Raw genomic sequence first — 72089 nt, forward strand, 5'->3', positions numbered from 1 at the left:
CCCTCCCCATGAACACCCCCAAAAATCGAAAAACACTGCAAAATCAGCACAATCCCATTCAATCCATGGCCTCCATGATGTTTAAATTCAAGACAACCCACAGAAATACTAGGCCCATGCAAGACTCACTACCCCTGGGCATAAATAAAGGTTGAAAAGTAGGCAAAATGGTTGGAGGCCTAACAACAAAGCCTGCATTCAAAATGGCCACTTGCCTGCCAGCACATGGCCAGTGCCTGTAGCTGCACTCAAAATGGCCACCAGCCACATGGCATGTCCCTCCCCATGAACACCCCCAAAAATCGAAAAACACTGCAAAATCAGCACAATCCCATTCAATCCATGGCCTCCATGATGTTTAAATTCAAGACAACCCACAGAAATACTAGGCCCATGCAAGACTCACTACCCCTGGGCATAAATAAAGGTTGAAAAGTAGGCAAAATGGTTGGAGTCCTAACAACAAAGCCTGCATTCAAAATGGCCACTTGCCTGCCAGCACATGGCCAGTGCCTGTAGCTGCACTCAAAATGGCCACCAGCCACATGGCATGTCCCTCCCCATGAACACCCCCAAAAATCGAAAAACACTGCAAAATCAGCACAATCCCATTCCATCCATGGCCTCCATGATGTTTAAATTCAAGACAGCCCACAGAAAGACTAGGCCCATGCTAGACTCAAATACCCCTGGTGAAAAGGCCACAAGTACAGGCCCAAAAAACGAAAATCACTGAAAAATCTGCACAATCCCATTCCATCCATGGCCTCCATGATGTTTAAATTCAAGACAACCCACAGAAAGACTAGGCCCATGCAAGACTCACTACCCCTGGGCATAAATAAAGGTTGAAAAGTAGGCAAAATGGTTGGAGGCCTAACAACAAAGCCTGCATTCAAAATGGCCACTTGCCTGCCAGCACATGGCCAGTGCCTGTAGCTGCACTCAAAATGGCCACCAGCCACATGGCATGTCCCTCCCCATGAACACCCCCAAAAATCAAAAAACACTGCAAAATCAGCACAATCCCATTCCATCCATGCCCTCCATGATGTTTAAATTCAAGACAGCCCACAGAAAGACTAGGCCCATGCTAGACTCAAATACCCCTGGTGAAAAGGCCACAAGTACAGGCCCAAAAAACGAAAATCACTGAAAAATCTGCACAATCCCATTCCATCCATGCCCTCCATGATGTTTAAATTCAAAACAGCCCACAGAAAGACTAGGCCCATGCACCACTCACTACCCCTGGTCAAGGCCCCAACAACAGGTCAAAAATCGAAAAACACAGAAAAATCAGCACAATCCCAATTCATCTATGGCCTCCATGATGTTTAAGTTCAAGACAACCCACAGAAAGAATCAGTCCACCCACCACTGAGTACCCCTGGGCAAAAGGCCCCAAAACAGCCCAAAAATCGAAAATTCCAAAATTTTAGTTGCAGCAACTGTAATGCCCCAAACAAACTTACTTGTAAAATTTCTAATCCAACAGTGATCCAAAGAAAGTCAAAAAGGCCTCAAATCCAAAGATCCAGCAGCATCCACAAAAAGTAATCCTTCCAGCTCCACATCCAAATGAAAAGTGACCAGGAGATGGACAAAGCACTGGGAGGAGCCTGCTGAACAGGAACAGGAAGTTGAAGACTATGGGGCACTTCCTTCCTCCCACCCCCCTGCCCCCCTCCCCAAAATGGACTCCTCGCTAAAAAAGTGCAGGCAAATGTCAAACTAAGGAGTTATTCACATAAAAATCATCATTTCTAGAAGGTTTATGCTGCTTGCTGGTGGATTTCTTGTGCAGAATTGCAAATTTATATTTTCGCTCGCCGCATCTCAAATCTCGCAATTGCGAAGTACCGCGAGACGTGATCTCGCCGTACTCGCGTTGACAAACTATCGCTGGCAAGCCGCGATGACGTAATCGCGCTCGCCAATTCCCGCGGGATCACACAGCAAGATCCAAAATGGCGCAGCACTCGCAAACTATCGAAAAAAACAACTCGGCAAACGATGATAAACGCCGCGCGCCGCAAAAATTGTATCACCAACGCCGCGCGCCGCCAAAAAAATCCGCTGCGTGCGAATTTGCGGATTTTGCGGGAAATCCGCAAATCTCGCGGATTGCGGATTTCCCGAAAATCCGCAAAATCCGCGAGCGTAACGGATTTTCCGCCCATGCTTAAATGACCATCAGCAAAGCACAAGGACAATCGCTGCAAGTGTGTGGACTAGATTTGGAGAATCCATGCTTCTCACATGGACAACTATATGTGGCAGCTCACGCGTCGGAAAACCTTCTGATTTATTTGTGTACGTACCAGATGAAAAAACTAAAAATACTGTGTATCCACAAGCACTCGAATAAATAAACAGAATTAAAACAACACTTTAAAATGTTTTGCATATTAAAATGAATAAGTTTCAATAAAAATGACACAATGGAAATTGAACGTTATCATACCAAGTTTCCTTAAATTTCATTTCTTCTGAGATCACAGCAACGCACGACGGGTAAGCTAGTAATAAATAAAAAAGACTTTGGCAGACCTCCGACTACTGGCCTCTTTGTTTGTAACGTGGAGAAGAAAAAAGTTCCATTTTCCACACTAAAATATCGTTCGAAATGCCTGTTGAGGTTAATGCATGTGCAACTAGACATGTGCTGTGAACACACAGAGGAGGTGTCCATAGGCCTTGGGCACACAAATGTGACTACAAGTGAAACTGCAATCCTGTTCTGGCTGTAAACCTCGGAACAACCTATTGTCAGCTTACAGTGGGCTTAGATCCCACCCTTAGCTTACCATTGGTTGTCTTTATTATCACTCTCATTTGCATGGTTGTTTTTTGTTAGCTTGTGTGAGCTTTTCTTCCGGTTCATGTGTTTGTCCCTCCTCGAAGCATACCCTTATTACTTGTGTCCTTCTATTGCTTACTTTTCAGGCCCTACTATGCGTATATTCTAGCTGTCTCTCTCATGTACCTCTTTTCCGCACTCTACTACGCTATCTATTACTCTCTCTTGCCTTTGTACTTCGCCTCGCTCCTCTCTGTGTTGCGTTCCTCATTTAGTACTTCTCCACTGCACCAGCATTGCTTTCTACCTTGTGTGCTTCTGCCCTGAGTGCTTCTTCCCAGGGGAGGTTGCTGGGGCATTAAAGTGGTGGGTAGCGCGAGGGAGGCTGCGCAGGGGGAGGGGGGACAGTGCAGAGGGAGACAGAGCTGGAGGGGCAGCATAGGTAAAAGAATTTTTAAAATGCTTAACTGCCATCTGTAGCATCAGTCAGGGTTGGATTGGGATTGAAAACCGGCCCGGGCACGCAAAAAAAAAATTGCCCACATTTGCCTAATCACTCCTAAAATCCCTGCTTGGCGTAATCTTATAAAAAAAACTTTAGGGTGGGGGAACAAATGCACGCGTTAGTTTACAGTGGTGAAACAAGTTAGGCCACTTCTACTCCGGCCCCCGCCCCCCACTCAGTATGAGCGCACATTAATGGGAGTGACACTTCTGCCTGTTGCTAAACTGAGGTAATGAGCGCCCATCTCCTTCGAGAAAGGCCACTCAGACACCTAATGGGCCGATGGCTGTATTCGAACAATAGAGACAGCGTCCAAATGCCACCCCAGACTGCTCAAAAAAGCAGCCCACAGCAGAACTCGGACACAGGCCCCTCGGGCATTGCCTGAATGCCCGTGTTACCAATCCGACGCTGGCGTCAGTGCTCTTCTGGCCTCTGCTCCCTCGACTCCCAGCATACCACAAGCTCCCACACGGCAATCCAGACGCTGATCCCATGCTGGTATTACCCAGCATGGAAGCAGCGCTGTGATTGGTGTGAGTGACCGAGTTAGGCGCTCGCTAAGGGACTACGACACTGTGCTTGCTCTCCACCCGGTTGTACAGCACAGCTTGGGTGGAGAGATTGAAGTGCGCATGACGGTTTGGCCGGTCTTAGATGGCCGGCCAAGCCGTAATCCGCACTTAAGCAGTGCCACCACCCATCCTCCTTCTTGCAGCTGTGCGTGTCAGAATGGACGGCCTCGCCTTCGGCTCGGCCGCAGGAAGTGGCAAAGGAAAAATTAAAGTTATTTTCATTTCATTTTTTGCTGCTGAAAAGCAGCAAGGTGACGCCTTAGCTGAGGACCTGCCGCTGCTGCTGCCCCCTCCTAACCCTCTTCTTCCCGTAGCTGTCCAATCCCACCCACCCGTTGACTGTTGCTGTTCTCTGACCCCATCCACGTCTTTTTTGTCTTTTTGTAGAGCACCAAATAGCAAATTGCTATAGGCCCATCTGCCTTTGCGCATCTCTCATTTCTTTTTTTTATCTTATTGCTCCATCGCGGGATGGAAAAAAAATTTAAAAATGGTGCCCATTTCATTTTGTAGTCGTGCATGCAAAGCATGGCTAAAAGGTTTTGGCAAAGCCAATAGTTTCCAAAGGCAGGATCTATTGGATTTGCCAATGCTTTTTTTTAGTGCGCCCGAGATTCAGGACTGCGGTAAAGTTTGGGCTCAATTCCACCTACCAAAAGCAGGTGTAAAAGGCTCGACAATGCTGGAAATATACATTATTTTTCCTCACTACTGGGTCGTTAACACGGAAGTGCACGGAAGTGGTAGGGTGACGCCACGCAACGGGACGAGGAATTCCAGTCGGGGAACACTGGCACACCATTCAACGCGTGAACAGCTCGTATAAAGTTCTCACGCGCCCGTGTGCGGCGCAAACATGGCTAGTTCCCACTGACTGCACACACGGGCAGTGCAAACTTGTCACTTGACACGTACATAGCGCGCACACACACTGTTCGCACACGTAGAGTACACTGTGCTCCTAAGGATATGACACACCTAGTTTGGGGGGACATAAAGGCAGCGCCAACACATGCAATTCTCGCCTATACGCCACACATACGCAGGCAGTGCCCTCCAAGGCTTTGCGCACACACAATAAACACGGGCAGTGCACACAGGCATTGTACGCTTAACTAAACGCAGCGCCGCGGTCTCAGAGCCGAGGCCGCCACATCCATCACTCGATTCTGTGGGACGAGCCAATTGTGGAATCTAATAAAGACAGGTACCTCGGGGACACGTAGCCTGTTTCCATAGCAACGGAGAAAGGCAGAGTCAGCCAGCCAACGAGCAGCGTCCGCATCACCCTGCCGGCACCTAACTGCGAACTGAGACCTTTTAAGGCATGGCAAAGTGGGCTGTGGCCCAGAGCCCCAGCCTTTCGGGGAGGGGGGGATGGGGGCTGATAGAGCCAGCTCTGTTCCGCAGAGAGTCATGCCCTGATGACCTTGACTAACTCTTAAAGAGATTGATTTAAATACAGTTTTCCTTTAATTTATTTTTAATGTGGGTGATGTGTGAGTATATACCACCCGCTTATTGTTACAGTATTTAAAACACACGTCACTATCCCTGAATATTAAACATATTTAGAACGTGGACGAGTGTGCACGTGCACTGCACTGTCAGGGACCTGGTCAAAGAGGGAATGCAAGAGCTCCAATTGGATCATAAATTCAAAGCTCTTCCAAAAAGGGGCCCCCAAAATAAGTTTGACCCAGGGCCCCAAAAATCCTTAAGATGCCCCTGACTGCAAAGCCCAGCAGTGAGAAACCCCTTCGTGTTAGACGCGGCAGCGACTGCCTAGAAAAAGAGGGCAGAAGGGGGGTGGGGGGGAGTTCGGAGGGACTAGGCGAGGGTGGTATTGAGTCTGTACACCACTGGTTACCTTGAACGCGATATGATACTGAGCGAGGGTGATGTTCCATCTTCTTGTCCCCTGCTCAGGTTCATCATTGGTGCCAGGGGACGCCAGGTGCGGACATGGCCTTGCATTCTGCCAGCAGACCTGTGCTCACAGCTCCCCAAAATGTACCCAAAGATGTCCAGGCTTTGCCCATTGCCTGTCCCCCCAGTGCAGCACTCCAATTCACCCAGAGCATCGCCTCTTTTCCTCCATCAGTGCACCCCAGATCCTCACAGACCAGCCCAGTCCCCCAACAGCTGCAGCCCGATCCATTCAGAGTGGCACCCACTCTCGAAGTGACCCAGTCCAACCTTCCATCAGCTGCATCCCATACCTTCCACCCACAGCTCCTTGTAGAGCTGCACCGGTTCTATGCTGCCTCCATCAACCAAGAACTGTTTCTGTTCCTTCCAGAGCAGGCTAGGGGAATCAAGGGATGACCCCAATTCTTCAAGAACTGCATCCCACTCCTCAATGTCAACACACAGCTGTCAACTAGGAACTGCACACCCGTCTTGACAAAGCTGCACACCAAACCCTCTAGAGTTGCACCCCACATCCTCTAAAGGTGCACCTAGTGACCAATGCCCATCTACCATATTGTTTTGCAACCTGCAATTGTGGTAAACTATTGCCAAGTTACACATCTTCCTTTTCTCCTGATGATGCTTTTGTGCATTTTAGTTTAAATGAGCATTATTAATAGCGTGTAGCACACACTCAAATTCACATGTGCATACTGATATGGAACTAATGCAGTTGAAATAAATGTGTTACGACTTGTTATGGGGTGTTTTCTTGGTTTATGCTAACTAGGCCTCAGTTAGGCCTCACCGCCATCTTGTCTAAAATTAATGTCACATTATCATGCTTTCTGTTTATGTTGCTGCTAAACATAGTCAAGCAAGATAAGGAATTGTTTATTTCTAAATGGCACTGTTCAAGAAAAAGGGCCACAGCTTTGTAACATATTCCAAGGATTTTTCACGTGCATGCAGTAATTAATTCATTCACAATGGCTCACTGATGCAAATGTAACTAAGATTATTGTTAAGGTGGTAGGGATATGGGAACTTTTTAAATCTGTAATTTGATTTATTGAAAACGTAAATAATTGCTCACACCATAGCGATATTGCTGTTCTAAGGCTTTTCTACGGAGAAAAGGGCTATATAAAGCCATACATTTCGGGGTAACCCAGAACATTTTGTAGATCTTTCCTATGCTACTAGGGATGCTGCCTGATTTCTTACTGATTTTGCTGCACATTTGAAACTTTGCCTATTACTGATTTTTCCTATATTCTCAAGTGTTCTATTACTGAGAGCCTTCATGACAATGATTTATGCATTTAAATGAGATTTGCTACATCTGCACTTTACTATTTCTGTAGTGTGCCCTTTTAAATTCTGTAATAAAGCTTCATGGTGTTTCCTAACCTCTTCAACGCTTATGACGAGCTCAGCTCGTCATGAATCACAGTGGAGCTGTGCTCATGCTCGTCATAACTGCTAATTTCCCTCCTGTGCGGGCGTTCTACAGGAATGGGCAGAGCTCCACTGTGCAGCATAACGAGCTGAGCTTGTCACGAGTACCGCGGCGCCACGTGCGGCCCCCTCCCCCCGCACCGCAGTGGAATTAGCCCCGCGTGGAAGCGGCTAAAGTCCAAACAAGAACTCACTTTTGGAGTCAGTCCTTCCTTTATTTCACTGTATTTTAAAATACTGTTTGTACCTTATCTCTGGGACACATTGCCCCATGATTTGAGGTGATCACTGTCCCAGATCAACGCAAGTCCTGGGAATGCTGCTGAGCTGTAAACTTTTTCGTGCAGCACATCCGCCACCCTTTATCCCTTGCTCCCTCTTCTCTCCTTAGGTCATCATGGATTTCCTATTTACTGACCTCCTTCTCCCATACGTCTACTTTGTCTTCTCTTCCATGCACTGTGCTCTGCCTTGCTTCCAATCCTAGTCCTTGTAAACTCCTTTCCCTCCAATGGTCTCCCTATTATCCTTTTGCTGCCATTGAGCCCGTCTGCATCTCTGGTGGACTGCATCTGGCTCTATGAATCATATCTGGTATGCTGAAATGTGCTTCTGAGGCCAGACCTGGATTGGCTTGTTCTCATAGCTATCTCCTTCATTTTTAGTGCTTTGATCCCTTTATAGTGGCATACCACTATGCATATGTCAAAATATCAACTTACCACTATATTGCAAGATAAGTCTAGCTAAGTGGATGGGAAAGTGAGAAAATTAAATGGTTCAGTTCATAAGCTTTATTCGATTATTCAATAAACAATCATAAAAGCACATAGAATATTAAAAACATCACATTAGAATTGTTAAAAAAGTCACTCCTAAAAGAGTGGCTTCTAAACACACAATGGAAAAACCACCTTCATAAAAAGATGTGTTATTACATTGTTAGTTCAGGCACAATAAACTTCACCTCTCCATCTTAAGCCTTTGGGAAGATAGGCTGGAAAACATATTGCACAGCCCCCCATTCTATGCTATGGGCAAAATGGCCTTGCAACAGTGAAAAACGAAATGGAGATTATTTCACTGTCAGGACATGGTACACAATTTAGTACATGTCCTACCTTTCACATGCACTGCACCCTGCCCAGGGGGTACCCTGGACCTACCATAGGGGTGTCTTATGTGCATAGAAAGGGAAGTGTAAGGCCTACCAAGTGAGTGCACTTGTCCGAACAACATGGCAGTTTAATAAACTGCGCTCAGGAACTGCAATGGCAGGCTGGAGTTCCCTCTTTAAAGCTACTTGTGTGGGTGGCACAATGAGTGCTGCAGGCCCACTAGTAGCATTTGCATTACCAGCCCAGGCACACATAGTGCACTTTACTAGGGACTTTACAAGTAAGGCAAGCATACCTATCATGGACAACCAATTACCATTATACTTTATACAGGGAGCACTTGTACTTTGACACTGATTAGCAGTAGCAAAGTGTCCCAAGCATCTAAGTTGGCAACACCATTTTTTTTTCTCATTAACCTCCAAACCCAGACAACTTGAAGGTTAGGAAGTCATCACTGGTACTCAATTTGAGACATAGGCTCTCTAGGGGTATACCCAGATCTTTCGCCCGCCTACCGGTATCTGACAAACCTCCTTCATGTTGCTGACCTCTCATTGTCATGGAGAGGGTGGTAATGCTCTTTTCTGATTGTTCGTAACCGATGACTGTTGCCATAAACTCATCCAAAATCGAACCTGGGTACCAAAAGAAATAGGCGCGGCCTAGCACAGTCTGAGAGCTTCCCATGAGGCTTCATCATAGGATCAGAGAGAATTTTTAACTGAGCTTCTTAAAGAGAGATAACTAACTAATGTTTAACCGGGAGACCAATTAATCAAACAATCCCACATGACTTTCTTTCTACTACCCTTCAGTCTGGCCAAGTCTGTCCGGGAAGTTTTATACAAGGTGGACCACCAATCTGAACATGTAGGGGGTGTAGCCTCAACCCATCTTTTACATATTTCTCGTCTAGCCAACAACATAGAGTAGAATAAAAAACTCCTGCTCAAGCCTCTAATTTCGCTTGATATACCAAAAATGACCAGACTAAGAGAAACGTGTACTGGGAGGTCCAAAATATCTGTTAAGGCGTTTCCTACTCTCTCCCAAAATTCTTGGATAGCTGGACAGTCACAGAACATATGTATATCAGAGGCCTTCACCATACCGCATTTTTTGCAACTGGTAGGGGAACAATTTACGATTTTTGAAAGCCTAGCCGGGGAAAAATAAGCCCTGTGTATAGAAAAATAGTGGTTTCTCCTGGTTTTACAACTGTAAATAAGGTGTTAAAAGAAATTTGCCACAAATCTACCCAATCTATGTCTGGTATAGACGATCCCCACAGTTCTACGGCTAGCCAAAAATCCCCATTGATAGCCTCCTCAATACACCAGTAGAACAAAGATACTTCTCTCTTCCCTGCCGGTCTCTGTACCAGTTGCTCCTCTAGTGTGTTTCCTATACCTATGGGGTTTTTCAGGCTCTGGAACCAACCCTGTATTTGTAAATATTTAAACCTGGACATGCCCTTCTCCATTTTATCATTTAGTAGTGCCCAAGTTAAAAGTGAGCCCTCAACCACCAAGTCTCCTCACACCAGGAACACCGCTGTTTTTAGAGGGGCTGCCAATTTATCCTTCAGACAGACTGGGGTTCCTGGAGAATCCCACAGTGGTGCCAGACTTGAAAAGTAGCCTAAACCAGTACATTGTTTGATTCTTGCCCATGTGCGAGCCGTACTCAGTAAGACCTTCAGCCTTATCTTCTTTAAAAATTTCTGGTCCCCATACTTAAAAAGAATGCCCTCTTTTGGTAGCCTCACCTGATCCAACATAGCCAAAAATACTACCAGCCTCTCTGATGAATCTGGAGATTTTAACAACATTCTTGAATGCATCAGATGAAATGCCCAGGCATAGTTCTGGACATCTAGCAATGTCAGGCCCCCCTTTTCCCTCCTGCGCCTTAATTTTTTCAAGATATTCTTGCAGTTTTATCAGCCCACACAAATGAATTAGTAGATTTCTGAAGTTTAGCAATTGTGCATTTCTCAAAGAATAAAGGAATGGTGTTGAAAAGAAAAGTAATTTTGGGGAGGATTGCCTTCTTGATTAAATTGATTCTCCCGAAAATAGTCACAGGAACATGGGCCCAAGACTTCAAGAGTTTCTGACATTCTCTTGAAACATTCGCCAGATTGGTCTCAGAGATCTTGTCTGTATTATGGACAATCTTTACTCCCAAATATCTCCTCTCGTTCTTGGTTTGATGTCGACACCCCGGCAAGTTCCAAGCCATTATCTCAGTTTTTCCTGCACTGACCTCATATCCTGAGACGAGGCCAAAATCCTGTGCTAAGCAAATGACATGGGGGTAAGACACCTCCAAATCTGATGAAAGAATTAAGACATCATCAGCATACAGGGCTACCTTCCTCTCCCAAGCTCTGCATCTAAATGGTGTAATAATCGTCTCCTCCCTAAGACGTTGAAAAAAAGTCTCCTTGTAATTATTAAATAGGAGGGGGGAGAGGGGGAGAGGGGGCAGCCCTGTCTAGTTCCTCTTTTTATCTTAAAGGGTTTGGTCAGATTTATGTTGACCAGAAGCCTTGCTGAAGGATCACTATATATAAGATTAATGACTCGACTAAAGTTTGGCCCCAAGTTGAACTTCTCCAACACCGCGGCTAAGTAATTCAAATTAACCCTATCAAATGCCTTGGTGGCGTCTAGTGTCATTGCTGCCAAAGGGAGAGAAAGGTGGAGGCGAAATCAATGGCACCTATAAAATCATGGGTAAGATTGAAAAGATTCCTTCCTCTCAAAAAACCCTTTTGATCTGCGTGCACCAAATCATCCGCCACCACACCCAGTCTATCGGCCAAAATTCTAGTAAAAACCTTATAATCCGTATTTAAAAGTGAAATAGGTCTATATGACCCACAGTTGGTTGGAGACTTTCCAAGTGTTAGAATCAGTATTATAGTGGCTTCTCCCCAGGAGGTAGGGGGCCTCATTCCTTCAAGCAGTATTTTATTGAAAAGGATTGTCATTGTCGGTATTATCACTTCTTCCAAAAGTTTATATAGTTCTACAGGAAGGCCATCTGGCCTTGCGGCCTTACCCGCTTTACAGGCAGAAATGGCTTTCCTGACCTCCTGTTGAGATATCTCTGAATCTAAGTTTCCTCTTTGGGAGGCACTCAAAGTAGTTAGGTTGACCTGATTTAGCCATTCCTGTGCACAGTTACTATCTACCTCATTTTGTTCATTATACAAATCTTAAAAAAAGGTTAAAAAAGCTTCTCTGATCTCTTCATCATTAACTGCTGGTAAATTAGTATAGTTGTTATCAATTTGTTTGATTAAGTTTTGTATTCTTTCTGTTTTTGCCTTCCAAGCCAGGAGTTTTCTGCCCCCTCACCGTATTCGAAGTGGGCGAGCTTAGTAGCTTCCCATTGTTTCGAAATCCTGGTCTGGATAGTATCTTCTAAGTATCTTTCAAAGTTTTCAACTTCATGACATGTGTCTGGCATTTTACTTGGTCAACCTCCTTATTGATCAACCTTTCAACCTCCTTTATTTCACCTTCAATATGTGCAATTTTCTTCCTATATTGCCTGTTCTTGTGAGAGATCCTACTTGTTACTAACCCCCTTAGATAGGACTTCAAAATGTCCCACACGTTATGTTATGTTATCTGCACTTATACTGCGCTCAGCTGCCCAGCAAAGGGGCGTCCCGGCGCTTTGCAAGGTACACAAAACACAACTCAGTTAAAAGGCCAAAGAATGCCTAAATAATGGCGCCCGCAAAGTGTCCCTACCACTCCTAAGATGGCGCCTGTAGTTCACCGCCCCAAGAACCGGACCCGCTAAGCAGCGGTGTGCAAACAATTATGCTGCAAGTGAGGGGGAGAATTGTAGCCCAATTAAAAACAAGGGAAACAAACTGAATACAACACAAATAGAAAACAGGTAAGTTAAAATGTCAGCAGCGCGCCTGATAGAGCGCAAAGCGCCTAATAAGTAAAGCGGCGTGAGGGTATCTCGTCCAGGAATCTTTGCAGAGCCTATGTTTGTATTCAGAAAAAAGCCAGTCTCCTGATAGAGATAACAAGCTTCTGATTCCTCTAAAAGAAGGGTACAATCGAATGTCCAGATTCTCAGTTGTTCTTTTTTCTACTAAATTTCGGTCCATCCACACTGTCGCATGATCTAATAGATGAGGGATTAAATACCCTATATCCTCAACGTTACCCCTCAAATCATTGCTGATCAGCATGTAGTCAATCCTAGATTTGTGTCCGTATTTCCGATTATACAATGAGATGCCTAATTTGGCGCCTGATCTTTCCCTCCAAATATCAGATAAGGCATTTTGTCTCATCATCAGCTAGAGGTATGCCCTTGATTTGGATAAATTGTTTGCCCTGCTACCTGGGTATTTATCTAATTGAGGATTCAGGACTATATTAAGATAACCCGCTAAGATGGTTGAGTCTGGAAATCCTAACAAGTTCCCAAAAATTGTTTCAAAGTGGTGGGGTCATCCTGATTGAGACCATAATACCCTTCTACTGTTAAGTAAGAACTCTTAACAAATAGCTTGACATTTGACAATCACCCATCTGCCACTTGAGTCTCTCATCTTTGCTTGTTTTTTCACTAGGATAGAAACCCCCCTAATGTTAGCACTTGTAGAAAAAGGTAAGGCTAGGACCTTTCTCAAGATTTGCCCGGCGCTAACCGCCCTTGTACCATTCAAATTTACCAAGTAATGAGGCAGGCGCCGGAGACCAGAAGGCAGGAAACAGAAGTTTTATTCCGACGGAGCAGAACACATCAGATCAGACAACAAGGTATCATCTCGAGGTGCTCTAACAGCCTCTCGGAGGCCTGGCCTCTTATACACTGGTTTATGGCATGTGACCTTCCTTTATTATAATCAGAACATTGTGAAGCCCGGAAAAAGACATCCCCGCAATCCTCGTGTCAATCCCACCCCCATATACCTTCACAATAGAGGTCCTCGACCTACTGATAAGAGGAGGGGGTCTTCGTGCAGCTGAGTGTTTTGCCAAGTCTTAGGATGTGTGCGCCTGATCATATCCCAGGGGGCGGGGAGGCCCTGATCAACAGTGTGTCCTTTGATGAGGGGTGATTCCATACAATAAGGGGCAGTAAATGATATCTCCCGGCTTAGGCGATGGCCTCGGACCTGTGTGGACAGCTGGACACGGGGTGAGGGGTCATCAAAGGAGTGGTATTCATGCCTCGTGGACAATCCAGTGCGGAGGGAAGGTTGATCAACAGAGGGGCATTCATCGGAGGAGAGGAGGTGTTGGTCAGGCGCTGGCGTGACTCCCAAGGACAGGGTCATGCAGAAGGGTTATGTTCATGAGGGGAGGGAGGGGGAGCCAGGGTGCGCGGAGGATGCTTGCTGGGTCAGAGGGGCGCGCTGGCGATCGATCGTGGACAGGGAGACCATAATGCCTAAAATGGTGATCGTGCACGTTGTACGTGGGTGACAAGTGGGCGCAGATAATGTTTAGCTCACAAACTAGAATTCCACAGTCCTCCCTTTTAACATATCTCGCCAACTTGTCAGTTTGGATTTATCCCCATAAGGCCACGTATTTCTACTTCATAGAGGGGACTCATGTGCTCATTTCGGAAGTCCAAAGTCTTTGGGCACATACAGTTGGAAACAAGGCCGCACAAAGATGGTAGACATTGGATACCTAAGCAACACCCACATAAGATCACAACAGGTATCAGCACGAAGGAAAACAACCTCCAACCCCAGTTCCTCAAAGTGTCCCAAAACCAGCTCCCAAGCGACCATCCTTCCTGCTCCTGGTGAACCTCCGAGGAGAGTCTGTGGAGGTGTTCAATGGCTTTGTAGACTGAAGGCGAGTTGTCTGGCACGTAGGTGCAGCAGCTAGATCCGATGATGCGGCATTCTCCTCCACGGTCGGCTAGGACCACATCCAGGACAAGGCGATTTTGAAGGGTCACAAGGCGGACCGCCTGAAGCTCCGCAGTGTTGTTGGCGAGGATGCCAGCCGTGATGTTGATCGTTGTTTCTACTGCCTGGGTCAGGTGTCGGATAGCGCGGCTGTTTGCCATTGGGCCCCACAGAGGAACAAGTCCCTTTGCTGCATCTAGGAACTGTGCTCCGGTGGAGTCGGCTTGCCCAATGTCATCTGCACGCCTCTGTCGGTGATGGTTGGCAGGGGCTACATATGTGGGTGGAAGAACGAAGGCAATGTAACATGCGCCCTTCCAACCTCTCGGGAGCCAGGTGTAAGCTTTGGTGCCACACACAAAGTACATATTCGGAGAAGCAACAAAGGAAGGGGGGTCAACTGAGTCCAATGTTCTGGTGATTCGGCAGGCACTGCGACCCACCAGCTGCGTTCCATGGCCTTCGAGACACACAAGACCTGTGACATTGATAACAGACAGGGCCACAGTCAGAGTAGCGGTAGTTTGTTTTTGCAGATGAGAGAAGGTGGTCCTGGCTGGATTGTGGAGCACCTGTACTTCGACTCGTTCTTTGGCAGAAATGTCTTTAAGGAAGGTGGCGCCCGTAAGCGCTGGACACAGAGCAACAGAGGTCTTTTCGGTTTTGTTCAGCCAGAACCCAGAGTAGAAGTGCGACACTGTCCGGCTGGAGGTGGCGTTGTCCTTGTGGCTCTCTTGCATGAGGATCAGCCAGGCGAGGCAGGAGCCGTGAACTGAGAAAGGAGAAGGGATGAAGGGGATGGAGTGTCCTGTAGCATGCGGGAGCAACCCGCAGATCCAGCAGTTCGTAGCATTTGCAGCAAGGTTGTGTTGGTGCAACAGTTGCACGAAGGAATTGTTCCAAAATTCCCTGCGCCTTTCTCGGAGCTGAGGCGACAGAGAGATTAGGTGATGCTCTTTCAGGGGTGTTGGCTGTGCAGTAGGGAGCAATGCCTCATGAGCCGGTGTACTTTCCTCCAGAATCCAGAAGGAGGTCATGAGGAGGAGGCAGAAGAGGAAGACAATGAAGAGTGCGATTGTCTTTGATTTGTGCAAGTTGTCAGTCTTTGGATTTCTATACTGGGTATTTCCTGTTGCTTCCATCATCTTCTTATCTGGCGCTTCCATCATCTTCTTATCTGGCGCTTCCATCACCTTCAAGGGGCTCGGTAGCGGGCAGAACCACAGACTTCGTTTAGCTTCTCTCCCGGTAACCCTTGATTGTGTTTAGGTTACCGTTCTGAGATTTTAACTTAGTCCGTGGCCTACTTAGCCGAAACTCCCTCCTTTCGACGCAGGAAATACCCTTCTCTGGATGGCACAGTGGGATCAGAGAATTTTGCAAGTTCGAGTGCCTCGGTATCGGGATAACAGTCCAATATCGGTCGGTCTTTGCTCAGGAGCTCTTCTTGGGCGCTGACGTTTTCTGTCGTGGTTAGGTTTGCAGAGACCTTCCGGCAATGATGCGCGTGCAGCCAGTGCTTCTTCCCCTCCACTCGGAGCGCCGTTCGGGTGGTGATCAGCACTTGCCAGGGGCCCGTCCACCGAGGTTCCAGACTCTTGGTTCGCTGGAAATTTCGTATCAGCACGAAATCTCCCGGTTGGATGTCATGGCCGGGGCCCCTGGAAGCATCGGGGATGGCTTGCTGCACCTGTTGATGAATGACAGACAACGTTTTGGTTAACTTGCACAAATAATCAGATAGTAGGACGTCTGGGACATCATGAATGGAGGTCGGTTTGGGAGCAGTCCAGAGATTCATCGGTCGCCCAAACACGACCTCGTAGGGGGTCAAATGGTGCTTGGTGGGAGTGGAGCGCATTGATAACAAAGCCAGTGGGAGGGCATCCGGCCAGTTAAGTCCAGTGGTGGCCACTATTTTTGCCAGTTTCAGCTTCAGTGTGGCATTATGGCGTTCCACTAGACCGGCGGATTGGGGGTGGAAGACCGCATGAAACCGTTGCTTCACCCCCCAACCCCTTTAGGATTAGTTGGATAACCTCAGCTATGAAGTGGGGGCCATTGTCGTTCCATAAAATTCGACAAAGGCCATAGCGAGGGAAGAATTCCTTCAGTAGTACTTTGGCAGTAGTCATGGCAGTGTTGTCACGGGTTGGATAGGCCTCCACCCATTTGCTGAAGGCACATACGATGACTAGTACATACTTCAGGTTTTGGCATCTCTCTAGTTGGATGTAGTCCATCTGAAGGACCTCAAAGGGATGATTGGGGGTCCCAAACCCTCCCCGGTGTACTACAGTTCCTTTCCCGGGGTTGTGTTGCAGACAGATGAGGCACTGCTGAACTAGGCGTGTGGCTGAGTCGGGGATTTTGTCATTGTGCCAGACTTTGGAAATGAGTTCGATCATGGGTGCAGATCCTATGTGTGCGGGGGAATGTGCCATTGTCAGTATGGGGATCAGGTATGAGTCGGGCAGCAACCACTTGTTTGCATCCTTCGTTCGCCAGCAACCCTCTTCATCCTTCAAACCCACCCTTGCCCACTTAGTCAGTTCGTGAGGGGTGCTGGCCGACTGTATGTCTCTGATCATTTCCCTTGTGTCACTCCAATTTTCTGCTTGTGACCTGGTCACATATATGCGTGTCACCGTCCTATTCTCAGCTGTGGTTCGTGCAGTGATGTCGGCTAATGCATTCCCTTGTCCGACTAAGTCTGTCACCCTTTTGTGTGCCTGACACTTGATCACCGCTAATCGTTTGGGGAGGAGAACTGCCTCAATCAGAGCGGACACTAAATCTCCGTGGAGGATTGGGGTGCCGTGGGACGTCAGGAATCCCCTCTCCCTCCACAAGAGCCCAAAATGGTGGACCACTCCGAAGGCATACTGGCTGTCCGTATATACGTTCGCGGTGGTCCCTGTGGCTATGATGCATGCTCGGGTGAGGGCTATCAGTTCTGCTGCCTGGGCAGATCGTTGTGTGATGCAGGCTGTCTCAATTACTGTTCGGGCTGTCGTTACTGCATAGGCAGCTGAAGTGGTGCCATCTGGGAGTTTGATGCATGAGCCGTCTACCCATAGCTCTCCATCGGGGTCAGGAAAAGCAGTGTCTCGGAGGTCAACCCTACTCCTAGTCTGTTCGTCTGTGAGGGTCACACAGTCGTGTATGGGAGGAACGTCGGGGTCGTTTTCAGGCAGGGGTAACAATGTGGCAGGATTCAGAGTCGTGCATCTTTTTAGTGTGATGTGGGGTGCAAGCAGAGTCAACTCGTACCCTGTCAGTCGTGCGCTAGTCAGGTGTTGGGTCTTTGTCTGGTTCAAAAGGGTGTCAACTGCATGGGGCACTAATACAGTGAGGGAGTTGGAAAGTACGATTCCCTCGCTCTGACGGATAGAGACAGCAGCGGCAGCTACTGCTCGAAGGCAGGCAGTTAAAGCTCTGGCTACAGGATCAAGAGTGGCGGAGAAGTAGGCACAAGGGCGCTGCTTAGGGCCAATCGATTGAGTCAGGACAGACAATGCGCATCCCTCCCTTTCGTGGGTGAAGAGGGAGAAGGGTTTGGAGTAATCCGGCGTTCCGAGGACGGGTGCTGAGCAGAGTGCATCCCGTAATTCCTTAAAGGAGGCTTGACACTCAGTGGTCCAAGGAAGCGGGGAGGGGACATCTTTGGTCAGCAGGGCAAGTAATGGTTTCACAATGAGGCTGTAATTAGGCAACCACTGTCTGCAAAAAGAGGTTAGGCCAACCAAAGAGCGGACCTGTTTTTGTGTTTTTGGGATGGGGGTGTCTAGGATGGTTTGGATTCGGTCAGGGGTAAGTTTCCTCCCTTCTTTGGACAGAAGATGGCCTAGGTAAGTCACTTGTGGCTGGCAGAACTGTAACTTCTTTTTGGAGACTTTATGGCCATTTTCTGCAAGAAAGTGTAGGAGTTGGACGGTGGCTGTCGTTGCAAGCGGGGTGGTGTCGGCCGCCAAAAGGATATCATCGACATATTGGATCAACACCACTCCCTCTGGTAGCTGGAAGGCATCCAGCTGTCTTTTGAGGGCCTGGCTGTAAATGCTGGGACTTTCAGTGTACCCCTGGGGAGCTCTACAAAATCGGTACGAGCGGGATTTTAAAGTGAAGCCGAAGAGATAACGGCTGTCTGGATGGATGGGGATAGAGAAAAACGCGTTCTTAAGGTCGATAACAGTGAAGGTGGTGGCGGTGGACGGGATGAGGGTCAAAATGGTGGTGATATCAGAGACTACGGGATATTGGGGTACAACCACTTTGTTAATCTCTCGTAAGTCGATGATGAAGCGGTACGCTTTCTCATCTCCTTCACCTTGCTTCTTAACAATAGGTAGGATTGGGCTGTTGCAGACGTTGCTAACCACCTCTTCAACCACTCCTGCATCTACCAGAGACTGAATGATCGCTACCAGTGCCTTCTCACCCTCTGGGGATATCCGATATTGCGGGAGCTTCGGGAGCATAGCGTCCTGTCGTACAGTTATGTGGATAGGATCAATCATCATTCGCCCCACATCAGAGTCGTTTTTGGCCCACAGGTACGGGGGCAGGGTGTCAAGCAAGGACATGTCAGCGTCAGTTATGGGGCACATGTGTCGTGGGGGGCGGGATCTGGGCATGTCTGGGTTGTCGTATAGGATGACTCGTATTCCATCTGGGGAACACCTAATGGTAGCTCGAAAATGTTTCAGTAAGTCAATGCCCATAATGGCGTCAGGGGAGTTGGAGGAAAGCAGGAATGTCGCGTCAGAGGTGTTGTTTTCTAGATCAAAGGAAATAGGTACGGACAGGGGGTTAGTGGAGGGCGTTCCATCGAAACCTATCGACGTTATGTGTGAGCCAGACAAGGGTGCCCTTGGAATCAGTCGTTTTGATAACACACTACGTGTCGCCCCAGTGTCTACCAAGAATGGAGACTCTGTACCCAGGACCTTAGCGGTGACATAAGGACCTTGCTGGTCAACACAGAGCTCGACTGGATCCCTCCCTTGCCCCTGGCAGTCCTATGCAAAGTCGGGGGCATGTTCACCTTCGGACAGCTGATATTGGTTCTGCCGGGGGTGGTCAAATGTGTTCAGTCTCCCTGATCTGTCATTGTTGGTGCCGTTGGCATGCCCTCGTCCTTGTACCCCATTTCTTGGACCACTCGCCACATCCCTGGAGTCCCTATTTCTATTCATCTCTAGCATAACCGGACACTGGTATTTCCAATGGCCGAACCCTTTGCAGAAGGCACATTGGTCGTTGCTAATGTCTCTACGTCCAGGGTGGGGTGTGGGAGTGTGATCTTTAGGAGGTAGATCTCTGGGGGCGGCTGGTTGGTAGTTCCCTCTTTGATGTTCCCGTCCTATCGTTATACCTTGTATCTGGGCTATCATTACCCTTTCCTTTAAATCTTTCTTCTTTTTCTCGGACGCCCTATCATTCTCATTCTTTTGGTGCTCGTAATACTGAGCCATCTGAAGGATAGCTGCAGGTTTGGAGGCCCCCCAACTACTCTCACTCGTCTGCAGCTTTTGGGAGACCTCTTGCGTTAGACCCTTTACGTAATTTTGTACAAACAGGTGCTGTCCGGTTGCGGTGGTCATGTCTTGGCCACTGTAGTCGGAGAACACTGTCTCGAATCGGGAGAAGTATTCTGACACATCTTCCTGCGGTTTCTGTCGACAGGCCGTGACTATCGACCAGTCTACTTTTCTTTCTGGGATCAGTGTCTTTAATTTTTGAACTATTTTGTCTGGGAGTTCTAGTATGTCTTTCACTGGTTTCCTTCCAGGTTCTCGTTGTCTATCTAATTTACCGAGTTGGTCCCAGGTATGCCCAAACAGATCCGTGTGGTCAGCCTTCCGGATTTGCTTCCACACGTCAGCTGGCAGGCATAACCCGAAGAACAAGTCAATGTCTGCTAAAGTCATTATCGTCGAACCCAAGGCTGTGCCTAATTCGGTATAAAATGCTGTCGGGTTCTTTCTTAAGTCGGGCAGGGTTTGCTTAAAGGTTAGGATATCTTGTCGGTCCCATGGTTGGTAAACCCAATTGTACACAACCCTTCCCTTTGCATTTTCATTATTAATATCATCGCTCGTTCCCTGGCCCCGTGGCGGGATCCAGTAAGGGGCTGCTTCTCTGATAGGCATCATAGTATTGGCTACCTCTACCGAGGTCGTTTCAGGGACTGTAGCCTTGGCTTCTGGTTTCTGTTCCGTGAGGTGGCGGAAGACCTCAAGCATCTGCATGAAGAGCTCCGTCGCCTCACGTTCAGTCCCATCTCCAACATCAATTTTCCTATACAGTGTTGTTAGTTTAGCGGGACCCTTACTCTGATACCTATCTTCATACGCGTTCAGGGTGTAGTAGCTGAATCGCAAGATGAAATGCCGTCTGTGGCTGTCGGCATGTGAATTATATACGCTCATTGTATAATCTTCGCTCTCCCTTCGTTCTACTAATGTCTTTGCTATTTTGTCGATCCCATCCCGCTCATCTTTGCTCAACCTATTTAGTCTGGCTGATGATTGTTTGCTAGACTCGGGGTCGTCTGATGAGGTTGTTAATGTGGCTGGTGCAAAGGCCGTGAGGGCTGGTGCACTAGCACTGAGATCGCTTTCGCTCACACTCGGAGCGTGAAAGCTTTGTCGGCAGGGGGCATATGGAGGGGGCATGTAGATGATTGGGGGACCTAGTAGTAACTCATCGTTCGTCCGTTGTTTGGAGGGCAATTCAGGGTAGAGCGCAGAGGGGGTCCTAACAGGACATTGGCCTGTCGACCCTGATTCTTGGTTTCGCATAGTATCTTTTCTTTCTTTTATTTCTTCTTCTAGTTGCTTCGCGGCTAGGTGGGCTGCCTTTCGTAATTCTTTCCCTATTTTTGCTTCTTCTCTTTTCTTTCGTTGTTCCGTTTCTTTGCGCCACATGCCGATACTGTCGAGCATAGTGGGCGTGGTCTTATTCTTCTGGAGCGCTATTTCTAATGTTTTTATTTTATTTTCGTCAAAGGAACCTATCAGTGGCCACTGACTTTCAGGGTTCTTTTTCGTATATTTATGCCATAGTTTAGTGTAAGCTATAGCGACTAGTCCATACTTAGTGAACATGTCCTTATTAGGGGTGCCCTCCAGTGGAGCTGGATGGTTCATCTCTAATAAGCGGTCCGGGCTAAACAGGCTACCAACCAGTGGGGAGAAGACAGGCATGACGGATTACAACGGGGACAAAAGTCTGCACTACCTATCTTATCACGGCGGACAAAGACTAGACAGAATATTTCTATTCTACGTTGTTTGGAGGCCGTGAATACCTCAAAAGAACCAATACCGAATAATCGGCCAATCAAACAATCCAGTGGGGAGAATAAGTGGGCACGAAAAGTTATCGTTACCCACTCTTTCTCTACCTGCAAAGAGAGACCTTGTTCTTCCCTGTTTGCAGACAAAGAATCTCCAGACAATAATCCACGAACGACAGTTCGGGAAACAGTGGGGGAGGAAGATAGGCACGACGGATTACAACGGGGACAAAAGTCTGCGTTACCTATCCTTCACTGCTTGCAAAGAGAGAGCCTGTTTGTTTTTCCCCGTTTGCAGACAGTGAATCTCCAGAGGGTTTCAACAAAGCGTAATACTAGTATTATCCAAACAAAACAATATTTTTTCCAATCTGTCGTGTTTACACGACCTTACCCGGACCGCATGGACGGTTTCCTGTCCTCTGGATCCAGCGCCCGATCATCCTCTCTTCTTCGTGATGTTCGTGGCACTCCTGATGGTTCCCAGTCAGGACCGTAGATCACTCGAGAGAGGTCTGTTCAGAACTAGTGAAGGTCGGATGATCGGCTGTCAGACGAGGGTCTATCGGACACGAGCTCTTCCCGATCGTTGCAGTCGTTCACTCTGTCATCGGGACCTCTCCCACTGGATCCACGTGTCGCTGATGGGCCCCACGCTTTGGGACGCCAATTGTAGAAAAAGGTAAGGCTAGGACCTTTCTCAAGATTTGCCCGGCGCTAACCGCCCTTGTACCATTCAAATTTACCAAGTAATGAGGCAGGCGCCGGAGACCAGAAGGCAGGAAACAGAAGTTTTATTCCGACGGAGCAGAACACATCAGATCAGACAACAAGGTATCATCTCGAGGTGCTCTAACAGCCTCTCGGAGGCCTGGCCTCTTATACACTGGTTTATGGCATGTGACCTTCCTTTATTATAATCAGAACATTGTGAAGCCCGGAAAAAGACATCCCCGCAATCCTCGTGTCAATCCCACCCCCATATACCTTCACAATAGAGGTCCTCGACCTACTGATAAGAGGAGGGGTCTTCGTGCAGCTGAGTGTTTTGCCAAGTCTTAGGATGTGTGCGCCTGATCATATCCCAGGGGGCGGGGAGGCCCTGATCAACAGTGTGTCCTTTGATGAGGGGTGATTCCATACAATAAGGGGCAGTAAATGATATCTCCCGGCTTAGACGATGGCCTCGGACCTGTGTGGACAGCTGGACACGGGGTGAGGGGTCATCAAAGGAGTGGTATTCATGCCTCGTGGACAATCCAGTGCGGAGGGAAGGTTGATCAACAGAGGGGCATTCATCGGAGGAGAGGAGGTGTTGGTCAGGCGCTGGCGTGACTCCCAAGGACAGGGTCATGCAGAAGGGTTATGTTCATGAGGGGAGGGAGGGGGAGCCAGGGTGCACGGAGGATGCTTGCTGGGTTAGAGGGGCGCGCTGGCGATCGATCGTGGACAGGGAGACCATGATGCCTAAAATGGTGATCGTGCACGTTGTACGTGGGCGACAAGTGGGCGCAGATAATGTTTAGCTCACAAACTAGAATTCCACACACTTTGACAGCAACTGACACAGTGCTCCACCCATCTAAGCTTCTCACAGATCGTACTTATTTCTCCTCTCAAGAGATGTGTTTCTTGTAAAATAATTATCTGTGCGGGGGAGTCTCTAAGATATTGGAGAATTTTTTCCCTCCTGTTTTTAACCCGGAGACCATTGACATTCCAGGATAAAAACTGTAACGGCTTCATGGTGGGTCATAAGGTGGAGCTCTGAATAGGCCTGATTTCTTCAAGTGTCGCCACCAAACTAAGAGCAATAACCAGTAGAAAACAATCTGGCCAATAGGCAAATTAGGATTTTTTTCTGTTACACAAATGCGCCCCCACCCGTGCTCAACCCCCCCCCCCCCCCCAAAAACCCTTCCTGGAGAACCCTTCCCTCAGTTACCTGGACTATAAATCCAGATTCTGCCTGCTGGGGCACTCTGTCCCTAACTATTCCATCTTTATATACTAAACAAACAACTAAGAACTCCTATTACCACCCTTTCTAGTGATGTTTAGCCATCTTGGGCTGGTCTTGGGCTAATATAGTGTTCTATTTTGTTAAACTATGTTGTGTAATGTTGCATTGTGACCCCATGACATCTATAGCCCTCTTGATCTCTTTGTATACTAATTTGCACCTAATTTCGATCCCTAATAAACTCATGCATATCTTTATGCCAGCTGAGAGTTCTTCTAATAGATCTTACATTGTATCTTTCCGATTTTAATGTCCTGTTAAGGATTTTTGGTTAGGTTTCCCAAAAACTCCTCCGCCTCCTGCACTGTCCTTAAATTATACATTTTATGGTTGTGCATAATTTTTAAATGTGCCGGGAATTTTAATTGGGCAACAGCCCCCAGTTTTCTGAAGTCGTCCATTTTTTGTCCTAGGTCCCATTGTCGGTCTAATGTGACTCAAGCTAGATCCGAACGTATTTCAAAAGCAAAGTTCCTAGGATTCAATGCCTTCTGTTTTAGAGCAGCATTTAATATCTTCTCCTTCAGGGCAAAAGTCAGGAAATCTATTAAAATCTTTCTCTGCTTTGTTCGATTGGGGTGTCTCCTAAAGGGGTCCCTATTGATCCTTTGTATGTCTCTCATCAGGTCCACCTCAGACTCCTCAATCTGAACTGCTTCTTTGATGAGGGTTACAATGAAAGCTTTGAAGTCCTCTCCCTCTTTCCCCTCATTTCTATTCAAAAGACGTAGATTGTTTCGCCGGGAGTTATTTTCCAGTGATTCTAATCTATCATGAAGCGCAACTTCTTCTTTTTTGAAAGTCGCAATACCAGCTTTAACAGCTCCCAAATCATCTTTGAGTTCCTCCACTGAGTTTTCTAGAGCTACTGTTCTGGAGTTTAAAAGGTAAAATTTCTTCTCAAACGATTCACAGAAAAGCCTGATCTCTCCTTGATTCGACTCTGAGATAGAAAACCCCTTTTTGATGTCTGAAGTTAGGGTAGAAAAAAAAGCCTCTAAAGATGCCACCCAGGAACTCTCTTTCTCCAAAACCTTCCTCCCTTCTCCACAGCTATTTCCTGTACCAGTAGCACAACTACTCTCAATGCCATTACCGTTACCATTACCGTTGTCGTTACCACTGCCACTGATCTCAGTATTTCCTGTGACAGGGTTTATGTCAATGGTATGCTCGCTACCTTCAGCTAAGGACATAATTCTACCTGTTATGTCTACTATGCCTGTCTCCGAAGGTTCAAAATTGCTTACTGGTTCAAATTGGTTTGGCAGGTGTACGGCAGATGAACAGAATATAACTGGTATTGATAGAAGCGTAGAGGTAGAGGTATTTTCTGAGATGTTTTCTGAGTTTTTTCCTGAATCGAATTCTTCCGTATAACCTATAGTGGTCTGTCTTGTTGACCTCGGTTCTTTCCTGAAAATCTCTCCCTGCTTTGCTACATCTAATACTTGTGGAAGAATTTTAAAATACGACTGTAGTGAAGGAGTGATTTTTTTTTAGAGTCCAGGGGGCCACCCTTCTTAATGATTCTGGAGCCTCTGTCTCTGCCCTTAATCTCAGAGGACTGACAGGGCGAGCTATCAGAGCATCTATAGGCTCTATTTCTGTTTCTTTATTGGTTCCACCTTCCTTATATGCATGTGTAGCGATTTTGCCCACCAAAGGGAGCTTAGTAATGTTCTCAGTCTAATTTTCCCTTTTATGGAACCTTGTGCCACACCTCGTTTCCTGCCCCTCTTCGCAATGTGTATTGTCAGGGAATTTCCAATCACAAATATTACCGGAGTCTCCACCAGGTTGTATTACACTGATCTCAGGTACCCCCTTCCTTAGCCTCCACTATCTGTTGACGGCTCTCGAGGTGAAGAGATAAAACAAGCTCACCGTTCCAGTAACTTTGCTTGCGCCCCCCTCCTCCTGGCTTCCCAATAGTACACATTGAGTCAGTGCAGGGCAAACATTCATTGGAGCCAACCTGCAGCTCTCCACCGACATGTGGTTCTGTTAACAGGCTGGTGTTAAGTACAGTGTTCACCAATGGTCACTGGGTGTTCGTTTATATTCTGTTCGACTTTGACTATATTTGCTTTGTGAAGGTTCTGAAAGTGGTCAAGTAGGTCCTATCATATGTAAACAATTCCCTTGTAAATATTATCTAGTGCCTGGTGGCATCATGTATTCCTAGATGAAGGGCCCAACAAATACCCACCTTACTTCCTGCATGGCACATTAGTTCTGATATCTTCACCCAACGTCTGGAATATGTGCCCCCTTTATGCCCTTTTACTTCTCCTCACCACCGCTTTCCCAGTAACACCCTTCTCATATCCCCCCCCACCCTCCTCCGCCTCACTTTCCCAACATGGCCACCACTCGAGTTAAGGTTGGAATTAATTGCTACAAAATCAAGTATCCTCCCAACCAGACTAAAGCTGCAATAAAACGATTGAAGCATAACACTATTGAACGTTTCCCAGATTCCCTCTTTGTTGATCAATTTTACAATGGTCGCTTTGGGAGGCTCAAAAACGATTTAATTTTCTTCACTCACGACACCCCCTCTTGGTCCACCAGCTTATACAATTCCCTTAACGTCACCTCCTCCTCCTCTATCCCTCATGGGAAACAACTAAAAATTTCCCCCTCTGCGTGTTTCAACGGCTACCTCACTATCTCACTCTATAACAACGGTACTGTCATGATCCAAGGCAAAGACACCTGTCTCTCGCTCTTTGACCACCTCTTCCCCTCCCTACTCCCCTCCTCTGCGACCGGGTTTTCCCCTGACTCTCCTTCTAGCTCCACCCATTACTCCCTTTCTATTCCCCTGACCCCCCTTCACTCCAATTGGCTGCACTCTCAAGTAGCAGAGGTCGGCCCTCTTCCCTCCCCCTCCCCTGTGACCTCCTCTCCTATTCCTCCCCCCTCACAGTATGCCCCCCGCATCACTTCAGCCTTACCTCTAGCTAATACACTCCTCGTCCAATCTGCACCATCCCGGTACTCCAATCTTTTCTCCTCCCCCATATTCCTTCCAGTCACTCCCCTTTTTAGTCCACCTCTCCTCCAACCTTCTCCCCCAGTTAACTTTCCCTACGCTCCCCTTATTCCACCCTCCCACCTGCTTTTCTACCCCCTCCTCCCTTCGTTATTCACCCCGATTTCTCCACAAACCCACTGCATCTCTCTCCTCCCTCCCACTCCTCCAGCAATGCTGTGCTACTCCCTTTCCCCCCTTGGTAACCCTTTCCATTTCCCTCCCTCGGGCCCAGCAGAACCACTTCCTTTCCTCAACTTCCCTTTCTCTCAACCCCCCTCACTCTACCAGATGCCCGTTCCCTCACAGCCACCTCTCCTAGCTGACAGGACCTCTACAACCACCTCGCCTCCTACATTCCCATGACTCCACACAGTCCTCCCCTCTCCTTTCACCTTACCGCCTTGTTCCACACCCATCTCCTCTAAATATGTCCTTAATTCCTCTACCTCTTGAAACACCAACAAAGACAACTCTCCCTTCACCTCCGATTCACCAACTCCTGCTCTCAACTTCCACCTTTTCCCAGTCCTGAACCCCAAACCCCAACTCACCTCCTGTCTCCCCACCTCTCCCTGCCTTCCACCACCGATTCCACCCCCTCCTGTTTCCATCGAGCCACCCAACCTTCCGTGCTCTGCCTTACTCTCTCTGGAAAATAAGCTAGGCTCTCTTATCACCTCCATCTCCCAGCTTGTAGCTGCCATTTCACTTTTAAGCTCCAAGATTTCCACCTTTCCATGCACCTCTACTCCTGCCAAACTTCCCACGAGATGCACCTCGCCCACTCACCCCAATACAGCCAAGCTCAACCTGTCGTCCGCAAACTCCGTTAACTCACACAAGCCCTTGAACGCCACCCTTCTTCAACCTGCATCCCCTAGTAACCCTACTATTTACACTATTCCGACAATCTCCTCTGTCAGAACCAGGCATCCACCTAAACCCTCCTGAGCACCCCCGCATAAGTACAATATCCCGAATACCCTTTAGAGCCCAAGTGCCCCCGTCACCAAAACAGTCTTGACAGAGCTGCGCTGTCTGCTCCACAACTGTAGATCTGCAGTAAAACACACACTTGAAATCGCCAATACCATCACCTTTCAAAATATTGACATGATCTTCCTTACAGAGACCTGGTTCAACGATATCTCTCACCAGGGCCGGACTGGGAACAACAACCAGCCCTGGCAAAGTGCTCAGCCGGCCCCCCCTCCCCACTCGGGGGGTTGAAGGTACCGCCGAGCTCTTTGCCGGGGCCGGTTTTCGGGCGATTTTGTTACAGGGTCGATTTTGCAGCTACGGCCCTGTAACAAAAACGGCCCCCAGGGGCCCAAAACCGGCCTCCACCCGTGCGGCGCACCGGGGGATTGCCCGGTGCCCGCTATGGCCAGTCCGGCCCTGTCTCTCACTCTATGTTTGATCTCCTATTACCCACAGGCTATTCTATATTTAGGAATGACAGAACTGACAACATTCGGGGAGGTGTTGCAGTCATCTTTAGAAACTCCCTTCAACTTAAGGCTTCTCCTATCAGCTCCTTTCACACCTTTGAATGCCTTTCTCTTGAGCTTCAATTCCACCGCCGCTCACCCCTCAGATTCCATGTCATTTACTGCCCGCCTGGTAGTGGCCCTTCGTTTATGGAGGAACTCACTGACTTCATCAGTGACCAATACTCGCGAAGTGACAATCAGACCTTCATGGGTGACTTCAATCTCCACTGGGGCGTATCGCATGACTCTTCTGCGAACTCGCTGGCCACCTTCCTCTCTGCAAACGATCTTATCCAACACTGCACAGAATGAACACACTGTAAGGGCTCAACCCTGGACCTTGTTATTTCTAAAGCAGGCATGCTCTCTATCACTACCCCTATTCATGTAGACTGGTCCGACCACCTCCTCATCCCATTCTCTCTTCACCTATCACACTCTATAACTCTTGGCCAACCTAAGAGGGCTACCTCCTGGTTCAGTGATGCTAAAAATATTGATGTCGGTCCCCTCTGTGAATCAGATTTGTTATCACTTCCAAGGCTAGACCCGGACCTAGATGTTGACAAACTCACCTCCCAATGCCTCACAGCCCTTGCAGCCGAAATCAATAATGTCGCTCCACTCAAAAGCAAAAAGATAAGGCCCAATCCCTCAGCACCTTGGTTCAACAAGTCCCTCCATGAAGAAAGGAAGCGCTAAGATTCCTGGAGAAACAATGGAGGAAAGTGCCCTCCACCGATAATTTGGCCACGCTTCGTTCAGCAAAATCCAAGTACCACAAGCACATCTTCCTTGGGAAAGCATTGCACTTCAAAATCCTTCTTGACTCAGCCAAAAATAGACCCAAAAAACTATTTGATCCCATCAAGATTCCTAACTGCTCTCTCCCAACCTTCAAGTTGGAGGATTCTACAAAGAAAGCAGTGGATTTCGCTATATTCTTCGATGAAAAAGTGAAATCACTTGTGGATCAGGTTGCTCATCCTACCCCTCCAGAGGAGAGCATATCTTCAGCCATTTGGCAGAACTTTGACCCATATCTGAAGATGCCCTCCTCAAGTGCAGCCGCGAAACAAAGCCCTCCAACCATTCTCTGAACCCCATCTCCAGTGCCATTGACTTCTATACCCATTCCCTTTCCTATTGGACCACTCTGGTCAACCTCTCCCTCTGTCAAGGCTACCTTCCTGTCTCCTTCAAAACAGGGAAGGTCACCTCTCTGCTTAAAAAACCCACTGCTGATGTGAATGACCTCAACAACTTCCGCCCCATCTCTAATCTACCCTTTCTTGCGAAGATCACAGAAAGATTTGTAGCGAAACTACTCTCTTGTCATATCAAGGACAATGATCTTCTTGACAATTGTCAGTCCGGCTTCATCCAAATCTGCAGCACTGAAACAGCCCTACTGCAAGTGGTTGATGACGCGCTGAGGATACTCGATTCGGGGGGGTCCTTCTCCTAGACCTTTCTGCAGCCTTTGACACTGTCAATCACAACACCCTCCTCAACACTCTTCAATAGAGAATGGGCATGGAGGGCACTGTGCTTAAATGGTTTGCCTCCTTCCTCTCAGATAGATCCCAAATGATCAAAATAGCGAACAGTCTTTCATCTCCTGTGGCGGTAGGTCAAGGTGTTCCTCAAGGCTCTATACTTGCACCCACATTGTTCAATCTCTATTTAGAACCACTGGGAAATCTCCTAAGTAAATCCAGGATCCACTATCATCTCTATGCAGACAACACTCAAATCTACCTCAAGGTTGCCTCCACTCACGATCTCTCCATCCTAAGCTCTACTCTCAACTCCATTCAAAACTGGATGTCAACTCATCAACTGATTCTGAATCCCTTCAAAACTGAATTCCTCCTCCTCTCCTCCTCACTCTCTTCTCCCCTGGTTCAATCATGGATGGATCAGATGAATCTACTTAACAAAAAACCCATCATTGTCGACAGCGCAAAATCCCTTGGTGTCATACTCGACAAAAAACTCATTCTAATCTCCCACATCAATTCCATTGCAAAGTCTGCTTGATACCAACTGCGCCTTCCGGAGCAGGACCTTAAAACCCTGGTGCAATCGCTGGTCCTCTCCAGGTTGGACTACCGCAATTCTCTTCTTACTGGCCTCCCCAAATCCCACTTGTCCCCCCCCCTAAGATCTGTTCTCCATTCAGCAGCTCGTTTCATTTATGGGACCAAAAGAAGCGACCACATCACACCGATGTTATCCCCCCTCCGCTGGCTTCCCATCAAGGCTAAAGCTATCTACAAGACTGCCTGTATCACCCACAAAGTCTTGTACTCCTCCTCTCCTCGCTACCTGGTGAATAAACTTAAACTCTCTGGAGGCTCTAGACCATCGCGAAATACGGAAAATCTACTGCTTGAACATCCCACCTTCAAGAAGGAAAGATCGATGGCCCAATTCTTTTCAGGCAACGCAATGAGAATCTGGAACTCACTTCCGCCTCAGCTCCGGACCACCACCTCCTCCCAGGTTTTCAAAACGGACCTCAAAGTTCTCCTCCTCCAAAGACACCTCCAAAAGTAATTCACGCCCTCTCTATTATCTGAAGGAAGACCTCCCATTACTCCCATTACTAAAAACTCTATTCTCCATGACCATGGAAGTGCCTTCCCAGTGTGTTCTTGTGGTTGGAGTGTATGCCATTTATTGCAGTATTATCCTTGTACCTGTGTTTGTACCTGTGTTTGTACTCTTTTGTAACATGCACACGCCACTTTTCTCTTGTAAAGCACTGTTTGCACCTCTCACATTTTGTTTGCTTTTGATACTTGCACTAGTGCCACCGTTGCCTATGTAACGTTTGTTCTTGTGCCTGAGTGTCTAGCATATATTGCAGTATATTACCTCTAATTGTACTTTGTTTTCTCTTGTAACCTTCACACTTGTCACTCTTTCCTCCTGTAATGCACTGTTTGCTACCTCATGTATTTTGTTTGCTCACAATTGTCACTTTTACCTCATGTAACTTATCGTCTGCTTTTGTAAGTTGTTCACTTGTAATTTATTGTTCCTATTGTGAAGCACTCTGACGTCTTCGGGTAAAGTCTGCGCTATATTTAAAAACGCATAAAAACCCCCGACCTGCTTTCTCTGCTTCCTCTGCACCGGCAATCTTCTCTTGGGAGGGAGGGGTGGTGGGGGGGAGCAGACCACAAACCAGCTTTTGTGTGTAAAAGGCTGCTTTATTGAAACAGGTGCACATTAACAATTATAAAACCTCGGCAACGCCTTACAAAACTAAACCTCAAAAATAGCATACTTCCTTAACCCCCAATCACCGCCCCCACCCCTTAAACTTCATTGACCCCACCCCCCACCCATACATTATATCATTACAAAATACAAACAATGCAAATCCCTGCATAATCGTTTAAACTTAACAAATCCCACAAACCATTAATCAAACTCCCCTGCTTGCCCCTTAACAACTCTTGGTCCCCCAACCTATGGAACCACCCCAACAACTTAAAAAGGGGGTGGGGTCGCACACCACTCACTCACCAGCGGTATCGCCCCTAAGGACTATGGTCAGTGTAGTTTTGTATTCCGCGATGTATCTTTCTTCGCCATCCCTGGACACGTGTTTCGGGGTATTTATCCCTCATCAGCAGGGAATAGGCCATCTTCTTATCTTCTGGGGTTGCCGGTGGCTGCCAAATATTGCCAGGTCTAGTACCACACAGGCGCGCGGGTGCGGGGTCCCAGGCTCGTCAGCCCGCTTAAATATTTCAAAAAGGGGGTGGGGTCGCACACCACTCACTCACCAGCGGGATCGCCCCTAAGGACTATGGTCAGTGTAGTTTTGTATTCCACGATGTATCTTTCTTCGCCTTCCCTGGACACGTGTTTCGGGGTATTTACCCCTCATCAGCAGGGAATAGGCCATCTTCTTATCTTCTGGGGTTGCCGGTGGCTGCCAAATATTGCCAGGTCTAGTACCACACAGGCGCGCGGGTGCGGGGTCCCAGGCTCGTCAGCCCGCTTAAATATTTCAAAAAGGGGGTGGGGTCGCACACCACTCACTCACCAGCGGGATCGCCCCTAAGGACTATGGTCAGTGTAGTTTTGTATTCCGCGATGTATCTTTCTTCGCCATTCCTGGACACGTGTTTCGGGGTATTTACCCCTCATCAGCAGGGAATAGGCCATCTTCTTATCTTCTGGGGTTGCCGGTGGCTGCCAAATATTGCCAGGTCTAGTACCACACAGGCGCGCGGGTGCGGGGTCCCAGGCTCGTCAGCCCGCTTAAATATTTCAAAAAGGGGGTGGGGTCGCACACCACTCACTCACCAGCGGGATCGCCCCTAAGGACTATGGTCAGTGTAGTTTTGTATTCCGCAATGTATCTTTCTTCGCCATCCCTGGACACGTGTTTCGGGGTATTTACCCCTCATCAGCAGGGAATAGGCCATCTTCTTATCTTCTGGGGTTGCCGGTGGCTGCCAAATATTGCCAGGTCTAGTACCACACAGGCGCGCGGGTGCGGGGTCCCAGGCTCGTCAGCCCGCTTAAATATTTCAAAAAGGGGGTGGGGTCGCACACCACTCACTCACCAGCGGGATCGCCCCTAAGGACTATGGTCAGTGTAGTTTTGTATTCCGCGATGTATCTTTCTTCGCCATCCCTGGACACGTGTTTCGGGGTATTTACCCCTCATTAGCAGGGAATAGGCCATCTTCTTATCTTCTGGGGTTGCCGGTGGCTGCCAAATATTGCCAGGTCTAGTACCACACAGGCGCGCGGGTGCGGGGTCCCAGGCTCGTCAGCCCGCTTAAATATTTCAAAAAGGAGGTGGGGTCGCACACCACTCACTCAAAAGCGGGATCGCCCCTAAGGACTATGGTCAGTGTAGTTTTGTATTCCGCGATGTATCTTTCTTCGCCATTCCTGGACACGTGTTTCGGGGTATTTACCCCTCATCAGCAGGGAATAGGCCATCTTCTTATCTTCTGGGGTTGCCGGTGGCTGCCAAATATTGCCAGGTCTAGTACCACACAGGCGCGCGGGTGCGGGGTCCCAGGCTCGTCAGCCCGCTTAAATATTTCAAAAAGGGGGTGGGGTCGCACACCACTCACTCACCAGCGGGATCGCCCCTAAGGACTATGGTCAGTGTAGTTTTGTATTCCGCGATGTATCTTTCTTCGCCATCCCTGGACACGTGTTTCGGGGTATTTACCCCTCATCAGCAGGGAATAGGCCATCTTCTTATCTTCTGGGGTTGCCGGTGGCTGCCAAATATTGCCAGGTCTAGTACCACACAGGCGCGCGGGTGCGGGGTCCCAGGCTCGTCAGCCCGCTTAAATATTTCAAAAAGGGGGTGGGGTCGCACACCACTCACTCACCAGCGGGATCGCCCCTAAGGACTATGGTCAGTGTAGTTTTGTATTCCGCGATGTATCTTTCTTCGCCATCCCTGGACACGTGTTTCGGGGTATTTACCCCTCATTAGCAGGGAATAGGCCATCTTCTTATCTTCTGGGGTTGCCGGTGGCTGCCAAATATTGCCAGGTCTAGTACCACACAGGCGCGCGGGTGCGGGGTCCCAGGCTCGTCAGCCCGCTTAAATATTTCAAAAAGGAGGTGGGGTCGCACACCACTCACTCAAAAGCGGGATCGCCCCTAAGGACTATGGTCAGTGTAGTTTTGTATTCCGCGATGTATCTTTCTTCGTCATCCCTGGACACGTGTTTCGGGGTATTTACCCCTCATCAGCAGGGAATAGGCCATCTTCTTATCTTCTGGGGTTGCCGGTGGCTGCCAAATATTGCCAGGTCTAGTACCACACAGGCGCGCTGGTGCGGGGTCCCAGGCTCGTCAGCCCGCTTAAATATTTCAAAAAGGGGGTGGGGTCGCACACCACTCACTCACCAGCGGGATCGCCCCTAAGGACTATGGTCAGTGTAGTTTTGTATTCCGCGATGTATCTTTCTTCGCCATCCCTGGACACGTGTTTCGGGGTATTTACCCCTCATCAGCAGGGAATAGGCCATCTTCTTATCTTCTGGGGTTGCCGGTGGCTGCCAAATATTGCCAGGTCTAGTACCACACAGGCGCGCGGGTGCGGGGTCCCAGGCTCGTCAGCCCGCTTAAATATTTCAAAAAGGGGGTGGGGTCGCACACCACTCACTCACCAGCGGGATCGCCCCTAAGGACTATGGTCAGTGTAGTTTTGTATTCCGCGATGTATCTTTTTTCGCCATCCCTGGACACGTGTTTCGGGGTATTTACCCCTCATCAGCAGGGAATAGGCCATCTTCTTATCTTCTGGGGTTGCCGGTGGCTGCCAAATATTGCCAGGTCTAGTACCACACAGGCGCGCGGGTGCCGGGTCCCAGGCTCGTCAGCCCGCTTAAATATTTCAAAAAGGGGGTGGGGTCGCACACCACTCACTCACCAGCGGGATCGCCCCTAAGGACTATGGTCAGTGTAGTTTTGTATTCCGCGATGTATCTTTCTTCGCCATCCCTGGACACGTGTTTCGGGGTATTTACCCCTCATCAGCAGGGAATAGGCCATCTTCTTATCTTCTGGGGTTGCCGGTGGCTGCCAAATATTGCCAGGTCTAGTACCACACAGGCGCGCGGGTGCGGGGTCCCAGGCTCGTCAGCCCGCTTAAATATTTCAAAAAGGGGGTGGGGTCGCGCACCACTCACTCACCAGCGGGATCGCCCCTAAGGACTATGGTCAGTGTAGTTTTGTATTCCGCGATGTATCTTTCTTCGCCATCCCTGGACACCTGTTTCAGGGTATTTACCCCTCATCAGCAGGGAATAGGCCATCTTCTTATCTTCTGGGGTTGCCGGTGGCTGCCAAATATTGCCAGGTCTAGTACCACACAGGCGCGCGGGTGCGGGGTCCCAGGCTCGTCAGCCCGCTAAAATATTTCAAAAAGGGGGTGGGGTCGCACACCACTCACTCACCAGCGGGATCGCCCCTAAGGACTATGGTCAGTGTCGTTTTGTATTCCGCGATGTATCTTTCTTTGCCATCCCTGGACACGTGTTTCGGGGTATTTACCCCTCATCAGCAGGGAATAGGCCATCTTCTTATCTTCTGGGGTTGCCGGTGGCTGCCAAATATTGCCAGGTCTAGTACCACACAGGCGCGCGGGTGCGGGGTCCCAGGCTCGTCAGCCCGCCTAAATATTTCAAAAAGGGGGTGGGGTCGCACACCACTCACTCACCAGCGGGATCGCCCCTAAGGACTATGGTCAGTGTAGTTTTGTATTCCGCGATGTATCTTTCTTCGCCATCCCTGGACACGTGTTTCGGGGTATTTACCCCTCATCAGCAGGGAATAGGCCATCTTCTTATCTTCTGGGGTTGCCGGTGGCTGCCAAATATTGCCAGGTCTAGTACCACACAGGCGCGCGGGTGCGGGGTCCCAGGCTCGTCAGCCCGCTTAAATATTTCAAAAAGGGGGTGGGGTCGCACACCACTCACTCACCAGCGGGATCGCCCCTAAGGACTATGGTCAGTGTAGTTTTGTATTCCGCGATGTATCTTTTTTCGCCATCCCTGGACACGTGTTTCGGGGTATTTACCCCTCATCAGCGGGGAATAGGCCATCTTCTTATCTTCTGGGGTTGCCGGTGGCTGCCAAATATTGCCAGGTCTAGTACCACACAGGCGCGCGGGTGCGGGGTCCCAGGCTCGTCAGCCCGCTTAAATATTTCAAAAAGGGGGTGGGGTCGCACACCACTCACTCACCAGCGGGATCGCCCCTAAGGACTATGGTCAGTGTAGTTTTGTATTCCGCGATGTATCTTTCTTCGCCATCCCTGGACACGTGTTTCGGGGTATTTACCCCTCATCAGCAGGGAATAGGCCATCTTCTTATCTTCTGGGGTTGCCGGTGGCTGCCAAATATTGCCAGGTCTAGTACCACACAGGCGCGCGGGTGCGGGGTCCCAGGCTCGTCAGCCCGCTTAAATATTTCAAAAAGGGGGTGGGGTCGCACACCACTCACTCACCAGCGGGATCGCCCCTAAGGACTATGGTCAGTGTAGTTTTGTATTCCGCGATGTATCTTTCTTCGCCATCCCTGGACACGTGTTTCGGGGTATTTACCCCTCATCAGCGGGGAATAGGCCATCTTCTTATCTTCTGGGGTTGCCGGTGGCTGCCAAATATTGCCAGGTCTAGTACCACACAGGCGCGCGGGTGCGGGGTCCCAGGCTCGTCAGCCCGCTTAAATATTTCAAAAAGGGGGTGGGGTCGCACACCACTCACTCACCAGCGGGATCGCCCCTAAGGACTATGGTCAGTGTAGTTTTGTATTCCGCGATGTATCTTTCTTCGCCATCCCTGGACACGTGTTTCGGGGTATTTACCCCTCATCAGCAGGGAATAGGCCATCTTCTTATCTTCTGGGGTTGCCGGTGGCTGCCAAATATTGCCAGGTCTAGTACCACACAGGCGCGCGGGTGCGGGGTCCCAGGCTCGTCAGCCCGCTTAAATATTTCAAAAAGGGGGTGGGGTCGCACACCACTCACTCACCAGCGGGATCGCCCCTAAGGACTATGGTCAGTGTAGTTTTGTATTCCGCGATGTATCTTTCTTCGCCATCCCTGGACACGTGTTTCGGGGTATTTACCCCTCATCAGCAGGGAATAGGCCATCTTCTTATCTTCTGGGGTTGCCGGTGGCTGCCAAATATTGCCAGGTCTAGTACCACACAGGCGCACGGGTGCGGGGTCCCAGGCTCGTCAGCCCGCTTAAATATTTCAAAAAGGGGGTGGGGTCGCACACCACTCACTCACCAGCGGGATCGCCCCTAAGGACTATGGTCAGTGTAGTTTTGTATTCCGCGATGTATCTTTCTTCGCCATCCCTGGACACGTGTTTCGGGGTATTTACCCCTCATCAGCAGGGAATAGGCCATCTTCTTATCTTCTGGGGTTGCCGGTGGCTGCCAAATATTGCCAGGTCTAGTACCACACAGGCGCGCGGGTGCGGGGTCCCAGGCTCGTCAGCCCGCTTAAATATTTCAAAAAGGGGATGGGGTCGCACACCACTCACTCACCAGCGGGATCGCTCCTAAGGACTATGGTCAGTGTAGTTTTGTATTCCGCGATGTATCGTTCTTCGCCATCCCGGGACACGTGTTTCGGGGTATTTACCCTTCATCAGCAGGGAATAGGCCATCTTCTTATCTTCTGGGGTTGCCGGTGGCTGCCAAATATTGCCAGGTCTAGTACCACACAGGCGCGCTGGTGCGGGGTCCCAGGCTCGTCAGCCCGCTTAAATATTTCAAAAAGGGGGTGGGGTCGCACACCACTCACTCACCAGCGGGATCGCCCCTAAGGACTATGGTCAGTGTAGTTTTGTATTCCGCGATGTATCTTTCTTCGCCATCCCTGGACACGTGTTTCGGGGTATTTACCCCTCATCAGCAGGGAATAGGCCATCTTCTTATCTTCTGGGGTTGCCGGTGGCTGCCAAATATTGCCAGGTCTAGTACCACACAGGCGCGCGGGTGCGGGGTCCCAGGCTCCCAGCTATTGAGCAGCGGGCTGACGAGCCTGGGATCCCGCACCTACGCGCCTGAGTGGTACTATACCTGGCAGATATTGGCAGCCATCGGCAACCCCAGTACACGGCCTATCCCTGCTGATGAGGGGTAATACCCCGAAGCACGTGTCCAGGGATGGCGAAGACAGCGAAGATAGCAGAAGATCGAAAGATGATGCATCGCGAACACTTTACTACATTGACCAGAGTCCTTAGGGGCGACACCGCCGGTGTGTGAGTAGTGTGCGACCCCACCCCCATTTGTAACTTTAAAGCTCCCTTGAGCAGCGGGCTGACGAGCCTGGGATCCCGCACCTACGCGCCTGAGTGGTACTATACCTGGCAGATATTGGCAGCCATCGGCAACCCCAGTACACGGCCTATCCCTGCTGATGAGGGGTAATACCCCGAAACACGTGTCCAGGGATGGCGAAGACAGCGAAGATAGCAGAAGATCGAAAGATGATGCATCGCGAACACTTTACTACATTGACCAGAGTCCTTAGGGGCGACACCGCCGGTGTGTGAGTAGTGTGCGACCCACCCCCATTTGTAACTTTAAAGCTCCCTTGAGCAGCGGGCTGACGAGCCTGGGATCCCGCACCTACGCGCCTGAGTGGTACTATACCTGGCAGATATTGGCAGCCATCGGCAACCCCAGTACACGGCCTATCCCTGCTGATGAGGGGTAATACCCCGAAACACGTGTCCAGGGATGGCGAAGACAGCGAAGATAGCAGAAGATCGAAAGATGATGCATCGTGAACACTTTACTACATTGACCAGAGTCCTTAGGGGCGACACCGCCGGTGTGTGAGTAGTGTGCGACCCCACCCCCATTTGTAACTTTAAAGCTCCCTTGAGCAGCGGGCTGACGAGCCTGGGATCCCGCACCTACGCGCCTGAGTGGTACTATACCTGGCAGATATTGGCAGCCATCGGCAACCCCAGTACACAGCCTATCCCTGCTGATGAGGGGTAATACCCCGAAACACGTGTCCAGGGATGGCGAAGACAGCGAAGATAGCAGAAGATCGAAAGATGATGCATCGCGAACACTTTACTACATTGACCAGAGTCCTTAGGGGCGACACCTCCGGTGTGTGAGTAGTGTGCGACCCCACCCCCATTTGTAACTTTAAAGCTCCCTTGAGCAGCGGGCTGACGAGCCTGGGATCCCGCACCTACGCGCCTGAGTGGTACTATACCTGGCAGATATTGGCAGCCATCGGCAACCCCAGTACACGGCCTATCCCTGCTGATGAGGGGTAATACCCCTAAACACGTGTCCAGGGATGGCGAAGACAGCGAAGATAGCAGAAGATCGAAAGATGATGCATCGCGAACACTTTACTACATTGACCAGAGTCCTTAGGGGCGACACCGCCGGTGTGTGAGTAGTGTGCGACCCCACCCCCATTTGTAACTTTAAAGCTCCCTTGAGCAGCGGACTGACGAGCCTGGGATCCCGCACCTACGCGCCTGAGTGGTACTATACCTGGCAGATATTGGCAGCCATCGGCAACCCCAGTACACGGCCTATCCCTGCTGATGAGGGGTAATACCCCGAAACACGTGTCCAGGGATGGCGAAGACAGCGAAGATAGCAGAAGATCGTAAGATGATGCATCGCGAACACTTTACTACATTGACCAGAGTCCTTAGGGGCGACACCGCCGGTGTGTGAGTAGTGTGCGACCCCACCCCCATTTGTAACTTTAAAGCTCCCTTGAGCAGCGGGCTGACGAGCCTGGGATCCCGCACCTACACGCCTGAGTGGTACTATACCTGGCAGATATTGGCAGCCATCGGCAACCCCAGTACACGGCCTATCCCTGCTGATGAGGGGTAATACCCCGAAACACGTGTCCAGGGATGGCGAAGACAGCGAAGATAGCAGAAGATCGAAAGATGATGCATCGCGAACACTTTACTACATTGACCAGAGTCCTTAGGGGCGACACCGCCGGTGTGTGAGTAGTGTGCGACCCCACCCCCATTTGTAACTTTAAAGCTCCCTTGAGCAGCGGGCTGACGAGCCTGGGATCCCGCACCTACGCGCCTGAGTGGTACTATACCTGGCAGATATTGGCAGCCATCGGCAACCCCAGTACACGGCCTATCCCTGCTGATGAGGGGTAATACCCCGAAACACGTGTCCAGGGATGGCGAAGACAGCGAAGATAGCAGAAGATCGAAAGATGATGCATCGCGAACACTTTACTACATTGACCAGAGTCCTTAGGGGCGACACCGCCGGTGTGTGAGTAGTGTGCGACCCCACCCCCATTTGTAACTTTAAAGCTCCCTTGAGCAGCGGGCTGACGAGCCTGGGATCCCGCACCTACGCGCCTGAGTGGTACTATACCTGGCAGATATTGGCAGCCATCGGCAACCCCAGTACACGGCCTATCCCTGCTGATGAGGGGTAATACCCCGAAACACTTGTCCAGGGATGGCGAAGACAGCGAAGATAGCAGAAGATCGAAAGATGATGCATCGCGAACACTTTACTACATTGACCAGAGTCCTTAGGGGCGACACCGCCGGTGTGTGAGTAGTGTGCGACCCCACCCCCATTTGTAACTTTAAAGCTCCCTTGAGCAGCGGGCTTACGAGCCTGGGATCCCGCACCTACGCGCCTGAGTGGTACTATACCTGGCAGATATTGGCAGCCATCGGCAACCCCAGTACACGGCCTATCCCTGCTGATGAGGGGTAATACCCCGAAACACGTGTCCAGGGATGGCGAAGACAGCGAAGATAGCAGAAGATCGAAAGATGATGCATCGCGAACACTTTACTACATTGACCAGAGTCCTTAGGGGCGACACCGCCGGTGTGTGAGTAGTGTGCGACTCCACCCCCATTTGTCACCCCAACAACTTAGCCTGCCCAACTCACCCTGACGATGACACAACTACGCAAATGAACAACAACAATCCTGCCGACCCTGGCAAAAATACCACTAACCCCCGCCACCCAGAAAGCGGGGGGGTGGGGAACTACCCCCCCTTCTGCCCCCCAACTGAGCAAAAGGGAATGGAGTCCCACTGCAGATGGCCTACATGACAAATTCCTGTACTTTCCGACACCTAGACAGGACTTCTCTCAGCTCTAAAAGATACAAACCCATACCCCGTCACTCCGAAAAAAATCCACAGCCTCAAAACGAATAACTCTGTGATTTACTCTCCCAAAATCCAGGCCTCTACAAAATCTGGAAATTTCTAGGTTGATCTTCTTGCGCGCCCTATCAATCGCTTTAGGCTTGTGAGCACCTCTCCAAATCCTGTGTGGAACCAGCTCCGTCCACAAAACATGGCAACCTGACCCCTGTTCTTTCAAAAGCGTAAGGTCTCTTTTGATTGCCCTCCACAAAACCACTCCTTTGACCCCACACAAATCATTTTCACCCAAATGGATTAGCAGCACATCCGGGTACAAGCCCCCGACCAACCACGAGTTAAGAGCAGGAATCAACTCCCTCCAAAGCATCCCTCCGTTACCCTTCCACACAACTTTGAACAAACGCTCATTGAAAACCCAGAAAAGACCCAAAGTAACTACGGCACGCTTGAACATGAGCCCATTTTATAAAAGAATGCCCAACAATCCAGATGATTAACAACGACAGAGGCAGTCCAATACCCCTGAACCAGGGACAGTTAATAATAACACCTAACAAGAGGTTCAGGTACACAGATACAATAGCAATTATAAATTCATACTAGAAAATTCATTCAGGTAAAGAAGGAAGAAAAGAAAGAAGCCTATATTTCAGAACTAATTATAAAAAATACTCATAATTTATTAGACATATAATTTCAAGTAAAACACATTACAAATCAAATTCCACAAGTTGACCCTGCACACCAAAAACAATTAGTGAACACAATATTAATGCTTAGTCTGTATTTGTTCATAAGAGAAAAGAAAAGAAATTCAAATGTTCTCCCAAGAAAGTCCAAAGTCAATTTTCTTCTTTATTCTTTTCCTTTTTATTCAAAATTTGTGGATAAAAACAATAGCCAACGCGTTTCGTCCGAAACCGGACTTCTTCAGGGCTTGACTCAAATATATCTTTACGCACAGCTTCCTGTCCGTCTTGAGAATTGTATTTTCAGTATGGTTTTCAAGTTTAGTGGAAAGGGATTATGCGTTCAAGATATACCCTCAGTTCGTTATTTCCAATCAGAAAAAGAAGAATGAAGTATATGCCATATATCTGGTATCGGCGTCTCGCAAACATGCGGTCGTCTGGTCGTAAGTAAAGTTCAAAGGTCAAAGTACAAATCAAATGAACGCTCACAGAAAAGTGTTGGCAAAACTAGGACAACCAATTCATATTACCAAACACGTGGCTAACATACAAACATTACATGTACAGAAAGAACAACAAAAGCAATTATAATGTGTCCTTCACAATTTGTGGCCACAGAATGCGTTGACGGCGTTTCGACCGCTGATTGACTATGCGGTCATCATCAGGACAAACAGTGGTTTGAGTGTTTTCAGTAACAGCATTAAAAGCAGACCATTCAATATTTGAACGGCAGGTGCAGTGCGTTAAAATTTATTGAACAAATCACAAGTCGAGGACTGATAAGAAAGCTTGTATGCGAGTGTATCTTCAGTAAGAAAAGAAGTCCATGGGGAGCATTTAATTATGGCCCAGCGTTTGCCCAATCAATCAGCATAAGTCTGTGGGTCAGACGGGATAATTCGCAGCACTGCTACACTCGGTACGCTTTTCTGTGAGCGTTCATTTGATTTGAAATGTGTTTTACTTACAATTATATGTCTAATAAATTAGGAGTATTTTTTATAATTAGTTCTGAAATATAGGCTTCTTTCTTTTCTTCCTTCTTTACCTCTACAGCAATCCAGATGGTCATTTCTGACGAGCGGAGGCCAGCTACAGAACCTGAAACGAGAAAAGCAGTATCAAATTTATGGCAAAGAGGATGACGCAGGCGCCTCCCCAACATAATTTCTCACATAGCGCTGAAAACAGTTTGAAGACCAACGCCCCAAGCGCATAATGTCCTGTCTAGGCCAACACCGGTTGTGAGCTTCAGTTGCTGCCCCGATCCTGAAAGAATGAGTACCATACTGTGCCCCATCCAAACCGATACTCCGCAAAGCTTTACGAAGCACAATGCACAACTGGTATTCCGTGACCAAAGACCCAACGGCGTGGTGAAAAACACTGACCTCAATATCCCCCCCGGATATCATCCACCAACGCCGGGCCCACTGTAAAGGGCACGTCCCTACTGGGGAGGCCGCCTCTAACTAAACCCCCTTACCCCTACTCTTCTGGGCTGTTTTAGATCTTGGCAACCAAATATGAACTCCTTTGTCAGACAAACGCTTGTCCCGCCACCTTAAGCCCTTAATAAACCTAGAACCCAACAACTCAGAAAATCTGAATGCCCCAAAAAACATCCATACAATAAGAGTAGAAAAAAGGAATGTTTCAAAATCATCCCTACAAACCAACGGCAAAGCTTCTAACACCCTGGCTAAAGTCTGCCATTACAGAGGGCTCCGAACTGACCACTCCGCTCCCCGCTCTCTAGCCCATCCTTCCAACATTCTCAGTGTAAACGGGATAACGTCCTCATACCGCCGCCAGCCAGGCTCCCGCTTACAAACACCAGACGCCAAAAACTCCCTCCAAGCCAGCGCATAAGAGGTCCGAGTCGACGCGGACAAAGAACCTACCACCAATTGTATGACGTTACGTTGCCTGCATACCACAAGTGATCCGGCATGGGGGTCGGTGTCCTGTCCGTCTCCTTGGATGTCATACCTGAGGCAACCTAACACAGAAACTCGCAACAATTTCAAAATCTGTTCATCTCTGGCCGACTGTCTATTGAAAATGTCCACCACGGCCATGTTGTCAATACGAAACAGAAACTTCATATGTGCCAGATGCTGCCCCCACAAACTCAGGGCTACCAACACTGGAAAGAATTCCAAAAAGGCTATGCTCTTCCCACCCTCACTCCATTGACCTAGCCGCTTCTCCGCACACCACCTGCCCTGCCAATAAAGGCCGAAACCCTCACTGCCTGCTGCATCTGAGAAAATCTGTACATCCCCTTCCCAGTCTTCCTCCCTGGCTAACGGGACTCCATTAAAAAGAGTGCAGAAATACCGACCACATACGTAGATCTTCCTTGACCCATGCCGACAAACGGACACGGTGATGAGGCAAATGATGTCCAGAAAATGCCCAACCCAGACGCCTACAGAAAGTCCTCCCCGACATGATTACCCTGCAAGCAAAGTTAGATGGCCCAGCAGAACTTGTATTTCTTTGACTGTCACTTTTCGTTTTGTTAGCATTGTCTCCAAGAGTTCCAACATCTTCACTTTCTTGTCAACTGGCAAACGAGCCTGCATTACCACGGAATCAATCTCAATCCCCAGAAAGGACATGGTCGCGCAAGGACCCATTGTCTTCTCCGGTGCCAGCGGCACCCCAAGTTTGTCCATGAGCTCTTGGAACGTGCCAGGACTGCCAGGGCTGCCTGGCACTCCGTGGAGCCCGGGGAACCAATGAAAAAGAAATCACCCAAATAGTGTGTTACTAACTCACGACCAGTGCGTTGTGTAAAATTCCATTGCAAGAAAGTGCTGAAACATTCAAAAAGAGCACAGGACATTGAACAACCCATCAGCAATGCTTTGTCCACGTACCATTTACCAGCAAAATGGATCCCCAGAAGATTCCAATCATCTGGATGGACTGGAAGCAGTCTAAATGCAGATTTTATATCGCATTTTGCCATTTCTGCAGTTGCGCCCGTGGTCACTACCAGTGACATAGCAATGTCAACCGAGGAATATGACACAGAGGCCTCCTCCTCATCAATAACATCATTGACTGAAGACCCCTCTGGTCATGATAGGTGTTAAATTAATCTGTACTGACCTGCCTCCTTCTTGGGGACTACCCCAATCAGTTAAATAATCAAGTCCTCCAAAGGCCAATCATCAAATGGCCCTGCCAGCCTCCCTTCCTACACCTCTTTATTCAATTTTCCTTGCACAACCGCCTTCTGTTCATCAGCCAATTTCAAATGCTTTGTCCAGCGCCGCAGCCGCGGACCGTTGTAACCAAGGCGAAACCCCTCCCAGAAACATTCCAATAACATCTTTCTCACCCACTCATCCCCATACCATTGGAGCCCTTCTGCCAACTGCACCAACTTAACCAGAGTATGAGCCTTTGGACCCAGTCCCCTGAGGACCTTTACCCCCTTCTGAACCCTTGGAATTATTGCGAGGGGCCTGGAGCGCTGGTACTCGGCTGTTGCCACTGCTGACTGCCTGAATTCCTTGCTCCCCAACACTTGACCAAAGGATGCATTTTGCCACACTGTGAACACCCAGTCTGAGTTGTTGTTGCGCTTCCCACCCCTCCCCGGGTGGGCTTCCCCTGAATGGGCCGGTAAACTAACGGTAATCCACTAGCTGTAAAAATCGTCTTACCCTCAGCTGGTGCACCCATCGTGTGCTGCCACAAATCAGTATCCAACTCTCCCCGTTTTGCCTCCGTATCCCAAGCCATACTGGCCCTGAACTCCTCATCTTATTGGGCCCATGCAAAACCACTACCAGTGATCTGAGCCTTTCTGATGACGTCCATGTATTTAAAAAAGGCAACACAGCGCTCCGGGAACTTTTCACAGTACACGCTGGCATAAATTAAAAACGCTGCTGTCCAATTTTCAATTGTTAAAGGAACCTTTGGACACGTAGCCAACTCGTATTCCTCCTCTTTGGACCCCTCTTTTGAACGAACTTCCCTGTGCAATAATTTCAGAATTTCAACATACTTCCCCTTCCAAATCCTCTCTTGTCGCCAACATCAAATGTACCCCTAAAGGCTTTGCCACACCCATATAAGGAAGCTTCTTAATCCTCCACTCTTTGCTATGTAAAGGTTCTTTAACCAATTCGACCCCCCCCCAGTGTTCATCCCACACTCCACTTTAGAGCGCAATACTCTTTCCTCATTCGTGTCCACTCCTTGATCTTTAACATAACAACCTTTATAAAGCTTCCCCTCACTCATCCCCCAACTTCTTCACCCCCCCGTCCACACAGACACGATATTTGGTTTGGCTCGTGGTTCACAAATCTCACCTGGCTCTAACAAGGGGGGCCTGCCCAGGCACCGACCGCCATGACACTTGTTCAACGTTGTCCACCATCCAAGGAGCCCTCACCGAGGGGCCGCGCTCTCTTCTGGTATCCGGACACCACTGCCCTCTTGGGCTGCACCACCGCCGGTGCCTGCAAAAAACAATAAGAAACATGAGAAGGGCCCCCCCAACTTCATTGTCCTGCAGTTCCCCTTACTCGGGGCTGTCCTCATTATAATCCAGAACCAAGTGAAGTAGTGTGGCTCACTGGTTAGAGGCGGCAGACCCGAGAGCAGAGGACGGCCCGGGACCAGGGTTCGATTCCCGACGCCGCAGGTTTCTGGACCAGGGTCAGCGGACTCGATAATTCTCTCGCCTCGGTGCCCACTCTGATCAGGGATCCCACTCGGCAACTCTGGGCATTAGCTTGCCTCATCTTCACTAACGGCCCCACCAGACCGCCGGGGATGCCTGGTCTCACCCTGGAGATACCCACTAAGGGACCATCTCTCAGGGAAGCCAGGAAGGGTTTCGCAGCGGTCGAAGCGCGGAGATACTCCTCCGGGAGTCGATCTTAGCGCTATATAAACCTGCAATTAATTAATTAAAGGGCTCCTCCATCTGTGAAGGGCCAGTCACCAACATCATACCACAGGCCTTACCGGACCCTTCATGACCTGCATGGACCTTACCAGCCCTTTTCTGTACACCTGGCGGGGAACCGACTGTACTTGCCGGTACTCCCACAAACGTTGACCACACCTAGAAACACTTTCCGCTGTCGCCTCTGTCCGTTGTACCTGAACTATCGTTGGGGCCAGCGAGGTCGCGCCAGACCTTTGTCTGCTGGCCGCGCCGGGATCCTCCGTCGGTACAGAATGTGCCGCTCCAGGTTCCACCCTCCCTTCTCCTCTGCGCCACTGGGCCGCACTTCGCCCTACCGAGTCTGCTGCTCCGCGATACTCCCTGCCCTGTGGAGAAAAAGGTCGGACTGGTGTGCCGGGTCCCTCACGGCTAAAACCCCCCATTTGTCCTGCCTACCTGAAGCACCTACACCTGACCACGCACCCTTCACCTGTTCCACCTGGCCAGCCCCCTTTCACACTCACCCCGAGGGCATCAGAGCGAGGGGGGGGAGATTCCCCCATCTCCTCCTCACTACTCCAATCCAGCATAGCGTGAACCGCAGAAGCCACTCGACCAAGGACTTGACCCCCTTGACCCCTGCCACCTACATTCATATGTTCCTGTGCAACCTTAACCCTCCCTGCACAACTGTCCATCTGACTTGGCAAATCAATTGTGCCAACCACACTCCGATGATGACCGTAAACTGCTCTACCCTCCCCCACCCCGGAATCTCGCACCCCTTCCGCCCAAGATGGAAAAATATCCAACCCCCCCCCCCTAGATCCGGCGATCCCCTCCTGTCCACTGTCCCCCACTGTTGCTTTCACCATCCTCTCAGCGCTGCCTGTGTCCCCAGAAACATTCCCACCAGGGACCCAAGTATGGGAGGGGGGTGGAAAGAGCCCTGCAGAATGACCTACCCCTAGAGGGGTTGCAAGCACCCACCCACCCACCTGGGCCCACTCCCCCTCCCCCACCGAGCCACTATGCACTGATACCCCCTCACCCCTGGACGAATACTGAGGTGAAAAAAGGGGGGGGGCTTAAGGGAACAAGTTCCCCCCTAGCCTCAGACCTCCCGACCTCCTGTACTTGCCTGCCCTCCAAAAACAATGCTGCATATTCCTAACACAGAGGGGGCCGAGCGCACAAAAGCCTGATGGCTTCAAGTACGCGGTAATCTTTGGCTGCCATGATACCAATTCCACACGAAAACTACCTGAAGAAACTCTAGGATTTCTACTGGAAAAATTCACTGAAAAATTCACTAACAATAAACTCCGGCCACCAGGTAAACCAAACCTAAAATGGTGGCTGGGAAAAGGAGCCCAAAGCATTTATGCTTGGGCTCCAATTGGGCTATACTAAAACAAGCTCAAATCCAAAAGCCCGCCTTGGAGTCTGAAACCCCCTCCCCCCGCCCCTCCCAAAGTGCCCGGGCCCGCCCCCCCCCAAGCCCCACCTGTGCAACCACGGCGTTGCGACTTGTGTTGCCTCTGCCCCTTCTGGATTCCAGACGAAACAGACCGCGAGCCGCTGACCTCCGGCCCCTTCTCAGCTCCAGTGCTGCTTCAAACCAACACAGGAGATCCGCAAGCGTTCCCACGCACATCTCCGGACAATCCAAAGCCTCCGACGCGGGTACTTCATGTAAACCGGACCAAACTCCAACTGTCGTTGTCTTTTGAAATTACGCACGCAATAACCACCTTTTTCTTCCGATAGTTTTCATTAAGTTTCATATTCATTTTCATATTTCCCCAGAACTACCCCGTTTACCAACATGCCTTTGCTACCGCCACCGTTTTGCTGTTCGTCGAACGCGCTTACAACGCCAGTATGGACAGGAGCACCACCAGCGGCAAGCGACCGCTCAGCTCATGGCCACTATGTTCTCCTCCCCATGTAGCCATGGTTGATCCTAAGTTGGCAACACCATGTCATGCTTTTTTGCTTGCCCCCTAGACCTTTTTTCTGACATAAGTTGGCAACACTATGTCAGAAAAAAGGTCTAGGGGGGAAGCAAAAAGTTAAGGGAACTTTTGCCACAAAGGGCCAAGTCCAACAATATCACTTTGTATTTTTGGCTCCTTACTCATGCTTTACTAGTGCTGCTTCGATTGAATCCACTAATCATTCATACTTGATTCCGTTTGTCGTAGGGTGCTGCTCCCACAAATCAACGTAACAATACCAGCTTAATTTTTAGCATTAGTTCAAATTCACACTGTCAAACTTTCAATTTTGCTTTATTTTGTATATGTACTGGATTTACCTGCTGACATTTAATTTTCTAACCTGTTGCGAACTCCCCGATAGGTTTGACGGCCTCCCAGGGGTCTGCAGACTGCACCTGAAGAAGTGCTGATCCAGCTCCTAACAGCGCTAGCCGCTAAAAAATAACACACACAAACCTAAAACAGGCCTATTGGGCAGAATAGACAGAACATCAACGCTGTCCAGGATTGTCAGGTAAACACCTATCGCATAGTTCATGGTGGCATTTTATCTAATGTACAAATAAGAGCTCACATTCATCCAACTCAGTAGGGAAATGTCACTATCTTGACTATAACCGGGCTCACAACAGCATATGCCACAAAGAAATATCGGAGTTAGAATGGGACAGAAAATAGGACTGGGAACTAAAATAACCCAATGTAGAAAATCAGATAGCCAAAGATGTGTCCTACATTTCCACCCCGGAACAGTTCTGAAGTGTTGCAGATGCGCTGTATACATGTTTTGAAAGGTATGGGAGACTGCATGCATTTGTACTTGCTACAGGAAGTGTTTGTGGTGATATCCGGGAGATGAACATTGCACAACTTAATACCAATGGCTCTGGCTGTTTCGACGGTTCTAAAACTTTCGACGAAACCAAGGAACACGGAGAAGAAAATGCTTCTCTAAATAACGACAAAAGTTAGTGAGAGGCTGTAGGCCGGGTTATAAAAATTACGCCACGGCGATTGGTGCAGGCAGCCCAACCTGCTCGACCGCGGTTAATTACGGACAGACAAGGACAGAATTCCATCTGCCTTTCCCAGACCAGCTCCCCTTTCCCAAGGCTCCATCTAGTGGCCTGTACTATGTACTACAGTAAACAGATCCCCGTGTTGCTTCTCATAGGAACCCCGAACCTCGAAGTTGGATCTCTCGTCAGCTATTAGAATATTTATAAATAAATAATGTCTAATTTTGAGAATTGTGGCTTTGTGATCATTGTGCTGGCGTCAACAGGCGGCTTTTTGCAGCGGATCGAGTCTACAATCCCCTGCCTGGCTCTACCAGTCTACCTGGACTTACCTGTGCCCGGGGCTCGGAGCAGGCCAGGACCCCGCAGACCGCGCGGCGCTCCTGTGTGTCGCGGGGCTTCCCGCCTCGTTCTCCTGCTGCTTCTCTCCTGTCACCCCCTCATCCGTTTCACTCATGCTTCACCCTTTCGGCTGCTTTGCCCACCTCTGTCGCAGCCTCTCTTGGCTTTCTTTTGCACCCCCCCCTTACATTCTCTGATTGCACTCTTATGCCAATGTTTATTTGCTCTTTGCAATCCTTTTAACCCAGTTTCACCCTCCTACTCTTTCTCTCTTGCTTCCTTCAAGCTCTGTGCCTCTGCTTTGCCCTTTCTTCCTTCTCACTCTCGATCTTTGTGCCCCTGTTTTTCTGCCATTTTGCTTCTCAACCTCCTTTTGTGCCCGTTTCCCCTTTTTTTGCTTCCTCTCCCTCGATCCTTACTTCTTCTTGTGCCGACTCCGCCGTGGCCATTCTTGCCACTCTCTCCATCTCATGACCCTGCGCCACCTCACCCAGCCCCGCCCACCTAGCCCTAGTTAGTAGTTATATGTACCAGCCATTAAGTAGGAGCTGTCTGGCTCTTCCTGGCCTTACCTGCGCCTGGTCCTCCGACCAGGCCTGGCTATTGAGGAGCCCGCTCCTGTCTGTGCAGACTGAGGCTTCTGCTTCAGCCTCCTGCTGCTTCTCTCCGCTAGGTGTCGCTGTCACTCTCTCTCACTCTTCACTCTGCTTCACCCTCTCTCTGCTTCGCGCTCATTCTTGCACTTGGTTCGTTCTACTCTTATGCCGCATCTGTTTTGCCTTGTAGCTTCTGTTTGCTTTTATTGCCTATTTCTTTTGCACTGATTTCACTCGTTTGACAATGTTTCTTTGCTGATTGCGTTCCTTTGCCTCTATTTCTCCGTTTCACACTTTCTCTTGCTTCCTTCGAGCTTCGTGCATTTGCTTTACCCTTTCTCACTTCTCATCCTAGATCTTTGTGACACGGTTTTTCTGCCCTTTTGCTGCTCTACCCGTCTTCCCTTCTTTTGGCCTCCGTCCCCACACTTCTTACCTCTTCTTGCACCCTCTCCGCCGTGGCCTTCCCACCTTGCTTTGCCTTTCTCTCCTATAGCCCGTCGCCCACCTCCTCACCTAGCCCTGCCCATTTCACCAGCTCTCCTCACCGCCCTGTCCCTACTTAATGGTAGCCACAGCACTGTCATGCAATGGGAGTCCCACTGGCACGCTAAAGACAAGGCTGTCTGTGGTTGTCTGTGTCTTGCCCGCCCCCAGTGAGGGCCAGGACCACTGGTTCTTCTCCCTCCCACCGCCCTCTGCCGCTACTCCGCCGTGACCACCCACCAGCAGGGCCGGCTCTAGGCTCATAGTGGCCCTGTGCAGGGAGCGTAGGTGGGGGCCCCGGAAGAGGGGGTCCGGACCCTCATGGACATCGATTCGCCAAAATGTTATGGGTGACAAAAGCGACATGTCACTCCCTTTCACACCCAGTGACATCACAGGCGTGTCTAACCTTGGACTTTCGACGGCCTCTTATTTACTGCTTGAGGTGTTATGGAAAGAGCAAGAAATGGAGACAACAGAAAAGTAAACAAAGCTCCATGGGCCCTCTTTAGTTTCTGTTCTCTCTGTCAGTCAGTCTCTCTCTCTGTCAGTCTCTGTCAGTCAATCTCTCTCTCAGTCAGTCTCTCTCTCTGTCAGTCTCTCTCTCTGTCAGTCTATCTCTCTCTGACAGTCTCTCTCTCAGCCAGTAAGTCTCCCAGTCTCTCTCTCTCTCTTAGTCTCTCTCTCTGTCAGCCAGTCTCGCTCTCTCCCAGTCAGTCTCTCTCTCTCCCAGTCAGTCAGTCTCTCTCAGTCAGTCATTCTCTCTCTACCTCAGTCAGTCTCTCTCTCTCTCTCCCTGTCAGTCCCCCTCTCAATCAGTCTCTCTCTCTCTCTGTCAGTCTCTCTCAGTCAGTCAGTCTCTCTCAGTCAGTCAGTCTCTCTCGCAGTCAATCAGTCTATTTCTCTCAGTCAGTCAGTCTCTGCCTCTCTCTCTGTCTCTCTCTCTCTGTCAGTCAGTATCTTTCTACCTCAGTCAGTCAGTATCTCTCTACCTCAGTCAGTCTCTCTCTCTGCCAGTCAGTCTCACTCTCAATCAGTCTCTCTCTCTCTATTAGTCAGTCAGTCACTCTCTTAGTCAGCCAATCTTGCTCTCTCTCTCTGTCAGTTTCCTAGCCAGTCAGTCTCTCAGTCAGTCAGTATTCAGTCTCTGAGTCAGTCAGTCAGTCAGTCTCTCTCTCTCTCAACTCTCTCTCTCTCTCCATTCTCTCTCTCAACTCTGTCCACTCCATCTCCACTGTCTCTCTCCACTTTCTCTCTCTCTACTCTCTCTCCACTCTCTCTCCACTATCTCCCTCCACTGTCTCCCTCCACTCTCTCTACTCTCTCTCCACTCTCCCCCCACTCTCTCCCCACTCTCTCTCTCCACTCTCTCCACCCTCTCTCCCTTCACACTCTCTCTCTACTTTCTCTCCACTCTCTCTTTCTCTCCGCTCTCTCTCTCCCTCTCGCTCTCCACTCTCCCACTCCACTCTCTCACTCTCTCTCACTCTCTGTCTCACTCTCTTTCCACCCTCTATCTAGTCTCTCCACCCTCTTTCTACTCTCTCTCCACTCCCTCTCCACTCTCTCTCCACTCTCTCCACACTCTCTCTCTGCACTGTCTCCTCCACTGTCTCCCTCCACTCTCTCCCTCCACTCTCCCTCCACTCTCTCTCCACTCTCTATGCACTCTCTCCCCTCTCTCTCTTCTCTCTCTCTCCACTCTCCATTCTCTCTCTCCACTCTCTCTCTCTCTTCTATCTCTCCACTCCTCTCCACTGTCTCCTCCACTGTCTCCCTCCACTCTCTCTCCACTCTCTCTCCACTGTCTCTCCACTCTCTCTCCACTCTCTATCTCCTCTCTCTCTCTCCTCTCTCTCTCTCCACTCTCTCTCTCTCTCTCCTCTCTCTCTCTCTCCACTCTCTCTCTCTCTCTCCACCCTCTTTCTCCACTCTCTCTCTCCACTCTCTCTCCACTCTCCACTCTCTCTCTCCACTGTCTCTCTCTCCACTCTCTCTCTTCTATCTGTCTCTCCACTGTCTCCTCCACTGTCTCCCTCCACTCTCTCTCCACTCTCTCTCCACTGTCTCTCCACTCTCTATCTCCTCTCTCTATCTCCTCTCTCTCTCCACTTTCTCTCTCTCCTCTCTCTCTCTCTCCACTCTCTCTCTCTCTCTCCACCCTCTTTCTCCACTCTCTCCCTCCACTCTCTCTCCACTCTCCACTCTCTCTCTCCACTGTCTCTCTCTCCACTTTCTCTCTCTCTCTCCACTGTCTAGCTCCACTCCCTCCACTCTCTCTCTCTCTCTCTCTCTTTCCACTCTCTCTCTCTTCACTGTCTCTCTCACCACTTTCTCTCTCTCTCTCCACTCTCTATCCACTGTCTAGCTCCACTTTCTCTCGACTCTCTCTCTCTACTCTTTCTCCACTCTCTCTCTCTACTCTCTCTCCACTCTCTCTCTCCACTCTCTCTCCCTCCACTCTCTCTCCCCCCACTCTCTCTCTACTCTCTCTCCACTCTCTCTCTACTCTCTCTCCACTGTCTTTCTCTCCACTCTCTCTGCACTCTCTCTCCACTGTCTCCCTCCACTCTCTCTCTCTCCACTCTCTTGCTCACTCTCTCCACTGTCTCCATGCTCTCTCCACTCTCTCTCTCTCCACTGTCTAGCTCCACTCTCTCTCCACTCTCTCTCTACTCTCTCTCCACTCTCTCTCTCTACTCTCTCTCCACGCTCTCTCTCCACTCTCTCTCTCCACCCTCTCTCCCTCCACTCTCTCTCTCTACTCTCTCTCCACTCTCTCTCTCTCCACTCTCTCTCTCCACTCTCTCTCTCCACTCTCTCTCTACTCTCTCTCCACTGTCTTTCTCTCCACTCTCTCCACTCTCTCTCCACTGACTCTCTCTCTCTACTCTCTCGCTACTCTCTCTCTCCACTCTCTCTCCACTGACTCTCTCTCGCTACTCTCTCTCTCCATTCTCTCAATACTCTCTCTCCACTGCCTCACTCCACTCTTTCTCCACTCTCTCTCCACTCTCTCTCTCCACCCTCTCTCTCCACCCTCACTCGCTCTCCACTCTCTCTCTCTCTACTCTCGCTCTCTACTCTCGCTCTCTACTCTCTCTCTCCACACTCTCTCTCCACTCTCTCTCTCTCCACTCTCTCCCACTCTCTCTCACAAAGTAGTGTGCGTTCCATGGGCATCCGCAGAAATGTTTCCGGGGGGGGCACATTTTTAACTTCATCTCCATCCCCCTTGCACCCTTCTCCCCTCTGCCTTGCAGCACCCTTCTCGCCCTCCCCCTTGCACCCTTCTCCCCCTCCCCCTTGCACCCTTCTCCACCTCCGCCCTGCACCCTTTTTTACCTTGCACCCTTCTCCCTCTGCCTTGCACCCTTCTCCTCTCTGCCTTGCACCCTTCTCCCCTCTGCCTAGCACCCTTCTCCCCTCTGCCTTGCAGCACCCTTCTCACCCTCCCCCTTGCACCCTTCTCCCCCTCCCCCTTGCACCCTTCTCCACCTCCGCCTTGCACCCTTTTCTACCTTGCACCATTCTCCCCTCTGCCTTGCACCCTTCTCCCCTCTGCCTTGCACCCTTCTCCCCTCTGCCTTGCGCCCTTCTCCCATCTGCCTTGCACCCTTCTCCCCTCTGCCTTGCACCCTTCTCCCCTCTGCCTTGCACCCTTCTCCTCTCTGCCTTGCACACTTCTCCCCTCTGCCTTGCACCCTTCTCCCCTCTGCCTTGCACCCTTCTCCTCTCTGCCTTGCAGCCTTCTCTACCGTGCACCCTTCTCCTCTCTGCCTTGCACCCTTCTCCTCTCTGCCTTGCTCCCTTCTCCCCTCCCCGTGGCACCCTTCTCCTCTCCACCTTGCACCCTTCTCCCCTCCGCCTTGCACCCTTCTCCCCCTCCCCGTTGCACCATTCTCCCCTCTTCCTTGCACCCTTCTCCTCTCCACCTTGCACCCTTCTCCTCTCTGCCTTGCACCCTTCTCCCCTCTGCCTTGCACCCTTCTCCCCTCCGCCTTGCACCCTTCTCCCCTCCGCCTTGCACCCTTCTCCTCTCTGCCTTGCGCCCTTCTCCTCTCTGCCTTGCGCCCTTCTCCCCTCTGCCTTGCACCCTTCTCCTCTCTGCCTTGCACCCTTCTCCCCTCTGCCTTGCACCCTTCTCCCCTCCACCTTGCACCCTTCTCCCCTCCGCCTTGCACCCTTCTCCCCCTCCCCGTTGCACCATTCTCCCCTCTTCCTTGCACCCGTCTCCCCTCTGCCTTGCACCCTTCTCCTCTCTGCCTTGCACCCTTCTCCCCTCTGCCTTGCACCTTCTCCCCTCTGCCTTGCACCCTTCTCCTCTCTGCCTTGCACCCTTCTCCCCTCTGCCTTGCACCCTTCTCCCCTCCGCCTTGCACCCTTCTCCTCTCTGCCGTGCATCCTACTCCCCTCTGCCTTGCACCCTTCTCTTATCTGCCTTGCACCCTTCTCCTCTCTGCCTTGCAACCTTCTACCCTCTGCCTTGCAACCTTCTCCCCTCTGCCCTGCACCCTTCTCTACCGTGCACCCTTTCTACTCTCTGCCTTGCACCCTTCTCCCCTCTGCCTTGCACCCTTCTCCCCTCCGCCTTGCTCCCTTCTCTACTTTGCACCCTTCTCTACCTTGCACCCTTCTCCTCTCTGCCTTCCACCTTTCTCCCCTCTGCCTTGCACCCTTCTCCTCTCTGCCGTGCACCCTTCTCCTCTCTGCCTTGCGCCCTTCCCTCTCTGCCTTGCGCCCTTCTCCTCTCTGCCGTGCACCCTTCTCGTCTCTGCCTTGCGCCCTTCTCCTCTCTGCCTTGCACCCTTCTCCTCTCTGCCTTCCGCCCTTCTCCCCTCTGCCTTGCACCCTTCTCCCCTCTGCCTTGCACCCTTCTCCCCCTCCGCCTGGACTCCAAAACGTAAGCTGATCACTTTCTTCAAACAAAATAATTTTGACCCAATAGACAAGCTTTTTATTTTTAGTAAATGCATGGCAGGTGCTCTACTATCAGTTTGCAGTTTCCATCCAGTATCCATATGTACTCTGGCTATACAAGGAAAGTGCCACCATCCCAAGCCAAGGATACACACTAAATACTAAGAACTACCAACAATATATCGGCCAAACAAGGGTGGGCAGAGAGCACATCAGCCTCACATGCATTCATGTTTTAATGAGGCTGCTTTTCTCTCACAATAAAATTAATGTTTGTACAAATGCCATTTTGACACCTCTATGTGCTGTACATAACGATTGTCACTGTAACTCAGCTTACCGAACTCAGAGGGAAGGTTGACTTGGTACACCGAGAGAATAACAAATGACTCGGAGGACTTAAACAGATGTCAGGGTGAGCGTGAAACAGACTACAATAAAGCAAGCAATTAAAATTGTATTTTGTTTAAAAGAACCATGACTTGTCGGAAAACACAGTTTCTATTATGTATAAAAGTTCCTAAAAATGTCAGAGTGATTACAAACTATATTACACAGGCACGTATGTTGGAGAAAGGACCTACAGGCGGTCTGAACAGAGATCAGATAATCTTCCTTTCCTTGCAGGCCCGTTATCCCATTTCACCGAGACCTCTGTTTCACCTTTCAACAATAAAAATACACTTACTCACTGTCTCGTTCCTTGTCCCAAACTTGGTGGCTGAGGAAGTGCTTCTGCATCTGGAGCGTTCTTTCTAATAATTATAATTCACCATGGGCCAACCTGTGCACAAGCACATAGCAGAACACTGCGCCCTCGCCACATGCCAGCATGCCAGCTCTCCGCATTTACCGAGGCCCACTCAAGAGGGGTGTGCAAATCGCTTTCACTTTCGCATGTTAGACATGTGTAGTCAACCAGCTGAAATCACCCAGAAAAGGTGAGCATGCTTTTAAAATGCTGATGTGGAAACACAGAGCCAGCTTCAACATTGTAATTGTGTCTTTAGATAACTTGTAGGGGGAGGCAGGGAAGCAGTTTTTTTTAAGGGTGCTACAATCACATTAAGAGGTCCCCAGCCCTGAGCCCATGTAGGCCCCCAAACCCTGACAACCCCCCTCCCCCACCCCTCACCCCTCACAGCCCTGGCCTCCTCCCTTCTCAAAGGAATAGTGCCCTGAGGAGAATGCACTATCTCAGGGCCCCCACCCCCTCCTCTTTCCGGGCCTGGCTCGTGGCTTTGACTGAAGAGAAACAATGGAAGTTGATACTTTGTTTCTCTTCAGTCAAAGGTCAGCAGCGCTAGAGGAGCAGGCTGCAGACAGCAGCAGCTGCTTTAGAGAGAGAGAGAGACAGCTCTCTACCGGAGGGCTCAGCTGAGGGGCCCCCTTCATCGACTGGAGACGTGGCGGCCCTTGGGGTTTGGCGGCCCTGTGCAGGTGCACAGTTTGCACATGCCTAGGGCCGGCCCTGCCACCAGGGTCGGATTGGGATCATAATTTGGCCTGGACACTGCCGAAAAAAGTGGCCCACATTCGAGGTGAAGATGGTGTGAGTTCACAACATCAGCTGGCCTGGCCCCCACAGGGAGACCGATTCTTCCTCGCTCACTATGCCCTGATGGTGAAGGCCTGTGGGCGAGATGTCAAATGCAAACACTGTTTCTGGGCTGCTTGAGCCCCAAGGGGGCCGAGGCGTAAATGGCTCAATGGCCTGTGCAACACCTGGCCCCCAGGGAGGCCAATTCTGGCACACAAACACCCGCTCCCCAGCCCGTCATCAGCGTGATTCCTTGGCACGGCAGGGGGTCAAGAGAGGCCACAGCTGATAATCGCTGAATGGCCATATCACATGGCCGCCCAGCGAGGCTGCTTTATTCCCCCTGTCCAGTGCCCTCGGTGGACTGGGAAAGGTAAAAAAACTGCCCACAGAGGGCACTGAGACTCCGGCCCTTCAGCCAATGCCTTCCCTGCCCTCCACGCTCTGATCCCTGGACGCATCTTTTAACGGTGATGCTGTGCCGCACAACCCTGAAAGTGCATACTACTGTGATGCCTGCCAGTTCATCTGCAGGCTCCCACATCCACCTTACACTCCACCTGGACCTCAAACACTCAACACTTGACACAATAGCAGCCACTCACACCTGACTACACCGCTCACCTCCCTTTCCTGCATACTGCTCAACAATCGCTCCCTCACCAAACATGCCATAGAAATCTGGGACCTGCTTTACAACAGTTCACTGGACCGGCTCTTCCTGGCCAAAATATGGCTGATTCCCTCGTCGGCCCCCAACATCTCCATGGTAATACCCGCCCCCTCACTTCATCCTTCTCCCCCACCCTCCCACCCCGATACAAAATTGCTAGACAGGATAGAACACACAATCCCAATGGCAGAATTACCATCATCTACAAATAATCCATCAGTTGCTAATCCACCTTGGAAAGACCCAGCAACATCACGCACCTGATCTTCATTCACCCTCCTCACTGCCAACTTCACCCTGATCTTTGAAACAAAAAAAGTGGGTTTGCCCTAATCCTCCTACCGCATCTGGGCAATAATATTAACAAAAAACAAGATGATGAGGAGGAATAAATAACACTCAAGTTCCCGTAGGAAAAATACAAATTAGTTCCAATCTGGACTGTGTGGAAGATTAATCTACCACCTCTAGAGTGTATGGGACTACCTCTTTTTCGGATTGCCTGAAAACTTATGTTTAGCAACCGTGTAAAAAGAATGGATAGGAAGGAATTGTGAATTATATAGACCTATATATTGTGTACATGGTTGCTATATGTTGTTAAAACGATAAAGAATTGCTCAAAATTTGATTTGGAGTGGTTATATGATTATAGAAATAAACAAGAAAAGCATTGAAGGACTGAGTACCTATGAGTAGGAACTAATTCATGTGTTTCCTACAGGAACTAGTGTGTTAATTATTCCTCAGCATCATCTTGTTTTTTATTAACTTCACCATGAGCAGCATCCTCTTCTACGGCCCACCGGACCTGGCACCAACTTTGGGGGCACTATCACAAATGTTATTGCCTCCTAAACCTCAACTCCAGCTCTTTTAAACCCCTTTGCAACCTGAAATTCCACTTGAAGGACTTTACTGATCTCTAAAGGACCTTAATCCAAGAGGATCTATCCAACCTCAGCTTCACCCAGCGAGTGGAAGGTCCTGCAGGCATTGCTGGACACCTACTAGACCCCATCTTGTCTAGTTTCAGGAACATCACAGTAGACGCACCCTTGTGAGGTTCCGTGACAATTGTAAGTGATGTTTTTTGACTCGCACGAATATGGTCGAGTCTGGTATCTATGAACCGCAAAATGACGAGTTTAGTGGGTGTATGCAGTTTCGCTGTGCTAACCTAAACCGTTCGTCTGTTATGTGGGTTATTCTATCTGTACCCACGGGTTCCATCTTAGATATGGCATCCATTTTGTCTCTTGCCCTCAAGTAGTCAGCGAACGGACGCTGTCCGCTTCGCGACCCTGGGATTCCCAAGATATGTACGGAAGACACATGTCCTTTGAAAGTGTCTTTATGACGAGGGGGATGATACTGTAAGGCAAATGGCCCCGCTCGAGACTCATCTTGCCGTGCCGGTCTATTGTCTCAGCCGTGCATCTCATTAGGCACGTCCCTTTGATGCCAGGAGCTCGTGTTTCTCGATACCTCCCCTTTTACACCCTTTCCAAATCCCCACTGTCTTCCTCCGCTCCTGTCCTTGTTCCTTCTTCGATCTGTTTTACTGCTGATTGGAATGCACTAATGGTGGGAAGATGGGTTTTTACAGTTGGGAACCACCAAATGTTTCCGCACTTATGTTCCGGACCTTGAATGTATCAAAGAGACCAAAGCGACCCCTCTGGGGGATAACTATGAGAACTGAGCCATAAACCTTTGTGTACCATGTAAACCTATGGGTGAATTATGTATAAAAGGAGCGATCCACAGAACCAATTTGAAGCAGTCTCCACAAGTAGCACGCATTGTACTTGCCGTGATTTCTGTGTTCCCTGCAGTAAATAAAGCTCGAATCTTTGACGCCGAAGGAAGTGTCCCGTGTCTCTGTCATTTGTACGCCGGAGCAGGTTACCCACGAAGGTTTCAGGTGTTGTCCCCTGGCACCGCTGGGTCTTAAATAACCCAGTCCTTCAGTTGGCGCCCAACGTGGGGCTGCATCAGTGGTACCGGTCCAAGCCCGACGATCGTGAGGAACTTCGTGTGAAATCTCCGAGGGAAGGTGCACTCCGCTTCATCGATCCTGTTGTCGACATAAGTGGCCCGAAGACTTTTCCCGCGAAGATTCCCGCCTCCTGACGGCTGCGACGGACTGCTGCCCTGACTGTAGACCTGTTTTGGCGCCTGGCGTAGACCTTGGTATAGCGAGACGATTGACGGGCCTTCCTGGTGACGCCATCGATCCTTGAGTTAAGTATTTGTGGGTCGCTCCCAGAGTTCTTGGTTGTGGTTACTTAGTTGTTGCATGGTTCCATTGCATTTGTGGTTCTTGGTACTTTGTTGTGATATTTGACGACTGCAGACGCCAAAAACCGAGGGTTTTTGCTCTTTGCTGGGACTTGGTAAATCCCGTAACCCTTGAAGTTTGTGAAACACGGCTAGTGTGCAAGATGCCTGGTCGCTGTACTTTGTTTAGTTGTTTCAGACGTTGTGGTACGGATTCCCGACTGGAGGACTCGTGTCCGATACCTCCGGTTGGAACTCCCACTTATGAGCTCTACAGTAAGCACGGGCTAGGCCCGATTACTTTTAATGATTACTGGATTCGGTATACTAGGAAGGATGGTGTCCTTAGTTGGCCACCTCATGGTAGCTTCGAGACCCCAATCTTAGACAATCTAGAAGCTAAATTATTTGCGAAAAAGTCAAGGCCGGCCATGTTTGATGCCTTTCGGTTGTGGCGTAAAGAAGCCCGCCAGAAGGAGATCAGACAGACTAAACGTAATCAGAGAGATGGTGTTGCTACCATTGTAAAGAAAGCAGAGCAGTTTCAGCGTGATAAGGAGGATAAGGAAAAGGAAGTGTTCGATAGGCTACAGCGTATGTCCATAGATAAATGCTATCCTGCTTTGCCTACGGAGTCGGATAAGAAAGAAGAACCAGTTGAGGATCCTCTAATGTCTTATCTTCTGAAATCGCCACCTCCGTATGTGCAGGGTACCGCTGCTCCAGTGGTTCCCCCTGTACCTGTTCCTCCACCTGTTCTTCAGCCTGTTCCTCAACCTGCACCTGTTCTTCCGACTGTTCCTGCTCCCTTACCCACTGCTATTCCTACTGCCCCTCCACTTCCGCATACTCCTGCTCCCGCTACTGTTCCTGCTCTACTAACTCCTGCTGTTGCTTCTGCCTCTACTCCTTCTCTTGTCAGTCCCTTGTGCTATACTTCTTCAGCTACTCGTAGTCGCACTTCTCCTGTTGCGGCTAACTTCTTTCATTCTCTTGGACCTGTCCTTGGGTCCGCTGGTTCAGATGGTCCTCAGAGACGTAGTCAGCTTCCCGGTGGTAGGGAACGCGCTTCGCTATATAACATGGCGATGGGTTGGATGACGCATCCTCTTAGAAATCCTCCACGTATTGTACTTTTCTGTCAATTCAATGTACCAACACAAAGATTTGTTTTCGAAGAAATGTGTAAAGTTTTGCGCGATCAGATATCGGCCGATGCACCTGACGAGGTGTTGACCGCTTTGTCTGATCTACAACTTCAGTTCTCAAACGGACTGATAGTGGATACCAACGTTCGACGTGCTGTTGAGCGGTTGCTATCTTTCCGTCCCACTCCTATACCTCAAGCCCTGTTTGTTGAGGACGTTGAGAGGCAGTTAGATGCGTCTGGTCAGTTTCCTATGCGTGAAGTTCCACCAGTATGGATGCCAGCTAACCCTCAAGCTCAGCCACCAATTTTGGCGCACTTCCAGAGAGTATGGATCCATCTCCCGTGGAAACGATCAGAAGTGTTACAGGTGAAGCAGTCTTTGCCTGACCCTCGCAAAAATCCTGCAGGGTACTATAAGGAATTGTCGCAGCTTGTAGACGCTACGATAATGAATCTTGCCGATATTGATATGCTGTTTGGCAATGTTATGTTATGTGGTTTTTATTTGGCGCACAGATGCTCCAGCTAAGGAGCGTCCTGGCGCCCGACAAGGCAGCTACACAACACAACTAATAAAAACAGCACAAGCAAATGACTAAGGGAATAAAAATGTTTTCACGGCGCGACGAAAAGAAAGCAAATCGCTCATAGCGCGAATTGCCGGGGGTAAGGAGTTCCACAAAGCAGCGGCCCGCACTCGAAATGAGCGTCCACCGGCCCTGCTTCGCTTAAAGCACGGTACCACGGCCAATTCGAGGTCTGCCGATCTTAAGGGTCGTGCTGGGATGTAGTTGGCCATGAGGGTCGTAAGGATCGTTGCCGGGGACCCCTTCAAGATCTTATAGGCGACGCAGAGGACCTTAAACTGAATCCGCTGCGCCACCGGAAGCCAATGCAGCGCTCGTATGGTGCTGGAGGTAGGACAGAATCTTGGAAGGCCTACCACCGCTCTCGCTGCGGCATTCTGGATCCGTTGCAGGCGCCCGATCTCAGCTACGTTCAACCCGGCCAGCAAAGAACTCGCATAATCCAGCCTGGAGATGACGGTAGCTTGGATCATGAGTTGCCGAGTGGGGGCATCGAAGAACTTTAGCACAGGACGGAGCCCACGCAAGATGCCGAAGCAACAAGCAGCCATGCGTTTAGTGTGGCATGCAAACGTAAGGGAAGGGTCCAACCAGACCCCGAGGTTCTTAAGCTCGGCGACTGGGATGGGAGCAGAACCCAACTCCTCCGGCCACCATCTCTCTCCCCACAGTTCCGGTTGTCTACCAAATACCATCACCTCGGTCTTACTAGCGTTTAGCTGGAGACAATTGAGCGTCATCCAGCTAGCGACCGCCCTCAGTCCTTGTTGAAACCTGGGAGCGTCGACTTCAGCATCCCCGCTGATCGTGACCGCTAGCTGGGTGTCATCGGCATATGACACCATGGTCATACCCCATTGTTTGACAACCTCAGCTAGCGGCCTTACGTACAGATTGAACAGCGTAGGACTCAGCGAGGAGCCTTGGGGGACGCCCAGGTTCAACGGATGGAATTTTGACTGATAAGGTGGGACGGTCACGCTAAAGGCCCGGTTGGTTAAGAACGACCGGAACCAGTCGAGAGCAGTGCCGGTAACACCAGCCTCCTCTAAACGCTGCAGAAGGATAGGGTGCGAGACGGTGTCAAAGGCAGCGCTTAGATCTAATAGCACCAGCGCTGCCGTTTGTCCCGCGTCAAGCACGGAGCGAAGGTGCTCCACCATATAAAGCAGAGCCGTCTCCGTGCTATGACCTGCCCTAAACCCATTCTGCGTGGCGTCGAGTATATCAGCTCGACGGAGATGTTCCGAGAGAGCGGCATTTACGTGTGCCTCCATCACCTTAGCCGGCCACGGCAAGAGTGAAATAGGCCGATAGCTCTCCGGCTTGCTCCCATCCAGGCTAGGTTTCTTCAGGATCGGACGAACCATGGCTCGCTTCCACTTCAGTGGAACTACGCCAGATGTAAGTGACGCATTGACCAAGGAACAAAGCGGAGAGATGTCATGTGCCGCCAGGTCCTTGAACACTTCAGGGCAAAGTGGATCCTCAGGGGACCCAGACTTCACTCTGCGGGCCAAAGTGCCTAGGCTATCAGAGTTTAACAAAGGTAGAGAACATAGTCCCTCAGATGGTGGTGGCTTAGAAGATGTAATCGCCGAGGGAACGACCACAGGAAAGGCTCGATAGATGGCATTCACCTTTTCCAGGAAAAACTCTGCCAACTTTTCACAGTGCTCCACAGAGCTCTGGTGTGATGTTGGAACTTTTTTGGCAGTGAGGTCTTTCAATACCTTAAAGATAGCCTTTGCCGGGTTCGAACTGTTCCTGAATTGTGTCGCATAAAAAGCGGCACGAGTTCTACACACCGCCCGATGGTACACCTTCACTGTTGACTGATATAGGACTTTCTTAGAGCTGGAATAGGCTTTGCGCCATGCCCGCTCTGCGCGCCTGCAAGAAACCTTCAGAGCCCGCAGAGAGTCGTCGTACCAGGGGCTGGCCTTGCCAGATCCAGTTTTACAGGTCACCAAGGGGATGAGGGTGTCCAAGGCCCTGGAGACCCAGTCGCTAAACCTGTCGTACCTCTGATCAGGCGGGCCTGAGACGTCAAGCGGGTCAGCTGATAAGAGATGAAAAAACTCATCCAGCTTAAGTTTGTTCCAGCGTCTTCTTGGAACAGAACACACCACTGGCTTAGGTGGACTAGCCACGATAGGGCAGTGGAACTGTATCAAATAGTGATCAGTCCATGCCAGAGGTGTGTAGCTGGTGACACAGACTTCCGTCAGATTGGTAAAGAACGGGTCAAGGGTGTGACCCCCTGAGTGTGTGGGCTGCGTCACCAACTGATTCAGCTGTAACGCCTCAAGGTCTGCCAGGAAACTGGATACTGAGGGACTACTGGAGTTGTTGAAGTGCAGATTTAAATCTCCAATGATGGTAAAATTGGAGCACCCCGTAGCCAGATTGCTAATAGCCTCAGGTAACGCTGCTCTAAAGGCCACTTCACTCCCCGGGGGCCGATAGATTACAAGTCCCGACAGGGTAAAGTTGGATGTAATAGCGATGCAATGTAGTACCGCAACCGGTCTGGGCTAAGATTCGTCAGGAAAACCATCCTAACGAATTGGGCGGTGATTGGGCTGCCCTTATAGCGGCGGATGGGTTGCAAACTGGTGGTGCTAAACCCGAGCAGTTGATTGCTGCTCTCCCTCAGAGAATAATTACACTAATGAAAACTCTTATGCCAGCTATGAGGGTGAATTGGGACAAATTGTCAGCTTGTAAGCAGAAAAAGGACGAGAGTGTCTCCGACTTCTTTACGAGATTTGAGGAGGCATTCATCGATCATAGTGGGCAGGATATGGGCACTGAGGGTGGTCAACGGTTGTTCGTGGATAAATTTGTCTCTAACTTATTGCCTGATTTGGGTAGTAAGTTGAAAAACTCTGAAAGTGCGTGGGCCGTTTCTACCTCGGCTCAAATATTGGCTACAGCACAGTATTATGAGAACAGAGAGAAAGAGGAGAACGACCGAGCTGATAAAAAGACGAAAGAACTTAAAACTAAGGTGTTGTTACAGCAAGCGTATCCTCCACGTTCGAACCAGAATACTTCACAGCAAAATAGATCGCAGTCGCAATCTAATCGACCACAATCTAGAAATGACTCCTCTTCCCAAAGATCTTCGTTAGGGTACAATCAATGTGCCTATTGTAGACAGGAGGGTATTATAAAATTCAACTGTCCTGTTTTGAACGATCGTAATAGTGGTAACTCATCTAGAGGAGGTCGTGGTGGTTCTCAGCAGGCATCACGTGGTAGAGGTCGTGGTGCTCAAAACGATCGATCAGATAACCCATCAAATTCTAATAATTGTTTCGATCAACGTGGATCATCGCAAGGACGATCTGCGCAGTACAACGTAGACGATTATTACGTCGATCAGGGAACTGACGACAGTAATTACTAGGACAGCCATAGACAAGGAGAGGGAGTGGTATCAGTTCCGGTTGATCAGAGAGGGCCTTACGTCGCAGTTGCTGCATCGGGCGTCGTTGAGCCTTTTCTGTTGGACACTGGTGCAGCGAAAAGTTCCATTATGCATTCGAAACTCCCTGGCGCACCTTTGTCTGGCTTAACAAATGTTTCCGTTGGATTCTCTGGCGCCCCCGTTAGCAATCCAGTTTCACGCCCTTTGCCTCTTACAATTGGGCCACGTGAGCTTGAAGCTCCGTTGATTTTGACTACTGGTTGTGGTGAAAATCTCTTGGGTCTGGATTTGCTAAAACGTTTGTATGCAACTCTATATTGTTCTCCTGCGGGTGTAAAGCTTACGTTAGGAGAGAGGGTTGTCTCTCCTATGTACTTGTCTCTCGATAAGCTTCCACCGGAATTGAGTTCTCTTCCTGCATCTTTATGGGCAACAGGTCCCAATGATGTGGGCCTGCTTGACATCTCCCCTTATGTTGTTCAGTTGAAATCTAATGTGCGATTGCCACGTATTCCCCAGTATCGTATCTCTCTTGATGGTGAACGAGCACTGTTAGCGATCATCTATGATTTGATCGACAAAGACGTTATTGAAGAGACTCGGGGAAACGTGTGCAACAGCCCTGTACTGCCTATTTTAAAACGAACTGATCCTTCGAAGCCACCTGTTTATCGTTTTGTTATCGATTTACGGGAGGTAAATAAAATTGTGATTCCTCAGTTCCCTGTTGTGCCTGACATCACGGCGCTACTGACTCTGATTCCAGCCTCTGCGTCTTGGTTTTCGGTGATTGATCTGAAGAATGCGTTCTTCAGTATTCCGATTGCTGAAGAGAGCAGAAACCTTTTCGGTTTCTCTCTTGGTGGGCGCAGCTTCCGGTTTAAACGCGCTCCTCAAGGCTACTGTGAGAGTCCATCGATTTACAGTCAAGCCTTGAAGGGTCAACTGGATGCGTTTACGTTGCCGGCTGGTGCGGCCTTAATCCAATATGTCGATGACTTATTGGTAGCTGCGGATACTCAGGACATTTGCAAAATTGCTACGGTGTCGTTGCTGCAACATCTCTGTGACTTACATCACAAGGTGTCACCTTCTAAACTCCAATATTGTTGTCAAGAAGTAACCTATCTAGGTCACTTATTGTCAAAGGAGGGAAGGCGGTTGACCCCAGAGAGAATTGCAGCAATTGCGCGAATGACTGTGCCAACAACACAAAGAGATGTGCGTGCCTTTTTAGGTATCACGTCGTATTGCAGGCAATGGATCCCGAATTTTTCATTGCTAGCGAAACCATTGGTGGCTCTTACGTGCAAGGATGTTCCAACTCCTTTACCATGGACGGAAGAATGTCAGAAAAGTTTTTCTGAATTACGTGATTCGTTGTGTTCTGCTCCTGTGTTAGGTACCCCTGACTACAGTAAGCCGTTCACATTATATGTTCACGAGAGGGAAGGTTGTGCTTTGAGCGTCTTAACGCAACCTTTTGGTGGTAAGCAACGTCCATGTGCATATTTTTCCTCGACCTTGGACCCCGTAGCTAGAGCATTGCCGAGTTGTTTGAGAGCAACAGCGGCAGCTGCGGTGTCCATCCGACAATCAGCAGGATTGGTCATGGATAATATGCTTACGGTGATGGTTCCGCACGCAGTCGACACTCTTTTGAATCGTACGAAAACTCAGCACTTGACAAGTGCGAGGTTGTCTGGATACGAGTTGACGCTGCTGGCAAGTCATATTCAGATAAAACGTTGCAATGTTCTGAATCCGGCAACTTTGTTACCCATTAGTACAGAGTCAGATGAAATAGCAGCCCATGACTGCTATTTGCGAACAGAGGAGGAAACAAAAGGTCGAGTGGACCTTAAAAACACTCCTTTAGAAGATCCAGATGGAACATTGTATGTAGATGGCTCGTGTTTTAAATTGCCGAATGGTGATGTGACCACTGCGTATGCTGTTGTAACTTTGAGTACTGTTGTGGAAGCTGCGAGATTGAATCAGAATTCTGCCCAGGCTGCAGAGCTGATTGCCTTAACTAGAGTGTGTGTGTTAGCAAAAGATAAACGTGTGAATGTGTATACTGACAGTCAGTATGCATTTGGTGTCGCGCATAGTTTGGACGGTTGTGGAGAGAGAGAGGTTTTATGACATCGCATGGTACGAAGATTCAGCATGGCCAACTTGTGAACGATCTTTTGGATGCACTTACGTTGCCTAAACAGGTAGCGATTGTTAAATGTAGTGCACATCGTAAGGTGGCGGATGATGTTGGACGTGGTAATGTGTTTGCGGATGAGACTGCTAAGGAGACTGCCCGGAACCTTAGCACTCGGATGTATGTGGCAAGTTCGGTTAGGTGGCCTGCGGAGACTAGTATGTGTGAGGACACTATTGAGAGTGTGAAGGCGATACAAAATGAGGCCACCGAGACTGAAAAGAAGAAGTGGAATGAAAGTACGGGAAAGTTGGATGCGAGTGGTTGTTGGGTGGACTTGTCGGAACATAAGAGATGGATGTTGCCAGATGCGTATGTGCTGGCTATTGTGACAATGGCACATGGGTTAGCACATATTAGCGTGAAAGGTATTTGTAAGTTGCTGTCTCCTGTGTGGAAGAATGATGGTATCACGAAATGTGCTGAACGATTGGTTAAGAACTGTATGGTATGTATGTTGTACAATCCTGGTAAGGGAACCCCAACTCCTCCTGGTAGTTTTGCTCCCCCTTCGTGTCCCTTTGAGGTGATTCAATTAGACTTCATCCATATGGAGCGATGCAATAACCTGAAATACGTTTTGGTTGTGGTTTGCGCGTTCTCCCGATGGATTGAAGCCTATCCTCTCAAGGACAACACTGCTTTGTCAACGGCAAAAATCCTACTGAAGGAATACTTTCCTCGGTACGGAATGCCTCGGGTTGTATGGTCTGATAATGGAAGTGAGTTTATGGGGAGTGTGATGAAGAGTGTGTGCAAAGGCCTTGGAATTAATCAAAAATTCCATAGCGCCAATCATCCCCAGTCAGCTGGTTTGGTTGAAGGGTATAATGGCACCCTTAAACTAAAACTGGCAAAGATTCAGGCTACGACTGGTCTTTCGTGGCCTGACGCTTTACCCTTAGCCTTACTATCAACAAGGGCAACCGTACACTCCCGAGTAGGGCTCAGTCCCTATGAAATAGTGTTCGGTCATCCCGCAAATGTGTGGGGGGTCCCTAGACCAGGTGTGTTCCGCGATCTTGAGTACCCAATGTTGATTGACTATCTTCATGATCTGACTGCTAAACTGAGGTTAATTCACCAACAGGTTTACGAAGCATTGCCGACGCAGACGGAGGGTCCAGGCCACCAGCTCCAGCCTGGAGACTGGGTGGTTACCAGAAACTTTTCTCGGAAGAAGAACTTGGAGCCCAGGTTCACCGGACCCTACCAGGTCCTCCTTGCCACGAGAACTGCTGTCCGTCTAGAGGGTCGGAAAAACTGGGTGCACGCCACCCATACGAAGAAAGTCCCTATTCCGTTGCCGGCAGACTCGTGGGTGAGGAGAGGCATTGCATCAACTGAAACCGAAGGATTGCCGGCGTTTGTTCCTTTCAGCGACGCACAACCTGTCGGAGAATCCACAGTGCAGCAGAAAGATACTGTTGAACATTTGTCATCAAAAGACTCGAGACCAGAACATTCGACTGATCAACAGAACTCTGTTTCTTCAACGGATCCTTTGTTCGATGAACAGACACGTCCTGGGAAAACTCGATACTTTTTGCGATCCAGCACTAAGGACAAATAAAAGTTTTGTTTTGCCCCTTGGCAATTGCATTATCCCGTTTTCCACGATCAGTCTGAACACCTGTATCATTGCAATTATTCTTGTACATATTGAAGGTTCTTTTTCCTATGTATTTTTGCTTCCACAGCTGAGAGACATTGCATATATATATTGTAAATAAAGGCCGTAGGGCTGCGCGCGTACTTCTTTCTGGTTAGTAGGTCTTGACGCTAGGTTAAAGACCGTCGGTTCCTGGGAACTCCTAGGAATTGACTACTGCTACACAGAACGAAGTGCGTCAAGAAACGTTGCGGACGGTCATAGGGGATGGCGTTTTCAAAGCTGATGGACATGGAAAGAGCACAGGCACAAAGATTCGAGCTACAGCAACTTAGTCGTACCAAATGCTTTATGTTTCAGATATTTGTATTGCTTTTGATTGTTTCTGCATTACTGGCGGGTGGGGTGTACTATATGATGTCGTACTTCTTACCTTCTGCCATACCTACACCTACTCCTACTTCTGACTCTAAATTCACCTCTACTGCATCTCCTCATTCTTTCCATATCTTACCCGAACACGAGCAGGCTAGACGTGCAGAATTTCGCAATAATTCCTTTATTCAGCTCCTTCACCAGCACCAGTTAGTGGTTAACACTACAAATTGTTGGGTGTGTGGGTTGATGCGATATACCACAGATAAGGGAATTCCATATTTGGTTTTGCCGTACAGTTCCCAGGGTTCCGCTCGAGCATTTCAAACAATGTTTCGAAGCGCACTAGGTTCCCACCCCAATCGAGAGCCACGATCCCCCTACTCTGGCCCTGGCTCGTATCAAAAGCCTTTGTCTATAGCGATAGAGGATCTAGATAGAGATATCTATGAACCATCGCTTATTCCAGAAGAAGAGTGTTAGACGGACCGGGAGGGTCGGCCGAGGTACGGGGAGAGGTCTCCAGGGAGAGCCGTCTCCAACGACTGTACAGATGAATAACTTCCCCCCCACAGACGGACACCACACAAGACTGAAGGTTAACGAGACTTTATATGCAATTCTTAGGTTACGATGATATGGTACAAGGAGGTCTGGACTCAGGGGTCCCCTCTAGCTTAGTCTTTGGTTGAGGAAAAGGGTAGCGGGACAGTCTTTAGTTACCGGTGAGTCCCAAAAATAGCTCTCAATCCTTGAGCTCGGCGTTCTTGATGATCGGGCCGTGGAGGAGCCAAGCAGGTCCCGAGATGGTCGGATGAAAGATGACGGTCCGCGGCGGAGCCTGCAGGTCCCGATGAAGGTGACGGTTACAACGGTCCGCGGCCACGCCAGCAGATCCGGACGACGATGAAGGATGAAGGTTACGACGGCTGTGGCAGCGCCAACAGGCAGGATGATGGTGCACAGAACAGAGCTACGGCAGCGCCAGTAGTCTGTTCAGGATGAGTTCCTCTTTACGTCTCTCGACTCCAAGATACAACTGCCTTCCTGCTCTGGAGCTGCCCCAGTTATAGGGCTGTCGTGCTTTGATGTCCGGACCCTCGCACTTGGAGGTCGGGGGTCCGGGATGCGGGATTCCAGACACCCAGCAGGGGGGTGGAGCCAGCGCCCGGGGAGGCGATGGGCGAGCGGCACTTGGCGGGGGGAGCCATCGACACCTCTTTCTCCCATTGACTTGCCAAGTAGCCCGCTCACCTCCTGGGTGGATGGTGGTGCCGAGATGTCTGAGGCCGGGCCAGGCCCAGGGTCGGGGTCGATCGGGGGCCAGGCGACCTCGTGGTGAAGTGTCCAAGATGGCGGTTCAGGTTGGCCGCGTGGGCCGGCAGGGGATCGGGCCCACGAGGTTAGCTTGCCTCGCAGGCAGGGGCCCTGAGAGGGCAGCAGGTGTACAATGATGATGCGTGGTACTGTCGTGGCGGCTCTCGGGCCTGGTTGGGCTGGGGGAGAGCGGCCCTTCATGTGGCCTGTCCAACATGCGTCCCCCCCAGCTGAAGGCGGGGAGAGTTACCCATCTTCCTGGGGACTCTCGTCGTCGAGGCGGAAAAACCGGGACAGGCCGTCTGCGTTGGCGTGGTCTGGTCCTGGCCGGTGTTCGACTGTGAAGTCCATACCTTGCAGGGAGATGGACCAGCGCAGCAATTTTGGGTTTTCCCCCCGCATATGCATCAGCCACTGCAGGGGTCGGTGGTCGGTCTGCACCCGGAAGTGGGTGCCAAAAAGGTAGGGCCGGAGCTTTTTGAGGGCCCATACCACTGCGAATGCTTCTCTCTCTATGGTGCTCCAGCGTTGCTCCCGGGGTAGGAGCCTCCGGCTGATGAAGGCCACGGGTTGATCAAGGCCTTCGGTGTTCACTTGGGACAGGACCGCCCCAATGCCCTGGTCGGAGGCGTCCGTCTGGACGAGGAACTCCCGGCTGTAGTCGGGGGCCTGGAGCACAGGAGCGGAACACATGGCGGCCTTCAATTGTTCGAATGCCGTTTGACACTCTGGGGTCCAGTTCACTTTCTTTGGTTGAGTCTTTGACGTGAGTTCCGTGAGAGGCCCCACGATGGTTCCATAGTCTTTTACAAACCTTCGGTAATAGCCTGTGAGGCCCAGGAATGCTCGTACCTCGGTTTGGGTGATAGGGGGCTGCCAGTCCTGGATGGCAGCAATTTTTAGCTGTAGAGGGGCCACTAGGCCGCTTCCCACCTGGTGCCCGAGGTAGGTCACAGACCCTTGTCCAATTTGACATTTGCTGGCCTTGATCGTGAGGCCAGCTCGTTGAAGGGCTTGCAGCACTGCTCGGAGGTGGTGGAGGTGTTCGGTCCAGTGGTGGCTGTACACGGCGATGTCGT

Source organism: Lissotriton vulgaris, chromosome 2_1 (assembly GCF_964263255.1).
Source record: "Lissotriton vulgaris chromosome 2_1, aLisVul1.2, whole genome shotgun sequence".
Lineage (NCBI taxonomy): Eukaryota > Metazoa > Chordata > Amphibia > Caudata > Salamandridae > Lissotriton > Lissotriton vulgaris.